The sequence below is a fragment of the Benincasa hispida genome, chromosome 2 (genome assembly GCF_027475165.1).
Source record: "Benincasa hispida cultivar pf3 chromosome 2, pf3_genome.v1.1, whole genome shotgun sequence".
Lineage (NCBI taxonomy): Eukaryota > Viridiplantae > Streptophyta > Magnoliopsida > Cucurbitales > Cucurbitaceae > Benincasa > Benincasa hispida.
Window position 1 is genome coordinate 48,930,931 of NC_143479.1, and position 60,948 is coordinate 48,991,878.

At 33.1% G+C, this 60,948-nt stretch overlaps 3 protein-coding genes across 16 annotated transcripts in view; 2 read left to right on the forward strand and 1 right to left on the reverse strand.

Moving 5' to 3' along the window:
- LOC120070679 (indigoidine synthase A family protein) overlaps nucleotides 1-6,637 on the forward strand; it is an 11,575-nt gene extending 4,938 nt beyond the window's left edge. The window contains exons 10-13 of one of the 4 annotated variants that reach the window (XM_090310709.1): nucleotides 24-144; nucleotides 328-413; nucleotides 609-692; nucleotides 6,385-6,637. In XM_090310709.1, the coding sequence (XP_090166835.1) occupies nucleotides 24-144; nucleotides 328-413; nucleotides 609-685 (284 nt within the window). In that variant the 3' untranslated portion in view covers nucleotides 686-692; nucleotides 6,385-6,637. Of the gene's footprint in view, nucleotides 1-23; nucleotides 145-327; nucleotides 414-608; nucleotides 1,023-6,384 lie in introns of those variants that run through there. The other 3 variants (XM_039022520.2, XM_039022522.2, XM_039022519.2) reach the window with 3 other exon arrangements.
- Nucleotides 6,638-29,427: 22,790 nt separating this feature from the next.
- SCL3 (scarecrow-like 3) lies at nucleotides 29,428-31,779 on the forward strand. The gene has a single exon (XM_039023848.2). It carries the CDS (start codon nucleotides 30,205-30,207, stop codon nucleotides 31,618-31,620), a length of 1,416 nt encoding a protein of 471 aa, XP_038879776.1. The 5' UTR covers nucleotides 29,428-30,204; the 3' UTR covers nucleotides 31,621-31,779.
- Nucleotides 31,780-33,080: 1,301 nt separating this feature from the next.
- LOC120070945 (PHD-finger and DNA binding domain-containing protein) lies at nucleotides 33,081-59,156 on the reverse strand. Of its 11 annotated transcripts, none has more exons than XR_016527680.1 (12): nucleotides 56,884-59,142; nucleotides 56,126-56,740; nucleotides 54,414-55,440; nucleotides 49,124-49,409; nucleotides 48,896-49,020; nucleotides 48,731-48,778; nucleotides 39,336-39,787; nucleotides 37,997-38,025; nucleotides 36,122-36,751; nucleotides 35,834-35,979; nucleotides 34,275-34,492; nucleotides 33,081-33,682 (listed from the first exon to the last, which is right to left on the reverse strand). XR_016527680.1 is itself a non-coding variant. In XM_039022872.2 (11 exons), the coding sequence occupies exons 1-11, from the start codon at nucleotides 58,608-58,610 to the stop codon at nucleotides 33,671-33,673; spliced, it is 5,097 nt and encodes a 1,698-aa protein (XP_038878800.1). In that variant the 5' UTR covers nucleotides 58,611-59,142; the 3' UTR covers nucleotides 33,081-33,670. The 11 variants fall into 11 exon arrangements, 8 of the variants coding, with proteins under 8 accessions (XP_038878800.1, XP_038878799.1, XP_090166837.1 ...); XR_016527679.1 differs by having other exon boundaries at nucleotides 33,791-34,492; XM_039022872.2 differs by lacking the exon at nucleotides 34,275-34,492.
- Between the last annotated feature and the right edge of the window lie 1,792 nt (nucleotides 59,157-60,948).

A 60,948-nucleotide genomic window follows, 5' to 3' on the forward strand; every position in this document is an offset into this window, starting at 1 on the left:
TTTTTTATTGTCTTCCTCTGCAGATGCGAACATGAATCTTGGGCTTGGAAGTGGAATTCTGATTGCTGTTCCAATTCCAAATGAGCATTCAGCTTCTGGAAGCTTAATTGAGAATGCAATACAAAGCGCACTTCAAGAAGCTCGGTAAGAAATCCACAAGTCGAATTTTATTGCGGACACATCTGTATTACTTTCTATAGATATATTTTGAGTATAGCGTTATAAACTAGGGGCGAAGATTTGAACCTTCAATTAGTAGGAAAGGTTATTAATGCATTAATCGTTGAGCTATGCTGAAACTCGTCCATTTGTATATACACATTTTAGGGAGAAAAATATTGTGGGAAATGCCGAAACTCCTTTCTTACTTAAAAGGGTGAATGAACTCACTGGAGGAGCCTCACTCGCTTCAAGTATCCTTTAATTGACCTTTTTTTTTGCAAACATTTTTATCACAATAAATGTCTGCATGCATTTCTGGTTAAGTCAGGTCGATGTCCGACGATGTAGTTTTTCTACTCAGATGTGACGGAGAGAAAGGAAAACAAGTTAATAATTTCAGACATGGTCTGCTGCTTTATTTCTTGGGTTTCTTTAACTTCCTCAAGATATTGCACTTGTTAAGAACAATGCTCTTGTGGGTGCTAGGATTGCTGTAGCCCTTGCTAAGCTCAGAGTGCAATAGCAGAAAGGTACTTTTCAAGTCCTTTTAGTTTTGGACTGATTATGCAAAACCATTCTAAGTTCCCTGCTCATCTGCTTGTACATTGTTCCTTTGCTTCATGTTTTTGGCACATTATTCTGGATGCTTTTGATTGGTCATTAGCGTTGCTCTGACAATATTTTTTATATCTTGGCATCCCTTTTGGTGAGCCATCCGTTTCATGGTGCAACAAAGATTGTTTGGTTGACTATTGTTCTTGCCTTTCTCTAGACTTTATGGAGCGAGTGCAATAAACGTCTCTTTCGACACTCCTTTTCTTGTTTTGATAATTTCATGGATTTGGTTGTCTATTGGACTATATTGGTGCAAAAGAAGGCATCCCTTTAAGCTTTTTACTCTTTCCTATTGAGTTTCCAATTGGAAATCTCTTTTGTAAACACCTATATATATGTTTGGGGGCTCCTTATTTCATTTATTCAATGAAACATTTTTTCACTAAAAAAGAAGTCCTTTTAATTTTGGGCTACAACTGAACATGTAGTTTTATGGTATGGTCATTGGAAATAAAAATCCGATGAGGGACTAATCCTTTGTTTTAATGTTATTTCTTGGTTGGGATAGTTCTGGTTTAGATTTAGTTATATGATAAACATATACATATACATACATATATATATATATATATATAAAATCTATATGATAAACATATACATATACATACATATATATATATATATATATATATGATTGGAATTTCTTAGATCTTGATTGATAACACCGGGTTGTTGGAAATGAAGTTAATAAACACACTACTCTTGAGATTATTTGTTTTGTTATCTACTTTTTAAAAATGTATTAAAATCGAAGTCTAAATCTGATTTTTTTTAAAAGAAGTCTTAAAATACGTATTTTTGTTCTTAAAATTTAACTAATCATTTGAATGTTTCTTTTAAGAAAGTCGAAACTCATTCTAAAAAAAAATTGTGAGAAACAAATTTTTTTAAAAACTAATAATAAATAGCTATTAAATGAGAAAGCATATCTCAACCCACTTTTGTGGTTGGAGATCATTAATTATAGATACATTATTGTCATGTGCTACAATTATGTATATTTTGCAACATTAGGACAAAAAGTACTATGTCATTTAATGTTTGTACAATCACTTACAAATTGGACATTGATCTTTAGGCTTGCTCAAAGATGTTAGGGTGAGAAATAGTGATTGGTTTGGATACCCTTTTTGTTGGATTAAATCTTGAACTACATCAATCTTCCTGAATCATTAATTTTGGGTTACATCTTGAAGAGTTGCAATATAAATTTTCATAAATGTTTCAAAACTACCTTAGGGTAACAATTTTTTTAGAATTTTGAATGAAAATTGAGACATGAAATGATGTGCTGTAACGTGAGATGAAAATTTGAATCACCGCATCATTATTAGGTCATCACTCTACTATTTCAAGTCTCAATTTTTTCTCAAATAAAAATTCTCCCCTAAGGAAAGTTTTGAAATATTTGTGAATGTTTAGGGTAATATTGCAATATTTAAAAGTATATGGACATATTTTAAACTAAAAAGGCAAAGCTCAAGGATATACTTAAAATAAAATTAAAAAAAAAAAAAATAGCGTTAACATTTTCCCTTGTCCTTTACCCCCTCTTCTTTTTGTTCTCTCTTTTATTCATTAATCTTTCACCATGAAACATAATAATAATGAAGGAGGGTTAATTAGGGGTCTAAGCAAGTTCATATGAGTTAATTTTTGTCGAAATTGATATTGAACAACATATTTAATTAAAAGGCGTTAATTACCACTTCAAAGGTAAATAGTTCGAGTTTTACCTTACATTGGTTGGGGAAAAAGTATCAGTTTAAGGGAAAGTTTTAGGACTATTTGGTAAGAAATTTGAAAATAGAAATTTAAAAACAAGAGATTCAATGAAGATATAGTTGCATTTCATGTTTTCAAATATGTATTTGATAGCAGATTTAGAAATTAGATTTTAGTTTATACAATTGTTTAAAATGTGTTTGATGCTATATTTATAAATCATAAAACTAGTTGTAGTTCTCAACTAAATCCTAGTTGATAACAAACTATTGTTAATTTATTTATATACATATTTTATGTTAACAAAATTTGTATAATTAATATTTTTTAAAAATATTATATAATTTATAATACATTATATAATACATATTTAAATTTTAAAAAAATGAATAGAGTTTATAATGTGCCTACTATAATTCTAAATGTTTTTAATCTTTATCTAATGTGATTCTGTATTTTAAAATTTTAAAATTCAAATTTGGATACAATGAAGATATAAAATTGTTGTTTTAGAATTTGCACGGTTTGGGTTACAGATTTAGAAAATAGTTTTCAGAAACAAAATCTGAATTCTCTACCAAATAGATGAATTTAAAAACATAAAACAAAATTCATATTGTCAAGCAAACGTACCCTTATATTCTTAGAAGAAAAAAATTCTATAGAAATTGTTGTTGGAAAGTCGAACCACTTGGGCAACGACAAAGTGGATAAATTTAACCAGCAAACCAATAAAAGAAAAGAACTATTCCAACTGAGATAAGGGTAGGAAATAGCCCTCAAATGTTTTCATCTTTTTGAGCTAGTATCATTTTAGAAAATTCGTTGAAATTGTTTTTTTTCGCCATCTAGGCCGAAATCAACCACTGAAATTTTGATTAAAAAAAATTAATTTTTTCATCTTTGTCAATTGTTTTGGACTTTCTTGGTGAAATCTCATGTATGATTAACATCGAGGTTCTATTAATTTTTTTCAAATATTACATGATCTTTTCAAATATATAGAATCTCGATATTAATCATATCCGATATTTCATCAAGAAAGCACAAAACATTCAACAGGATGAAAAAGTTAAATTTTTATTTAAATCTTGATGGTCGATCTCGATCGAGATAGACCAAGAAAAACTATTTCAATTTTTTTTTCAAAGGTACTAATTCTAAAAGATGGAAATTTTTGGAGGCTAATTCTAACCCATTTCCCCCGGAAATAGACCATCAATATAAAATTACATATGGTTTTGTACTTGGAAGGTGATTTCTTTAAGTGATTTCGCGAGTGATTGTCTAAGATTTTAATTTCACGGTAAATATTATGTCAAAAAAGAAAAAAAAAAGTTAAAAAATCCTTCTATATTCTTTCTAGGGCTTCTATAATCTCAATTTCAAAGTTTATTCTTCCTCTAAAATGTATATCCCCTTTTCCTATCTCCATTATGTTTTCAAAAAATCTCTTCATAGTCGGGGATTTTCAAAAATAAAAAATAAAGAAAATTATTTACACAAAATAAAAAAATTTTAATCTTCTTTCATAGAGATTGATAGAGGTTGATAGAAGTCTATCAATGTTAATCAGTATTTTTTTTTATTATTTTTGCAAATAGTTTGACATTTTTTCTATATGCAAAAACTTTCTTTCTTGGTCTCTATTTCTTTCTCTCTCTACAATTTCTATTTCCCTTTAATGTATTTATTCTTTTTCTTTCTTTTCTCAAAATTGTGTGTTCCTCCTTTGAAGTTTATCTTTCTAAAATTTCTCATATACCTGTTTTGTTTCATTGATTAAAAATCTCTCTCTAGTTTTGAATTTTCTTTTGTCCCATTCTAAAATTTTTGCGTATCTTTGTCTTAAACATTAATTTTTCTATAGCTCTCTATTTTTTCTATCTTAAATTTTATTTCCCCCATAATTCTTTACTTTCTTTCCAACTATGTTTATCACCTATTGATGCAAAATTTTGACTAAGAGAAAATGTACATGACTTTTACGTGATAATAATGGTAAAATTGTAATTTTGGAGAAGAAAGAGCTTGTAAAACAAAGAAGAATGACGCCGATGCCTAAGTCAATAAGAGAATTGTAGAATAGAGAAGAAATCAGAAGTTTAAGTTATCTCATATAGAGTCATGATGTCCATTTGTAAGGGATTTGATCTAAGATTTTATCTTAATCCTACTAAGGTTAGGATATGAGTTTCCTAATCCCTAGTAAGGATCAAATCTCATATAATATTATATTATTTCATATTATATTGATTTTTGGCTTTATTTTACTAGGTCAAAATCCACTTCTCAACTTAGGCCACACTCCTAAGTTTGATTGCAAACCAACTACCACTAGTTGTGTGCATTTATGCAAACTTAGAGTATTGCTCTAGCCTTTATTGCTCCTTTAGTTGTTTTGTTTTCCTTATTATATGGTGTACTTTCCTTATTATACGTGTACTGGCCTAATTTCATGCTAGTATAACCATATTCCTTATTATGAGCGTACTAGTTGTTCCTGTAAGTATAGTTATGTCGCATTTGGCACTTCCGAGATCATTCTCGAATCTCTGGCCATGCTGGGAATATTTAACCAAGCTTTTTTTTAAGTCTTGATTAGGTTTCGCCCCACATTCATCATAACTAAGCAGCGTTAAGTGCAAAATTTATGTCATACTCGTTCTTTTCTCGAGGAGCATGGATACACGAACTTGACTTTTCGTCAATCAAGGATCATTCCTCTCTTCTTATGGATGGCAACGGGGCCGAGGTGGGGCGTGGATGCATTCCCATCCTCGTCCCCGTGGGGATTTTTAATCCCCGTCTTTGTCCCATTTCCCGTTTTGGGGATCGGAGATTCGGGTCCTCGTGAGAAAAAATCCTCACTTTTTATTTTATTATTTTATTATTTAAAGTTAACTAAAATTAGTATTTATATTGAAATTGTGAATTTTATGTAACAAGTTAAAATTATTGTTAGATATGTTTGTTTAAATTAACCAATTAAAAAGTATTTTTAATGTTTTTTATTATATTAAAAAGTTAAAATTAAAAAAAAATAACTGAAACAGTAGCTTCAAGTTGTTGTTTTAGTAGTTTTTATATATATATAAATTAGAAAAAAATTATAATTAAAAGTAGCTTTTATATGGTTTCAGTTTTTTTAATTATTATTATTATTATTATTATTATTGTTATGTATGTTAGTAATTAAAAAAATTGGGATGGAGGTGGGGATCGGGTTTGGGGTCGGGGACGGTACGGGGATCCCCTTCTTGTCCCCGACCGAGGACCCGATTTAAATCCTTAGTTTGACGACCATACCCGGAAAACTGAGGATTCCCCGCCCCAATTGGGTCAGGGGCCCGACCCCGCAAGGAATTTTGTCATCCCTACCTCTTCTTGCGACACGCCCAATCGTGAGTGTTGATTAGATCGTCATTGTATCTAATCAGTTCCTTAATTTTCATCCTCATGCACTTAAGCAAAGTTAATCTACCTATCTTTTACGACGAACTTCAGCATATGTCTTCAGTCTGACCTCAGGTAGACCATAGATTTTGGATTTTGGATTTGGTTAAATGTCTGCACGGTGGCCAGCCCCCAGTTCTTTTTTTTTTTTTTTTTTTTTACTCAGATAATTGTTCAAGTCCCAATTCGATTCCTCGTGACAATTTTCCCTTTAGTTAATAATTAAATTTCTAGCTCCTAGTTGTTGAAAAATACTTTATAATCTCCTGCATCCAAATACTTTATTTATAAGAAGTTGTGTTGATTCACATATTCTTTTGTACCATCTTTATGTATTTTCTATAATTCGTGATATATGCAAATTGACTATTGAATTGAAGTATAGCATCAAAAGTAAAACTTATCTTGTGTTTTGCAATTTTGTAGAGGTATTTAGAGTTGAGGCTTTGAGATTTGCTCCAATGATTATTGTCTCAAACTGGTTGTGATCTTGAATTCTAAATGAATTATCATCATCTCCCGTGCCTAAATCTTGTGTCATATCTATTATGGCTTCAACTTCATTGATGTAGAGAGGTATTGATTTTCCCTTTTGATTTCTTTACCCTCGACGACAATTTTCTGGTAATCTCTACGTTACATTATCTTTGTCAATAAATATAGAACTTCCAAGCCAAAACTTTATAAATTGACCGACTTTTGAAATTATATGGTAGAATATTTGTTAGACATCAACTTGATTTGAATATATTCCTATCATTGGTGCAACAAAGATTTCTTCAAATTTGTCTATAAAAATTGCTAAATGTTGCCGACGTTTTTATATCGTCATAGTAATCTTCAAATTCACATTATGCTCATCTTAAACCATTTGGAGTAGAGATTCATAGGTGTAAAAGCAAGAGAACTTCATCCTTCTGAAACTTTTTGCCTCTCTCAATCTTTTTTTAGAATGTAGTTCAATAGTTACACTAGTGAATCTCTACTACGTTAATACACACTTAACACCCTCATCATATCCCACTCCCACTTACTCATTAGTATTACAATAAGTACAAAGGGGAAGACGAATCTTTCCCTCCTTTTTTATGGTGTGGATCAGTAGGTGCACCAATGTATTTCACTAAATGGACACACACTTAACATCCTCATCATATCCCATTGAGTTCTCAAATCTAACTTCATCAACAAAGATTTACATCTTACCCACATCTTCTTCTAAACTCATGAGTAAAGCTTCAAACTCATAACTTTCAACGACAATGAGAAGTTGATTGTAGTTTGAAATCCTCAGATTGTAACAAACTTCTGCTTCTCTTGTGGCTAATCCAACTTAGGCATTTTGAATTCTATCGTCATCAAGCAACATTCTGAATTTGTCATGTCCTTCGCTCCGTCAGAGTTGAACAGCCATGATCTTTCTTTACTCCTTTGGAAAGTTATCATTGAAAATTCTCCTCAATGATAATTTTCCAGTGATCTCCAAGTTGTTTAAAATTTTGCCCCAAAATTTTCTGACAACGGTATACCAAGTTCATGGCATTACACATTTTACTCTTCATGTTGTAATGTACTCTTATCTCGATAGAATGCTCATGATGATGAGAGTTATGATAATATGATAGTGTAATGTTTCATAATTCATATTGATTCAAGATTTGCTCCAAATTGTGCTTGTCCATTTGAAGTCCCTGCTTGCTGCTTCCTATCGTCGTCGTTCGCAGTTACTGCATAAGATGAATATCGTGGCTGAAGATGAGAAGTTGGGGGACAGTAGTCTGCGTCATGAAAGGGGAAATAGATAACTTCAAGGTCTTGCTTTTTTGTTTTTTTTTTTTTTTTAAAAAATAAACCAACCCCCAATTTCTTGGATTAGAGACACGGGGATCTAATTCGGCCATGGCTTCCTTAGTCATGGAGATTTGATTCTCTCATAACTTCTGCCATCAAAATTTCTTACTTGACAAAATCATGAGAACTAATTCATCCTAGTCTCTATTTCTTCGTTTCGCAAAGATTCTGAAATTTGTATTGGTAGATCACTCTCGTACCCCACATACGATGCCAGTTGTTAATGCCAAATTTTACTAAAGAAAAACGTTTTGCCAAGAAAAAAATACATCTAGCTTTCAGGTAACAATTTTGTAATTTTTGGGATCGGTAAAACAAAGGAAATCACTGTCCCAAACAAAGGAAAAAGGATTTTGATGACTAAGTAAGATAATTGTAAAATAGAGAATAAGTTCGAAGTTTAAGTTACTTTATCGAATTATGATGGTCTATTTATCTTAATCCTACTAGGATTAGGATATGAGTTTTCTAATCCCTATTAAGCTACGATCAAATCTCATATTATTTTATATTATATTCTTTTTTCGCCTACTCAACACCACCTATTTTTTTTTCCTCCCAATGGTAATGCTTCTTTTAATATTTTGATGATTCTAAAGTTACTTGTGAAAACATACAGTAATCATAAATTACCATTTTTAATGAAATTAAGATATCTTTTACAAGTGTGAAATAATCAAATATTAAAAAAATTATAATAAAATGCTATATATATATAAAAGACAACTCCATTATTATGCTTGAGAAATTATTCAATACTTAATTTGTGTATTAATCACCTTAAACTTGTACAAAACTTGATACTATTGATAGTAAATTCACAAATATTTTTACGTTTTTTTTTTTTGTTATAATTAGTAGTTAAATTAGAAAAAAAAAAATAGATAGAGGGTAGAAATATTTCTTCAGAATATTTTACTTTTAAAATTGTAAAGCTATTGATATAGACTTATAGTTTTAGATATTTTAAATCTATATAATCAATAATATATTCTTTTTTGTTTTAAAAAAACTATAAATCTCAGTATGATTGAAGTAAATTTCACAATTTTGAGTCGTGTGTTACTAATTTTTTCGAAAGAGAGAACAGAAAGAGAGTTTGTTTGAAAAAAAATATGGAAAAGCGAGAGAGGGGAAGTGGAAAAGTGAGAGTGTGGGAAGGGAAAGAGTTAAAAAATTGATAAAAATAATAAAAGATGAAAGAGAGAAAAGGTTGATGGTGTAGAGTAAAGAAAAAGTATAGTGTGGGTCTCGTGTAATTTGTAAAATACCACATATCTTAGGATCAATAGATTATATGATTGGGTGTAGAGATGTCCAAGAAAACTCATGAGGTCGGGACCCGCGGGAACCACCCCAAATGGGGTAGGAATCCTCAATATGGGAAATAAGGGAGGGAGTGAGGAATTTTTTTTTTTCATTTCCAATTCGGGGTCAGGAACCCCGTCCCGCCCCAACTTTTGTATATATATATAAATGTGTAAACTTTGTTAGGATAATTAGGGAGGTTTTAATTATTAAGTTTAAGACTTTATTACTTTAATTCCTTAGATATTGTAATATTTAAGATAAGATGTTTTAATTGTTGAATTTTAATTTATAAAAATTATGAGAATTTAACTTTTTAATTATATCTTTTTAAATTAAATGTGTATTATTATTTTTATTACCAAAATTGATAATATTTTATTCAAATGAAAGTCGTAGTGGATATGTTTAAGGAATTGTTAAAAATATATATTTAATTGAGATTAAAAAAATTGTTAGAAAAAAATGACGACGGAAAATTTTTCCCGTGGGGAACCCAATCCTTGTGAAATCCACACCCCGTTCCCTGCGAGGAAATTCACGGGGACAAAGAATGGAATAGGGGGCGGGGACGGGGACGGAGAGGGCTTCTCTGTTCCCGCCCTGCCCCATGGACATTTCTAATTGGATGTAATAAAAAAAGGTCTAAGCATACACAAGTGGTCAAATATTTGAATCCTTTAATTTCAAATTTTATTTACAAAAATAAAAAGTAAAAACTACTACTTTAGTTCTTATCTATGAAGCACAAATACTTCATGTGAGACAAAGAATCTATATTAGACACGTATCGGATACCAATACTTCCAGATACTTTCCAAATACGTATCTGACACACGATTTGACGTATCTATTTTTATGCTTACCTTTTCTAAAAGAAAAAAAAAATAAGCAACCCATCTTATCTTTTTCAATCTAAAACTAGGCAGCTTATTTGAAAAGCTCACTACTCGAGTCCAAAACTAAAAGAGAAAAAAAAAATGAAAAATCAAACCCTAGAATCATCTAATCTTCATCTTCACATTTGAGTCCCCACAAAATCTACCAAAATATAACTCGAATATATTCAATAATTCAATGAAAAAGATCTTCGTTTATCTTCATACTTCTCTCTCTAATCTTCTTCTTCTCTGATATGAATCACTTTTCTATTGCATTTTATTGACTATTTTACTTCAACATCTTAGATGTTATTTTTTGTATTGCATTTCAATGTTTGTGTACTATTGTCATTAACTTGTATGCTAAATTTATCTATATACTATTTTTTTTAAGAAAAAAAAATGTATCTTCAACGTATCAGTATCCTAGTTTTTTAGAAATTGACGTATCGTCGTATTCTATCGTATCTGTATCCGTGTCTATGCTTCATAGGTTTTTATACTTGGTTTTTGTTCATTTTGGTCCCTCTACTTTCAAAATGTTCATTTTTGTCTGTATACTTTCAATTTTAGTTCATTTTGATCATTGTACTTTCAACTTTGGTTCATTTTGGTCATTGAACTTTAAAAAGCTGACCATTTTTTTTTTCAAAAGTGAAAATGAACGGACTAAAATGAGAACTTTTTAAAAGTATAAGGACTCAAGTGAACTAAAATTAAATGTACAAGAATTCAAATGAACATTTTTAAGGAAGAATGACCAAAATGAACCAAAGTTGAAAATATATGGACCAAAATGAACATTTTGGAAGTGTAAGGACTAAAATGAACCAAAATAAAAAAAATATATTGGGACTAAAGTAGTATTTAAAAAAAAAAAAAAAAAAGTTATTCCCTACCCAAACAAGGGCATTATTTCCAAGGTTGAATTATATTTTTGCCCTTAAACTATATATGAACGTTCTATTTTGTCCTTGGAAGGATTTGGAAATTTCAAATATACCCATCAACTCTTGAATTCTTTGGAGGATGTCATTTCAGATGAAAGATGTTGTTAGTTAGAAAGTTCGACATACATAAATGTAAAGTGCCACGTGTATGTCTTATATTTGTGGTTAAATATCATTTTTATTTTTTTACACAATATGTCGCCAGTGGTGACATCGAACTTCTCATCTTAAAATTGATAGTACATAGTTAATATCAGTTAAATTATGTTCTCTTTGATGGAACATTTTGTCTTTTTAAATGCAAGTAAAATTGAAACTTTATGGTTATTTTTTATTTATTTTCATTTTTTTTTTTTTGTACAACTAAAACTTCATGGTAAAACTATATATGAGTTTATTCAACTTGATCATTGGACTACACAAAAGGAAGTTTTTGCATAATTTTGAAAGAATTTAAAAGTTGAAAGGTATATTTAAAAATATAGGTCCCGTCTGATAACCATTTGATTTTTTGTTTTTGTTTTTGAAAATTAAGTTTATGTCTTCCACCTTCAAATTTCTTTTTTTATTATCTACTTTTTATCAGTGATTTAAAAAATCAATTCAAAATTTGAAAACGGAAAAAAGTAGCTTTAGAAATTTTAAGGGAGTTCAATAGTTAAAAGTATAATTTATCCACGTTTTTAAAACATGGAGTATTAAAGCCCCGTTTGGTAACTTTTTTTTTTGGTTTTTGAAAATTATATTTACTTTATCTCTATTTCTTACAATAATTTGCATATTTCTTAAGTATAATAATTGAATTCTTAGTCAAATTCCAAAAACAAAAACAAGATTTTAATTTTTTTTTTTTTTGTTTTCAAATTTTAGTTCGATTTTTTAAATCATTGGTAAAAAATAGATAACAAAAGAAATAATATGGAGATAGATGTAGTGTCTATAGACTTAATTTTTTTAAAAAAATAAAATAAAATAAAATGATTAACCAAACGTGGCTTAATTTTCGTCTATTGATAATTTTATAGTTACAGATTTGACGTTAACACAATATAGGTGGCATCAAAGGTGGATCTACTAAGAGATTGGGGCACGTACCTTCAAGTGATGATGTGTTTTATATATATATATATATATATATGATCTTGTATTAAATATAAAATATATGTGACCTTAATTCGATACAAATTAGACTAGGCAAGGCAAGAAAATCCTCCCCCAGTGTTAGTACAAAGCTCAATCCTTGACTGGTCATCTTTTTTCTTTTTTAACATACATATATTTCTTTCATTATTTTAATTTTTCAATATCTATATTTGAATATTATTTTAATTTTCAATTTTTTTTTGTAAAGCAATCATTTTCATTTTCTTGAGAAATAATTTCCAACTTTTTAATGTGAGTTGAACTTATTAACACAACTAATAAATTCTTAAATTTTTAATTTTTTGACTATATATCTGAATGTTTAATAGCTATACAAACTTTTAATTATATATGTAAAGATGTAAAATAAAATATTTTAAATATTTTAAAATTAACCATTTTAGTAGACAAAAAAATATATTTTTGTGTGAACCTTATATTTTCAATTTTATAGTTAATATTTATATTATAATTTAATATATAATATAATATTTATTTTTTTGACATTGGTAAAAAAACTATTAGATGCAAAATTCATATTTTAATAATCTATTAGGATTCAAAAGTCTAGAATTCATGAACCTATTACATATTTTTTTAGGTTGAAAAAATGACACCAACGACCTATTTTTTGAGGGTCAGAGATCTAATCCATCTTTTAATATATTTTTTTTTCATCAGCATATGATGGAATTACTAAAATGACCCAACTTTTAAAAATCTAGGTTTTTCCCTTTCTTCTCAAGCCGTTGCCGCCTTCCTTTTTGTTTGTTTTTCGTTCTACAAAATGAGCCACAAGAGAGGAAGATGGAGCATGACGGTCAAGAAATTTCTTCGTTCTTAGTTTTGCAAATGAGTCGTGAAAGATGAAGCATGAATTGGAGCAAAAACAAATAGTAAGAGGAAGAAGTGAGCGTGAGACCGAGGAAGAAGCAAGAAGAAGAATCCAAAAAAATGAAAAAAAATAGAAGAAAAAATTGCAGTTGTGTCTGATAAAAAACGGGAGGAAGAAGAGAAAGGAAGAAGTGAGGAGAGAAAGGAATGTATTAGATTTCATGGGAGTGTCAGGCCCTTGTGTACGTTTTGCAATCCAATGGGTATTTTCACATGTGGTTGACTTCAGTAGAAGGTCATTCTTTATTATTTGTTAAATTTGGGTCAAATTTCAGTCAGAGATTATCTAATTTTCCTTTAAAGTTCAAGAACCATATAAAGACACAAATATAGAAGTTTCATAGGTTGAACTTCTATAACTTTGTATAAATTTGTACCCTTATGGTGAAGTTCTAGACACACCATTGGGTGAAGTGGTATTTTCGTTATATTACATAAAATAAATAAAATATAAAGCATATCAACCAAAAATCAATAGTATGAACATGTGAATATTATGTTAATAATAAAAGTTTTAATTTATCTAATGTTAAATTACAAATTAGTCTTTGAACTACATGTCTAATAAATATACGAACTTGTGTTTTAAAAATCTTTCAAACATAAAAAATTGTCTCAAAAGTCTCTAACTAAAATACATTCCAAATTTATGATACATTCCAAATTTCAATTTTGTAACTGAAATACTTATTTGGCAATTTAAAAAATTCCCAAAATTGTTGAACACAATATTAGGAGTTGAACATCATCGTAATAGACAAAAATTTTTCTTTAATAAATTCGTTAATTAAAAAAAGAAATTGAATATGTCAAGAACCAATTAAAAATAAAATCAAAAGCTATTGATGGACCTCATCAAGGTGTCAAATGATCTATCAACGGCCACGATTTATTGATATTTCAAAAAAAAGTTGTCTAAACTAATTTTTTCAAATATGTATATGATGGATTTAGGGGAAAGTAGAAAGGATACAACAAACCAAACTGGAAGAAATCAATTGGTTCAACATGGTTTGTTTTGTTTTGTTTTCTAATCATGTAATTACAGTTCAGTTCTAACATTATTTCGAATTTCTTCATGTAATTATAGTTCAGTTCAATTTCCCTACAAATAAAATCAAATTAAACTAATGTACACTGCTGGCAAGAACATTAGGGAGACAATATCCATTTTGAACTTTAAATTTACTTGTAATCAAGGTTTAAAATGTCGATTTTGTACTAATAAGAGCGTAGCTCAACTGGCAAACTATTCATAGTATTAACTTCGTGGTTTGAGGTTTGATTCCCTCATCCCACACTTTAATTACAATATTTTTCAAAAAAAAATGTCGATTTCGATGAGAATATTGAAGTTTTACTTTTACAATAAAATATTGATTTTAATGAAATTTTTGAAAAAAAATTATAAAGTTCAAAAATTCAAAAAATAAACTTGAATTAATAAATAGACATTTTATGATTTTAAAACTAGTTAACATGTCTATTATTTATATTATATTTACATTAGTAACATTTTGTTGTTTATTTTTTATGTTTTATAGACTTTTCTACAGTACATCGATTTACTCCCATATCGATGTCGAACCTAGGAAAACATGGAAATATCGACATGTTGATGGAAACTTAATACTATGATTGTAACTCTAAATTTCAATTTCATCTTATTACTGCATTTTTTATAGTAAAATAGCAGGAATTCGAGGCATAGACCTCTGGATAGTTGTTATATCTATAAAAGTACTATTTTTCTAGGCTTAATTTAGGCCCGTTAATAAATTTTTACTGTTGATTATTCTATTTTGTAGATATTGAGCATCGAAGAGGTAGAACCAAGCATTTGGAGTCAACTAGGGTTAACTTGAAGCAATTTTGAGGTAATTTGAGCATCTGGATTTCAAAGGAGGTGAAATGACCAAAATGTCTCTGATTGTAGCGTTGCAACCCTCGCTCAATGCTTCGGCACAACGCTGAAAGACAAAACACATGGATGTAGGGCAGCGTTGCAACGTTGCCCAAAAGCGTTGCTATGCTACGAGGATGAACGAAGTACCACCAACGCCTTGTTGCAACGCAGGGTCGCACCAAAGTTTCAACGCTACTCCAACGCTCGAGGACTGGATCGACAAGAGCGTTGCAACACTATGATCATTGTATAAATAGATTCTTTCTGATTTAGGTAAAAGAGGAGAAGAGTTAGGTCATCTTAGAGAGCATGTTGCTCAATTTTGGCCATTCTAGGCTAAAACTTATGAGGTTTCCTTTGATTTTGAGTTGTAATTGTAAATCTTGGCATCATGAGTCGGATTGGATGAACGATTGAAGTGAAAGAACCGGTGAAGGTCCTTGAGCAGATATAGGGATTGGACCCAATTTTTTTTTTTTTTTTTTTTTTTTTTTTTTTTTTTTTTTTTTATACAGAATTACCAATTTTACAAAATCAACAGAATATGAGAAAGAGAGAAATTAGGGGAAGAGATACTAACTGTTGAAGAACTTTTCTTCTTGTAAGAATTCTCCTCTGCAAAATGGTCACAAACTCGAAACCCTAATTTAACCTAAATGGCCACTACCAAAAAGGAGTCCTATGTATTATCTGGGATGAGAATCACACGAGTTTTGTAGGCTCTGTGATATTGGTGAGGGAAAGATTAGATTAGATAGGAGAATTGAGATTGGGAGAGAAAATATTATGAGAATTTTTTTTAGAACGTTTCTATAAAAAATCTCTCTTTCAAAACGAAGAAGAAGAATAATCTCAAAAGCAACCACCCACAGAATACTTGGGTTGAGAGAGAATAGGAGAGGGGAGTTATTTCCCTCCCTTAATTTCAAAATTAAAATTAAATAATTTTAATTTTAATATATATATATATATATATATAATAACCAACTTATTATATGTATATATAACATATGGTTTAATATTTTATCACATACAATATAACCTATAGTTTTAATTCTCTCAACAATGACATTTAATATAAATCTCGTTTACATTAAATTTAACTATATGAATCCAATTCATACAATTAATATTTGAATCATATTCAAATATTTATTTCCTCTCAATAAACTTTATAATGTATCAAATACATTATAATAATCATATTATATATGATTAAATTAGATTAATTATATCACATATAATTAGTTCCATCAATTAATTTGAACAATTCAAATTAATCCAAAATTGATTATTATTTAATCTTCATTGAGTTACAGAGGGGAGCTTATAGACCTATAGATTAAAGCTCTAATGACCTATAGATTAAAGCTTTAATGGTACTTGAATAATTAATTAAACTTCTTTAATTAAATTACTCAATATCCATTAACTACTGGGCACTCCACTAAAGACCAATAGTTGCACTCTTTGCACTGCAGATATATTTCTGTGTCCGTTGGATATATTTCTGTGTCCGTTGGCACTCCACTAGAGACCAATAGTTACCATTTTGAACCTATAATTACATCTAATTCCTTAAGTACCACTGATCCCTCTAATGAATAATAAGTCATAGTCCAACTATGACCAAACCCCTCTCGGGCCAAGAAAGAGTGTGACGCCACATTGTTCAAGTCTCGAAATCAGTCCTTAAGGGAGCAATTTATCTACTTACCCTGACCTCAGGGAAGGAATGAATTCCATCTTGTGTAGCTATGTTCCCAGCTCCAAAATCAGACGAAATCTCAAAATGGTAGGCTTGTTGAGGCGGCGATCTAGCCACTCTCATCCATACAAATTAAATGATTGCCTTCAGAGACAGGAGTTCACAACTCACTCAGGATTCAGATCATGTCACCTATGGTCATCTCGGTGAAATGTAAGTCTCTATTATGAACAGTGTTATATAATGAGACTAGTCATTTCGTGGTCCAGTCTTATACAAACTCCTTTGTATATAATACCCTCACTCACATGTCTCCACGTGAATGATCGGGATTAGATCATTTATAGCGCTATTGTAACATCTACAAAGTAGGTTGTATTCCTAGCATCACCAGGATAAGGTATCCAGCCTTATCCATCTACCACAGATTATTTAGGTTATCACTTAAACATGATCCACTTGTATATCTCTACATACATGTTTAAGCTACAAAAGATTTTGATGTTAGTTTATTGGTTTGTGGGTTTAATGCTACTAAATTTCAAATAAAACGTCTCATACTTTATTAAATAAATAAAATGTTTGTACAATATAATTACAAATTACAAGACCCTATGAGATTTAGGGCACCAACCCCAACATAAAGACCACAACATCGGTTTTGTTTCTAGGAATTTTTTTTAATTTTTTTAGATTTGTTATGGATTTTTTATTGAATGTTTCTATTTCTTTGTGATTTCCATTCTTTGATTCAAATTCTAGCATAAGCATATAGGATTGATGAATTGATGACTCCAATTTCTTGTATGTTTGTCTTTGCTATATGTGTTTTTCATGCTCATGATTGTATTGAAGGCATGCTTAATTCAGTAGCAATAGGTTTAAGTTTGAATTATGGCATGGTTTCTAGGCTAGCTAGGATCACCTAATTAATAACAGAACCTAAGAATTAGAAATGCATTAGGATAGAAATGGTCATTCTCGCTTATTGTCTTAATCAATCAATGAACGTAATAGCTATGTAAATTGTCTTTGTAACGAGCTTAGTTAATTTAGGGATTAATGCATGTTGATTCTCATTAGAGAGTGTGTATGGACTATCCCTATATTTGATTAGGCTTAAGAAATAGTTAATTCATGACTATTTTTCATAATTAATCGATGATTAGATTCATAGAAAACCCTACGATCTCTAAACTGGCGAAAGTAATCTTGTGTTGAATCTCTTTCTTTCTAATCTGTCTTACTTTTTTGCATTTTAATTTCCACATTTAGTTTTCCAATCAATCAAACCCAAACCCCCATTTTTACTCTTTCCACAATCAAATTTAGCTTAGGAGAGATTTTATTCTTGGTCTCTCTATGATTCGACCCCGTGCTTGCCACTTGTATTACCTAGTAGTATAAGTAGTAGTTCGGTGATTGTAAATATTATTTGGTTAGGCTAGGGGTCAGAGAAATGACATTAGATTCTCTATGCCCAATAATAGCTAACACATTCTATATGTTAATTGAGTTATGTTTTTTTAGTACTTACTTGGCTTATTAAATTACACTTTAAATATAGATAAATGTTGTAATCTTAACCCTAAATTAAAAAAGAAATGTTATAATTTTATTAATCATCTAACTAGTTTCCTCTCCAAAATTGTTTAAAACGTTTTCAGTTATGTGTTAAATGAATTATAAAACATATTTACAATATGAAATTGGTACAATTTTGAGGGGAAAACAACGGAAATAGTTTTTTTTTTTTTTTTTTTTTTTTTTTTTTTTTTTTTAAAAAAAAATTAAATTAAGAACTTTGAAAAACGTTCAAAAGTTTGTTTGTACCTTGGGTAAAGTTTTTCCTTAAAGAAATTTATACTTTTTTGGGGGGGTTAAAATTAGAGGGTGAATTAGTGGATTTGAGTGTAGAGAAAAATTTACAACACTTGCTTAACATTAGGTCTAATTTGATTAAATTGAGAGTTTAAAATCTAAATTGTCCATTAATACAACGATAAATTTTGAGTCAAAATCGATTTTCTTTCCTCCAAATATTAATATCCACAATAAAAACAAGTGCTACATTAATTATCTTAATCTCTAAGATCTTGTTGGGTAATCATTTGGTTTTTTTTTTTTTTTTTGAAAATTAAGCCTATAGACACTACTTTCACCTCCAAATTTCTTTATTTATTATCTATTTTTTACCAATGATTAAAAAAAGCGAACCAAATTTTGAATACTAAAAAATGTAGTTTTTAAAAACTTGTTTTGTTTTTAGAATTGGGTTAAAAATTTAACAGTTGTACTTAAAAAAAATACAAACCATTATAAGAAATGGAGAAGAAATGGACTTAATTTTAAAAAAATTAAAAACGAAAAATAAATGGTTATCAAGATCTACATTTTATTATAATATATATATAACAAATAAAAAGATTATATATATTTATAGTCTCTAAATCATCATTATATCAAAAATATCTAAATTAATTTAGAAGAGCGGAACGGTCTTTGTGCTTTTGAAATGTGATTATTTTGGATGTCATTTGGAGAACTTTAACATAAAGTCTGTTCACAACAAAAATTCTTCCACACAAAGCTACTACGTTAATATTTCAATAAATTTATTGAACGTATTATTGTGTTGAAGAAAATAAGATAAAAAGACAAAAGGTGAAAATTATGAACAACGAAGATTTGAACTCTCAATCTATATAAATAATAACCAATATCTTAACCATTTACTAATGGGCTATTCGAGGTGCTGAATTGAGATATGATATATGGATTTCATATGTCTGTGGAGTTTATATACCTAGAGAGTTCATATGTCTGAGATATCTAATGCAATTTTTTTAACTTTAAATAATCTGCTTTTATGATGACGTGACTATTTTTGTTTTGAAACTATTTTATTCAATAATTATACCATCAATTTTTGTTCTTTTAATTTTTAAAGGTTTTCTTTCTTTCTTTCTTTTTTTCTTTTTTTCTTTTTTTGGGGTAATGCACAACAATTAATTCATTACATTTATTGCAGAAATATAGTTAAATAAAATGGAAAACCAAAGATAAACCAAACTTTTGAATCCTAAGTTTTCTCAATGAATTTCATCATGATCTTCTTCTTTTTCTTCTTCTTATTGTTGCTCTGTGTTTTTACTTTGTCATGATTTGTTTTTTTAATTGAATCTCCCCCATCAACTTAGCAACCAATGGAATGCTACCACATTTTTTCAACAATTTCACCTTCAATTCCTCTAAATTTGGAGGATCATCAGAGAACATGTAACACCTCGAATTTTCATGTAAATTTTCTTTAAATTATCTTGAATTGTTGGGTGTTATTTTGTTACATTGAGGCCAAAATTGAATTTAGGAGGTAAGCGATTTAATTTAAATGATATTTGTGAAGATTTGGTATCTTAATTCAATCTAAGGAAAAATTAGATTAATTTATCCAGAGGCCTAATTTTATTTGGAGTCGGAGTTTGAAAAGAAGAGGGGAAAGAAGGGGGCATTTAATTATGTATATCTTATTATTCGGAAATTTTGAAATTTATTCGAGGGAAATTGGATAAATGAATGTGGAAGTTGAAATTTAATTAACTTACTAAATTAATTCCAATTTAATTATTTTTTTATTAATTAGAGTTACATTTATGTTTTTAAGTTGTTTTAAATATTTTGATTTTGAAACTCGAGGTTGGTCGAAAATTTTATCTGTTTAAATGTTGTTTACCTTAATTGTTTTAAGGGTTCCAAACAAAGATTTTGTTTATTTGTTTATTTATTAATTTTATAGTTTATTTTGCAAAGTTGTCTTTATTGTTTAAATAAATTTCATTTTTCCTCAATGGTCAAAATGCTTGTATTTAAAAAGTGCATTTATGAGTAACAACCCTTGTAAAAGCTCTAGAAAGGTCGAATCGTTATAGAACAAATCTCTATTTTTCACAATTTCTTGGCACAAAATGTTCTAAGAAAAAAATCTCAATTTTATGTTTTTTGTTATGTGTTGCATCATATTCAACTACATATATACTTTTTCAAATATTATTAGCATTCATTTGATATGTGAATTCAATTCAATAAAAATATTTTTTTACAAATTTCTACGTATGAATATTGCACTTATTGTAGACAAAATACTATTATTTATATAATCAACAACCCTACAACATACTTTAACAGTCACTGGTCTTATAATAATTGAAAGTGATAGTCGAAGTTGATTATCAAAGATGATTTTCACTAGAGTTTATAATTGGAGGTAATTATCGGAGCCTGAAGTGAAGGAAATCAATCACGAGGATTTCCATGAGTAGTGGAAGAGATCATTGCAAACTTCATTTGAATTGAACACAAACAAATGCAGTCTAAAACGAAAACTAACAGGTCATGCACAAATAGAAATTACAGCATGCTATTAGAGAATCAAGGGATAGAGTATGCATACCTTTGAAGAACCATTCTTCAAGTATCCCTTGAACGAAGTCCTAGGCGTCCACAAACAACACACGAATGCAACGAACAACTGCTACCAACAGCACGAATAACGAACACAGCCTCCACGAACCCAATCGAGTCCAACCTAATTCATGAACAGGGTCAGGACACCACCACAATGGTTACCTTGGTATTCTCAGTGTAAGAATCCAGGAGTTGTGGGCTATGTATGATCTTGGCTTGAGGAAGAGACTGGAGGTCTACGATCGAGTAGACGATCGAGCAAGTGGGAGATAAGAAGTTGGTCTATCGTATAGACGATCTGCTCGATCGTTTAGTAAACGAGAGCCTATCGCATGGACTATGTTACTCAATCATGTAGCTATGATCAGCTGAGTGACCATCGTATAGTCAACTCTACATGATCGTTTAGTCTTTGTCAACGTTATCGCTTAGTGAAACTATTTCACTTGATAGCTTGTCTCCATGAGTATTTTCCGAATGGACCTGTAACTTGAAGTCCAACAGTACGTGAATAACTGACTAAACTCTTTAGTCACAAGATCCACCATCTGTTAACTGTCAGACACTCCACTACAGACTGACAGGAGCACTCTTCTCACTACAGATATATTTTTGTGTCCATATTAACCAATCAATAGGGCGATAACCCTTCACAAATCGCTAGTAAGTACAGCTGGGCAGATTTACCGTTTTGCGCCTGTAGTTACATCTAACTCCTTAAGTACCACTGATTCCTCTAATGAACAATAAGTCATAGTCCTACTACGACTGGGTCTTCTCTTCCAAAGAGAGGATGTAGCCACTATATTCAAAACCCAAAATCAATCCTTAAGGGAGAAATCTATCTACTTACCACTGCTTTGAGGAAGGAGTGAATTTTGTCTTGTTTAACTGAGTTCCCAACTCCCCAATCAGACAAATCCCCAAAAAAGTAAGCTTGTTGAGTTGGCAATCTGGCCACTCTCACCCATACTAATCAAAAGACTGCTCTCATAGGCAGGAGTTCCCAAAACACTCAGGATTAAGTCATGTCACCTATGGTCATTTTAGTGAGATGTAAGTCTCAATTATCAACTGCGTTACATAAAGAGATGAATTATCTCGTGGTCCGGTCTTATACAAACTCTTTGTATAGGACACCCTCGCTTGCATGTCTTCACATGAATGGTTAGGATCAGACCATCTGTAGTAGTTTACAACACTTGTAAACCTCTACAAAGTGTGTTATATCTGTAGTGTCACCAAGATAAGGTATCCCTCCTCTATCCTTATACTACAGACCACTTAGGTTATTACTTAAGACATGATCCATTTGTATGTCTCATATACATGCTTAAGTTTACATACATTAACCACGGATCTTAGTTTATTGGATATGAGTAAATGTAAATAAAATAACTCTTATTTTTATTAATAACAATGTGTACAACTGTTTACAAACTACGAAATTTCGGGAGAATTAGGACACCAATCCCAACACATAGTTGGTGGCATGAAGGTGGTATTGGAGTTGGTAGCCAGAGTTTGTTGTCGAAGGTAGTTTTTAGAGCCCGAAGTTGGTCGTCGGAGTGAAGGAAAATCATTGAAGATTTCGCAAAGAAAGCAGAGATCATTCCCTTTTTGTTTTTCACTGAATTTCAAATTACATAATGAAAACAAAGAAGATTATGCATTAAGAAACAAAAATTGCAGCATGCTTTTTACAAAGAAATAGGGAAGAAGAATTACTTACCCTTGAAGCCAAACTTCACCGTCAATCCTCGGTCCACAATCACCATCACGATCCAATCTCCAAACCAAGACAACACCATTTAAGAACCTTATGTATTCTCTTGGGATGAGAATTAGGTAGAAGTGGTAGGCTTTGCATAATTTTTGGAAGAGGGATGAGAGGATGAGAGGGAGGAGAAGAACTTTTCTTCTCTATGTGATTGGGAGTAAAACCAGAAAGAGATCTTTTTTTTTTTTTTTTAGTTCCACAATTCTTGGAATAAAACAACTTCCTTTTTCTCCAACTCCCCACCCTGCACATATGATATGAGAGAAATTTGGAGGGCTTTAATTAGATTAAAAATAAATAAAAATTAATTTAATTTAAAAAAATTATATATATATATATATATATATATATATATATACTAACTGCCTTATTATATATATACTATATGTTTTATCAAATATAACTCATAACCTATAGTTTTATTTTCTCTCAACTGTGCATGGCATTTAACATAAATCGCATTTATATTAAAATTTAATTATATGAATCTCATCCATATAATTAATATTCGAATCATATTCAAATTCCTCTGAAAAAAAACTTTATATTATAATGTATCTAATACATTATATTAATTATATCACATATAATTATTTTAAATAATTATATCATATATAATCAATTTCCCTCAATTAACTTGAACAATTCAAATTAATCCAAAATTAATTCTCAATTTATTCCTTGTTGAGCTACAGGGGGACCTTATGGACCTGTAGATTGAAGCTTAAATGGTACTTAGATAATTAACTAAATGCTTTAATTAAATTACCCAACATTCATTAACTGCTGGTCACTCCACTAAAGATCGGCAACTGCACTATTCGCACTACAGATATATTTTTGTGTCCATTGGATATAACCAGTCAACAATGCAATGAACCTTTACAAATTGCTCGTAAGTACAGCTGGGCTAAAATTACCATTTTCCCCTGTAGTTACATCTAACTCTTTAGGTACCATTAATTCCTCTAATGAACAATAAGTCATAGTCCAACTATGACCAAGTCCCTCTCAGGCCAAGAGAGGGTGTGGCCACATTGTTCAAGCCCTAGAATCAGCCCTTAGGGGAACAATTTATTTATTTACCCTGACATCAGGGAATGAGTGAATTTCGTCTTGTGTAGCTATGTTCCCAGCTCCCCAATCAGACGAATCCCTAAAATGGTAGGCATATTAAGTCAGCAATCTAGTCACTCTCACCCATGCAAATCAAAGAATCGCCTTCATGAGCAAGAGTTCACAACTCACTCAAGATTTAGGTCATGTCACCTATGGTCATCCTGGTGAAATGCAAATCTTTATTATTAACGGCGTTATATAATGAGACTAATCATTTCGTGGTCCGATCTTATACAAATTCTTTGTATAGGATACCCCCGCTCACATGTCTCCACATGAATGATTACGATCAGATCATTTATAACACTTTACAATACTTGTAACATCTACAAGCAGGTCGTATCCATAGTGTCACCAAGATACACTTGAATGTCTATCTATACCATTTTGGTTATACCCCCACTCACATGTCTCCACATGAATGATCATGATCAGATCATTTATAACACTTTACAACACTTGTAACATCTACAAAGCAGATCGTATCCATAGTATCACCAGGATACACCTTAATGTCTACAAAGCAGGTCGTATCCATAGTCACTCAATCTATCTACTACATACCGTTTTGGTTCTTTTTTAAACAAGATCCACCTGGATGTCTCTACATACTTGTTTAAATTACATAAAAAAAAAAACCTAGGATTTTAGTTTATTGGATTGAGTGTATGCTCATAAAGTAACAACTATTTTATTAATAACAATTTGTTTATATAATATTTACAAACTACGAGCATACAAGAGATTTAGGACACCAATCCAACACGGAGTTGGTCACACAAAGGTGGTTGTCGAAGTTGATTGTCGAAAATGATTTTCATCGGAGTTTGTAGTCAAAGGTGGTTGTCAAAGTTTAAAGTTGCTCGCATGAAGGTGGTGATGGAATTGGTTGTCGGAGTTTTGTCGTCAGAGGTGGATGTCGAAGCCCAGAGTTGGTCATCAGAATTTGTTGTTGGAGGTGGTTCCGAAGCCCAAAATTGGTCATCGGAGTTGGTTGTGCGAAGGTGGTCGTTGGAGTTGGGTCAGCAGAATTTTGCATCAGAGGTGGTTGCCAAAGCCCGAAATTGGTCGTTTGAGTTGGTCGCTGAAGTTGTCATTGGAGGTGGTTGTCGAAGCCTGAGGTGGTTGTCCAAATATTATTAACATTCATTTGATATGTGAATTTAATTCAATAAAAATATTTTTTTACAAATTTTTACGTATAAATATTGCACTTATTGTAGACAAATACTATTTTTTATATAATCAATAACCCTATAACATACTTTAACAATCATTAGTTCTTATAATAATTAGAAAGTGATTGTCGAAGTTGATTATCAAAGATGATTTTTACTGGAGTTTGTAGTTGAAGGTAGTTATCAGAGCCTAAAGTTGGTCACATAAAAGTGGTATTGGAGTTGGTAGGCGGAGTTTGTCGTTAGAGGTAGTTTTTGGAGCCTCAAGTTGGTCGTCGGAGTTGGTCGCACCAAGGTGGTCATCGAAGTTTATCATTGAAGATGATTTTTATCGAAGTTTGTAGTCAAAGGTGGTTGTCAGAGCTCGAAGTTGCTCACATGAAGGTGGTGATAGAATTGGTTGTTGGAGTTTTGTCACCAGAGGTGGTTGTTGAAGTCCAGAGTTGGTCGTCGAAGTTGCTCACTCGAAGGTGGCCATCGAAGGTGATTTTCATCAAAGTTTGTAATGGAGGTGTTTGTCAGAGTAAAGGTAGTTTTCAGAGTTGGTTACGCGAAGGTGGTCGTTGGAGTTGGGTCAATAGAATTTGTCATTGGAGGTGGTTGTCAAGCCCGAAATTGGTCGTGGAGTTAGTCACCTTAGTTGTCGATGATGGCTGATGAGCGGAACCATTGAAAATATTGGAAGAAATGTGTGTTGGGGTGAGTTGGTAAAATATACCAACTCAACTCCACCAACATTTAAAGTTGGTGGGTCAAATATTGAGTTGATATATTATACCAACTCAACTTATGTTGGTGAGCCAAATACCCTCTAATAGATCTTATATCAAGTTAACTATTATAAGTTTTAAATTTAATTGAATAGACACCTCTCTCTCATCTTGATGTCATAAGAAAGAATTCTAGTCTAGAGGTACCCTAAAATGGCCTTCCAAGTATAAGAGGGATTGTGTCCCAACCAAGGGAATGAAGTGGAAGCCTAATGTTGGGTAATATTTTAACTAAAAAATTTATTCCACAAATGAATGTCTCCACTACAAAATGTGAGGCTAATAAATTGGGTTAAGAAGATGAATGTCTTAGAAGCTCATTCTTCCTAAATTCTTAGGTACTATGTCACTTTTTGCTAGCTCATTGAATGAAGGTTGTTATCTTTTTCTTTTTTGTTTTTTTAACTCTCCCATACAAAATTAATCATCAAGGATTCATTTGGAAATTTTTTTATTTTTAGTTTTCGAAAATTAAGTCTATTTTTTCTTAATTTCTTATAATAATTTGTATTTTTTTTAAGTAAAAGAGTTGAATTCTTAGCTAATGTCCAAAAACAAAAACAAGCTTTTAAAAACTACCTTTTTTAGCTTTCAAAACTTGATTTTGTTTTTTAAAACATTGATGAAAAGTATAAAAAATTTAGAGGTGGAAAGGATATTCATAGGCTTAATTTTCAAAAATTAAAAATTAAAAATTAAGGCTCCATTTGGTAGTCAATTGGTTTTTTGTTTATTATTTTTGAAAATTAAGTTTATAAACACTTCTTCCACCTTCTAAATTTCTTGCTTTGTTATCTGTTTCTTACCAATGTTTTAAAAAAAATCAAACCAAATTTTGAAAACTAAAAAAAAAAAGTAATTTTTAAAAAAGGGAAATTTCCAAAAATAGTGATAAAGGAAACTATTTACACAAGCAAATTTAATATTCTTTGATAGAGGCTGATAGAAGTCTATCAATGTCTATCATTAATAGAAATTAATAAAAGTCTATCATTGATACTATATAATAGATGTCAATAGAAGTCTATTAGTGTCTATCATTGTTTTTTTCTTTTTTACTATTTCTGTAAATAGTTTGACATTTTTTTATCCGTGAAAATTTTTCTTTCAAAAATTTGTCTTTGTTTTTTGAATTTAGTTAAGAATTCAACTTTTAAACTTAAGAAAGATGCAAATCATTGAAAGAAATTAATAGGACATAGACTTAATTTTTTTTAAAAAAAAAATAGTTATCAAATAAAGTTTAAATGAGGGCTCATGAACTACTACTAGTGTTCAACTTCACATTTTAGTTCATGCACTTTGCATATAAAAGCTATTTTATTCATTATTATTACTCTAAATATTTGACCTACTACATGTGAACTCAAACATTTCTTTATGAAATATATCATAGTAAATGAACAAAAAAACATGGTTATCTTAAGTTTCAATGATTTTTATGCACAAAGTTTAGAGACAAACACAAAAATACTTGGAAAGTTGAGAGGACAAACACCAAACCTAATCCATCCATTATTTTAGATTTAAAATAGTTTGCAAGTTGCAAGAGCCAAAAACAAAACAAAAGAAAATAATGGAAGTGGGGGCCTTCTTTTTTTTTTTTTTTTTTTCTTTTGAAAAGGGCCTATAAGAGTCAACAAATAGGGATAAATGTAGTATCTGGTTTTGGAAGTTAGCTTAACCACCATGTCCTTTTGTCTTAATAGAAGGGAAGATAATACAAAATGTATGGTCATTGCCAATTCAAAACAAAACAAAACAAATTTTGGGTTTTTGGAAGCATATTGGTTGAACTTTCTTGCATTTTCCCATCACTTACCCCACTAGTAAACAAACCCTAACAATGGGTATCCTTTTATCTTTGTTATGGCCTCTTTGGATTTATCCTTCTTTTTGGAATATTTAAACCCCACCCCTTGATTCCTTTTCCACATAACATCAAGACAAAATACAAGGAAAGTGGTTCCTTTCTAAAAGTAACTTTAACGAGTGAGATATCGGTAAAATTCTTAAGTGAAGTTGCCACAATATAGTTAATCTTTTTTTTCGTTCTTTTATATATTCAATTATATAAAATCATAAAAGGTTACTTTTAAATATAGAAAAATGAGCTAAGTTATTTATAAATATAGTAAAATATTATTGTCCAACATTGATAGATAGTAATAGATAGTAACATTACTATATTTGAAAATATTTTCAACATTTTTGTCATTTAAAACAATTACTCAATTACAAATTTAGAGGAGTGGTCATTTTTTTATTATTAAATAAAAAGTTTGGTTAAGTTTGTGTTTAAAAAGTTTCTAAAACTTTAAAAGTATTTAATGTCTCTGATTTTTCTTTTTTAAATCTAATAAATTTATGTAAGTCAAAAATATCTAACAAGTTTTTGAACTTCTAATTTTGTGTCTAATAATTTATTTTTTTTTACATGTAATAGAATCTTAAACTTTTTATTTTGTATCTTATAATTATGTGAATTTTTAAAAAATATATAGAATCGATAAATGATTTATTAAACAAAAAATTAAAAATCCAAATATTCCGTTTGAAAAAAAATAGAAAGTTTTAAGATTTTATTGAACCTTAAAAAAACTTGTTTATTCATTGAACACAATATCAAAAGTTTGCAAATCTATGAAACACTTTTGAAAGTTTATAAACTAAATTCATACGTTTTTTTTTTTTTTTTTTTGTTAAAATACTATTTTGATCCCTTAAAGTTTGTCTAATTTTAGTTCTAGAATTTCAAGTCCAATTTTAGTCGATATACTTTTAATAAATCTAAAATTAGTTCTTACTATTTGTTTATTATTGATTTTTTCAAATCTTTCTGATATCTATTACCATTTTATTAGACATTTTGAAAACATATTCACATATTTTTGTCGAAGCTAGCAGCTCAATTGTCATCTGCATGTGCTAGTAACCATGAAGTTTGTTGTATTATTTACGATTGTTGTACTAAAAAAGATTATCATTATTATTATTTAGTCAATTTTGTCAAAGAAAAATATTGAAGGGCTAGATTTTACGATTTTTTAGAAGTACAATTTCAAATGTAACAAAATCTACCAATGATAAACTCTTATTACCAATATAATTTATTACTATAGACTCCATTAGCGATATGGTCTAATAGATTAAAATATTATTATTTATTATCAATAGCTCAATTGCATTGTACAACATTTACACTTTGAGTCTAATTGTTATATTGCAACTACGTGTATATGTCAACCTTTAAAGTTATTACACTAAAATGATATGTTAATTTATTTTTATTTACTTATTATTATCATTTTTAGAAAATTTTACAGAAATAACAAAAAAAAATATTGATGATACTACTTCTATCATCTTCTATCACAAATAAATATTGATAGATTTCTATCCATCTCTATAAAAAAAAATTAAAATTGTATAAATATTTTTTCTATTTTTAAAATTTTCTGTTGTTTTTTTTCTTGTCACTCCTTTTAAGCCCGAGCAAAGAAGAAAACAGAGGCTGAAGTTCTCAGAAATTCCATATTCCTCACTTTAGAGTAAAAGACAAGAAATCAATGAGGACAAAACCATCATACCACCACGCTTTGTCGAGAACGTAGTCTTCTCATCACGGAGGACTCTCTCTCACACACACACACACACACACACACAAGAATTCAATTCACACTGATGATGGAAACAGAGGAAACCCATTTTCTCCACTCTCACAGATTCAAGTACCGACACTTTTTGGATTTTGGATTTTTCCCCCAATCTTCTCTTGGGTTTTCGCTTCTTTACAATAGCCACTAACCCTTTTTCCATTTATCAATCTTCGTTTCTTCTTCTTGGCCGTCTCCTGCTCTGCTAATTTCATTCTTGTTGCTTAACTACTTGTTTCTGGTTATGTTTTGATTGAATTTTTGTGTTGCCACTCACCCATTTGAGTATTTTCTGTGTTCCCTTTTTGAGTTTTGTATTTAGTTTTGTCTCTCTCTTGTTTGTGTTTGTGTAATTATTCTCAGCAACAAACCCTTTTTGTCTTTTGCTCTTTAGTCTCCATTCTCACGTTTAATCTGATTTCATTTCTTGGATTGTACCATCTTTTCTATGAGTTCTCTGAGAAATGATGAGGAAAACTGAAGATTTTGCTCTCTTTAGTTCATGCAAATTGGTTCTTGTGTCGATTCTGTTGCTGGTTTATCCAGTGAAGTTGATTGTTGAAAAATCATAGTCTTTTTTTTTTTTTCTGCTTCTCTGTCCAAAACGTTGATTCAGTTGTGTTCGTCTGCTTTGAATAATGTTTCAAGACGAAGGCACATCCTCCATAACTTCCTCCCCTCTCCAGTTCTTCACAATGATGTCTCTTTCCCCTAAATTGGGTTCTCCATATCCATGGCTTAGAGAGCTCAAGTCTGAGGAGAGGGGCTTGTATCTAATCCATTTGTTGCTTACTTGTGCAAATCATGTGGCTGTTGGTAGTCTTGACAATGCTAATCTTGCCCTTGATCAAATATCCCATCTTGCTTCTGCAGATGGTGATACAATGCAGCGAATAGCGGCGTATTTCGCTGAGGCTCTCGCTGATAGAATCCTCAAGACTTTGCCGGGTCTTTACAAGGCTTTTAACTCTACCAAGATACCAATGGTTTCAGAGGAGATTTTTGTTAAGAAACTGTTCTTTGAAATGTTTCCATTCCTCAAGGTGGCTTTTGTGCTTACTAATCAAGCTATTGTTGAAGCCATGGAAGGGGAAAAGATGATTCATATAATTGATCTCAATGCTAATGAAACTGCTCAATGGCTTGCTCTTTTGCAAGTATTGAGTGAGAGGCCTGAAGGACCTCCCCATTTGAGAATCACTGGAATTCATCCACAGAAAGAGGTTCTGGATCAAATGGCTCGTAGGCTGACCGTTGAAGCCGAGAAATTGGATATCCCGTTTCAATTCAATTCCGTTATCAGCCGACTGGAGGATATTGATATGGAAAAGCTTCGTGTGAAAACCGGGGAGGCTTTGGCTATCAATTCAGTTCTTCAGTTGCACACCCTTTTGGGCTGTGATAATGAAGTCTCGCAAAAGACATCTCCATCAGCAGCCAAGAGTGCAAATGGAGTTCAATACTCGAGATATCTGCATGGGAACCAGACCACCTTGAGCGAGTTACTCGACAAGGATTTGGTTAACGGATGCAGTCCAAGTCCCGATTCAGTTTCCTCGTCAGCACTATCTCAGGCAAATGCGACGAAGATCGACAGCTTCTTGAATGGATTGTGGAGTTTGACGCCAAAGGTGATGGTTGTAACGGAACAAGATTCTAATCATAATGGTTCAACACTTATGGAAAGATTACTGGAGGCTCTCCACACATATGCAGCTATCTTTGACTGTTTGGAGTCGAACATGTCAAGAACATCCCTGGAGAGGTTGAAGTTGGAAAAGATGCTGTTTGGGGAAGAGATTAAGAACATCATAGCTTGTGAGGGAGCTGAAAGGAAGGAACGACATGAAAAACGAGAGAAATGGAGTCAACGGTTCGATGTCGTGGGATTCAGGCATGTGCCTTTGAGTTATTATGGCATGCTGCAGGCTCGGAGCTTGCTGCAGGGGTATGGTTGTGGTGGTTATAGGATGAAGGAAGACAATGGCTGTGTGATGATTTGTTGGCAAGATCGTCCATTGTTCTCGGTCTCAGCATGGAGATGTTGTAAGTAGAATGAATATAGAATCTGCTTGCTTCTTATAGGCTAAAGAATTCTTTTCATTTCGATTAGATTAGCGAACGAGAATGATCGCAATGTCGTCTTCTTACTTGAAAAATCCATGAGGCCTTCATGTTTGTTGAAACTATAATATATCATCACATTTGTTTTACTTCTTCTGTGTTGCTGAAGAGTACAGACGTTTTTGTCTCATCATGGTTTATTCTTTGTATTAGAAGGAATCCAGTCCAATATTTTCATGTTGGGTATTTTGTACATCAAAACCATATTCAAACTCGAAAAATATTTTATACATCCTAGACTACATTTATATTTGTACATCTCATCCAATTGTCTAATTATAGTTTTCTACGTGGTAGACTCTTTTTATTTAATTATTTTATTTTATTTCTTTTTTTTTTTTTTGAGTGATTATGGAGGAACATACAAAGACAGGTACATCTAATATGCATTGTATTACTCTTCAAACTCTCTCTAAACCAAAGTTGGATTTGGGTTTGTTAGCTTTGAAAAACCTAATCCACTTTTTTTTTTTTCTTTTAATGAATTATAGTGCTGTGTTGTAACATTAGAACAGATACTACAATGGTGGATATCAATATCAATGTTTGTTGTATGAGAAAAATAATAAAGAAATAAAGAAAACTTATGCTACAATGGATATCATTGGTTGTTCTATAGGGTTATCAATATCCCTCCTATATTTTTTTAAAATAACCATATGTTTCGGTTTTCAAATATAAGTTGAAAAAACATGTTTCTGTTTTTTTTTCCTAGTATCCATATTTACTCTGTTTTTTTTCCCCAATCAAGGAAACATGTATGAAATAAGAATATTATCAAATGACTCTTAAATGGTCAACTCTGATGTGAATGTGAATTTATCTAAACAATAATTAGGTGTAATCTAATTTCATATTTTCCTTTACGGATAAAAAGAATTTTTTTAAAAAAAATTATCACATAACAATTTGTTATTGAACTACCTACCCCATGAGGCATGCAGCACCTAAGACCCATCTCTCAAACAGCACATTGTTTCTTTTTAAAAATGTAAACTAAAATTGACATGTGGCAGAGACGGGAAATTTTGGAAGAAATATACAGCCCAATAAGATAAAAGCTTACAAGTCCATCAGTAACTAACTTGGCATCCTTCCAATTCTAAAAGTTCTCAAATATTATATTGAAAATCTTTAAAGATTAGATTATAAAAAATGACGTTTCTTCTTATGACTTCAAGTTGATAGGTTCAGTTTGCAACCCTCTTTTTACTCTGACAGATTCCAAATGAAGATATTGATCATACAATGGGGAAAAATTGCATCTTCAACTCATTTTATAACCTATTTAGTCCCAAAGAGATTTCTTCTGAAAGGGTATAAAAGAACATTGGCAGTGACACAAATGGAGTTACAGCAAGAACTATACAAAACCATGAATAAGTACCCATGTCGTTTAACGTCGAAATTTTATTGGCTGAAGTTTGCAATTTCAATGGATTCACAATGGAGTCCAATGTTACATACAGCTCCCCAGCCAGTCACTACAATCTTTCTATAAATCTATTCTACCTACAATCTTCAGTATTCGCAATCCCCTGCAAATCCTGAGATAGACTCAATGAAAAGAAGCCATCAGAATTTGTAAATCAGTAGAGTCTGTGTTCAATGAGGAACCAATTTCCAAGTTCCAATACACACGTTAGAGGTCGAGCCGACTACCTAAGAGAGTGTTAATGCTGACCCGGGGGGGAGGGGGTGTGGAATTGCTATTTATATATTGGCCAGCCTAATACAATGCCTATATTCATGTGGTTAGTTTATAACTGCAATAATACTGTCACCGCTACCTAAAAAATGAATAGGTCACTCCAATGCCACCACTTCATGTTCAATTTGGCTAACTTTCTTGTTCTCATGTTCTGAGTTCAAATATGCATCCAAACCATACCAAGCCAAGAATTAAGAACTCGTGGTATCTGGAAGTTGGCCATGAAGGTCTTTGCCTTTAATGAACTATATTGATCCATTTTAATGTCGTTAGTTCCGAACCTGCATTTAAAACAGGACATCAAAAGAATTCAGCACCATTTTCTGTACATCATAAACGACAATTTATGGAAAGAATGCATAAAAAGGTTCATGCTGGTATCTCATTACTGTTTATCTTGAAGTTCGGGAATGAAATATAAGAATAGCGAAGATCTTCTGAAGAAAGGAAAAGAAAAATGTACATTAAGATAATCGCTCTATGGGGAAATGCAATTTAAATTTCTATTCAGAGAGTACACTTAATAAAATAACAGGTCGCACTATAGGGGCTTCCATGTTCAAATAGGTAGTCTGGTATAAAGAACAGGTACTGAAATGGAGGTGAAAGAGCAAGAATTTAAAACCTCAGAAAAAGAATCTTTTCCATGGTTCCATCATTGATTTTTCTCTATAGAAAGGAGAGAGAGAAAGCACACTAAGAAAACTTACTCATACTCTATTTTATCTTTTTCCATTTCTGGCATGTAAATTAGGAACAGAAATAGGGTACAGAAGCAACCATGAAAAGCTATTTGCCCTCGGCATACAGATTGAATTATTCAAACATATATATTTATAACATTAATCTCCTATAGGAGAGATAGAACCTAACCCACAGTCTGATACGCTCCCCTAAGATTTCAAGTATGCAGAACCGGAACGACCATCTGCCTCATCTTTCTGAAAAGCATCTTCCAGCTGGCTACTAACTGCAGCTTTTCACTTTCTCCTCTCATTTCTCTTAGTTATCCAGGAAGATAACTTATCTCGTTGCAAATTTAAATGCACATTCTCTACCACTAATCATGCAGGATTACAAGAAGCGTCTCTCTATATTCAAAAGAAATGAATTACATCTTCACTTAACCAAGTTATCAATACTCAGGTTCCAAGAAGTAGACAAATATATTAGATTTTACGAGAACAAAACTTCATTACAAATCCAGTCAACAGAGAAGTGTAGAAGTCCCAGCTGAATTTTAAGAAAAATAAAATAATACAAAGAGGACACCAAAAGATGCAAGTACAAAAAAGAAGTCTCCGTAATAATCCTACTGAGACGAAAGATACAAGTCTAGCAACGGAAACATCAATCCCGTAAGAGGTAAAAGCAACAATATTTAATTAGATTCTTAGTCATAGAGGCTCGAAGTGATACAATGGAATGGAACACACTCCAATCCTTGTACACCCATCAAAATAATCATTTGCTTCTATTCATCCACATTTTTCAAGAAATACAGATCATACATGTCTTTCGACATTCCTTCCAGTTACGCATGCCCAAAAAGAACAAACCAACCATAAAATAACTGAAGTAAGAATGCCTTCTTGCTTTCAGTGTCAATTTCAATCGGTGGTCAAAATGAAATCACATATTTGAGGCTGTGATTATAATAAGTGGTTATCAAAGTGCACTAAGAAGACGAAATAGAAAAAGGCCGAATACATAATACACCTACAAATAAAGCAATGGCCACGTGGGGGCATAATACTAGAAAAGATAAGTCTAAGAGTCCAAAGAAAAATTTCTGTTCTTGTTTAAATATCTAGGCAGGGAAAATTCCTAAGCAGAAGTAAAAAAATAAAATAATAATAATAGTTTCATTGGAAAAATATGGCCAAAAAAAAACACTTAAACTATTATATAAATCATTTATATTCAGGAAATCCACAAGTAGGGGCATTCATAATGAAGTTTCAGTTAAACCAGGTTGTTCAAAGGGGTAGGACAGTTTCCTCATTTTAATGTTGTAAAATAATCCAAATATGTCAAAGGAAACACGATAAAACAGGCACAGCAAAGTTTTTGCCAAAACTGCGAGAGCAAATGTTTGATAGATTGATTTACGACCTTTTGGGAGGAGGAGGTTATCAGGACAGTTCAAAAACTATCCCGATTTAGAAAGCTTCAGGCCATTGTATTACTAGAATCAACTAAATTAGCAATCTCAAGTTCCTAAGTTGTTTCAGTAAATACACTAGATACTATAGTCATTTCACTGAATACAGTTAACTTTTTTTTTTTTTTTTTTCATTTTTCTCTTTGTATATCTTTTTATTTTTCCCATAAGAAACATAGTAATCTCTCCTACAATATTTGATGTATCACATCTATAAAGGGGAGGGCATAGATTCCTCAGAACAATAAACCACAGTACTATTTAGTACCTCAGAAACCTCCAAAATATCAGCCTTCTGATTCATTTGATGGGGACAGACGGGAGGCATCCTTTTCCGACATATATGACACCTAAATCCAATCAATTTATCTATTTTGGTCTGATCAAGTCCAAAAGCATCTCCATGGAACCACACTGCACATGACACATAAAGGGGAAAAACATATTAGTTAAATGCTTCCACACTATTTCCATAAAATGCAAGAGAAGTCATGTTAAAACATTAGCAAAAAGAAGTTCCAATATGAGAGAGGAACAGAGGGAAGAAAGCAATTACCCCCACAATTTTGACAAGCAATATAATTCAAAACAGATGCATGTTCTGTTTCAGAACAAAGATTGCATTTTGGTTTATCATGGTTCACAAAACTCCTCGGAGTTAAAAGAAGAAGCTTTTTCTCCCTGAAGAGTGTCACTCGCTCATCACCAGGCTTCCTAGAAAGGAAGAGACCATTAAGCCAGAAGCTATGACACGTCAGAGTTCTCTTCTTCTGCAAAGAAGTCTCTCTTTTGCGTTTTTTTGGTGTTCCCTTCCTGGACTTTATCTTTTTCCTTTTGACACTTCCTCCAACCTTTTTATCTTGCTTTTTCTTTTGAAGCGATGAGTATTTAGCTTGTCTTGCTGAACGGCGTAGAGGGACATCTGTCGGAACTTTGGACTTGTTTTGTGTCTGTGCTTGTTTTCCAGCCCTCAACACTTTTTTTCTGTTTTTCAATCGCAATCCGCGTTGATCACTAGAAGGTTTTTTACCTCTTGCCATGTGCAACTTCCCTCCTTTTACACCATTTTTCCCTCTTTTTCCATTAGTCTTCATAGATATACCATCCCAACAGCTGTGGCAGGTATATGTACATTTTGCAGCAACGGATTCCACATACTTCTTGACATGCTTTTTATGAAAAATTCCTGAAAGCATAATAAGAATAATTAGAAACTAAACTGAAATTAGATTAAAAAAGATTAACTTTCCAACAGATTTTATCCATCTTAGGTTTGGCCAATAATTTAGACATTCAACTTGTAGATGAGCATGCATAGCAACAACCAGGCTTACTTCAATGGACTCCCTAGTCATCAAAGAAAAAGTACTTTTTCTTCCAATTATCTGGATTTATTTTCTAGGAGGAGATGAACTAGAACTTGTCGGGCAAAAGGGGGAAAAAAAAAGAACAATAACAATCAACCGACCCACAACAAACAAACAAACATTATTTCCCAGCTATTGGTTTATGAACAACCTTTCTCAATGCAGCATATACAAAAAACTTATACGTGTTTGTATATCATAATTTGCATCCCAAAAGTTCAAACAACAATGTTGTTTGTTCCTTCCCATCAATTATTCAAGTAACAACGTTCTGTCCCTTCCCTGCCCCAAACTGCCTTGCGAAAGGATAGAACTTCTAGGAAGGTAAAGTTTTTTGTGTGACAAGTTTTATATGGGAGGCTCAATGCTATTGATAGTGTTCAGAGACACTTTTCTTTGGCGTTGAACCTGCAATAATGCATTCTTTGTGGGCATAAGGTGGAGGATCTCCATCAGCAGGCGTCAGGGTTTTCACTTTTCAGTTAGCCCAGCCTCTGATTTTGGTAGATGAGCTCGTTTGGTTTACGTTTGTCTTTGAACTTATGCTATGATTGAGGAGATGCTTCTGAGTCTGCCATTTCGAGAGAAGAGCAAAATTTTGAGACATGTGGGTTCCTGTTCCATTTTGTAGGACATTTTGCTTGAGATAAATACTAAAACTTTCAAAGAGGCAGAGAGATCATATGATAAGGTTTGGGAGGCGGCAAGGTTTAATGCTTCTTTGAGAGTGTTGATCGCTAGGTTGTTTTGTAATCACGACATTTAATTTTATCGGATTGGAATGCTTTATCTTAGTAATTGTTAGGATTTCTTCTTGTATGCCCTTGTAAATACTTTCACCTTGAAGGCACTGTCTTCATGGGATGGGAAATGTAGAACAAAGAACCATTCTATCAAATTGGCAGCAGGTAACTTCAGTTCCACAGGATATCTGAGATTCCGAAGTACTAGACATTGATAATATATCACAATCCTTATCTGAAAACTGATATTAACATCTCAATGACTTGTGGTGCCCAATACAGCAAAACAAAAAGGTTAAGAAAAGAAAGCCGTTCGTGTACCTTGACAATATCTGCAACTTACAGCTTCCCTACAATACAGTTTAAAGAAGGAAGAATCAATTAGTGAAATAATATAGATACGCAAAAACCAAGTCAACAAAGTTTCAGACCACGTCTTTGAAGTACTAATGACATTAAAGGCATTTTCCGTATTTACAGCATAAGAGCAATCAATTCATCATCTTTTACATTCATTCAAAAGCCTATTATTTGCATAAACCTTGAAATCAGTCTAGCAGCGAACTACATCACAATGTGATAATGTATGAAGTTCATAATCTTATAAAGAATAGAAGGAAATCGAGCAACATGAGAAGGTTGAAGTATTTAGAAAAATATTAGAAAACCAATAATAATGTATTACTGGAGGCAATCAGCCGTTTTCAAACCGAGGGTAAAGTAAGAGGCAAAGTTCACTCCACTTTGCTCATCAAATAGTGAAAGATACACTCAGTATTGCTTTCTGACAACTAGATCTTTCATCTCTTCTCATTTAGAATACTTTAGAAGTTTCTTAATTAATTGAGGACTCCACGAGACTATATTAAAAAAGCTTCTTTCTTTTCTTTTCCTTTTTCTTTTTTCTTTAAGGAAACAAATATGTATATTCGAAAGTAGACAAAAGGAGAGGACAACAACCTAAGGGCAAGGGTAAAGATTACCCCTCCACGACAAACCTAGTAAAGAAGAGTCTTCCATTGTTAATAATCATTAGAAGGCTATAATTACAAAAAATAATAATAATAATAATAATAATAATAATAAAATAAAAATAGCATGATTTGTACACCACCAAGAAGCATTGTATTGCACTAAAAGCCAAAGAGACTCAAAAGAAGCTGTTTCAGATGTTTATTTTCCATCTGCCTCCCTAAAGATGTTAATTCTGCCTTTAATCCCTATTACTCGGTCCTAATACGAGCTAAAAGTTACTTGGAATGATGCTATCTGGGATCTTCATCAATGGATTGATTGCTTGGGGAGAAGTAAAAGATCATTCAGAATATTAAAAGACGGTGGGAAAACATTTGGAATTGTACTGATTTTGTTGGCTTTTCTCAAGTTCTTTCAAATTATTTTATTTCATTACGGTGGCAATTGGACTGGTTTTTGTAACCCTTAGGCCTGAAGTGTCTGGAGAGCGTTTTCCTCTTGCCGCATCTTTTGTAATGTTATTCATTCAACAAAAAATTATTTAAAAAAAAAAATCTAAAATAACTGTAACAGACTACAGAAAAAGTCCAGTGTTTCCATAATGAGGAAACTAGAGAAGTGATTAAATTGAAATTTGAGCTATAAAGCACATCCTAGTAAACAAGCAATAATGATTACAAAATACCTGACAGGCACAACTTTGTTACAGCGGCCACATTGATATAAATCAAGTTTATCTGCTCTTGAAAACAAATATGCAAACCCCTTCTCCCTGAAGGACTTCACTATACCCAACTCCGCAATTTTGGGTTTGACCTCATTTGCTCTGCGAGCAATCCTTTTCTCCTCAAAATTCTTCACCAGATGCAAAGGAACATAAGTCTCATTTAGCCAATATCTCTTTCTCTCGTTACTGGAATCCTCAAGCATAACCCCATGTTTTTTAACGACGTCAGGAAGAACTCTTCTCTTTCCAAAGTCAAGGAGATATTTTACCAAATCCCCTTCAACAGACTTACGCCGCACAATTACCTTCTTGAAAAGCCTGATGGATTTTCTTAATTCCTTTTCAACCGTAGGAAGAGGATGGGTATTTTCAACATCATACCACCGAACGTTTGAATAAAACTCTCTAACCTGAAAGCAAAGGAAGAACAAACAGATCACCAAACTTGGACAAAAGAAATACATAAACTAATAAAGCCATCTATCACGTACACAGATCAGATTTTCAACAATATATTAGTCATTTGCAAAGGATTGTTTTCTGTTTACTAATATTTACAGGATGATAGTTAAACGATATTTTTTATGGCAGTTAAAATGATTGTTTAGCAGGCTCTAACTTTAGCTATTTTTTGGCTACATTAAAATTTAAACGCAGAAGATGGTCAAAGGTTGTTGAATCTTTTGGGTTCTTCATTCTCCAGCTTTCTACCCACTTCTTTTGGTTGACTACAGTCTTGCAGCATCTCTTTTTTGTGCATGTTCTCAAGCTTAGTTGGCATTTTTAAGTTCTTCTGTTAAAGCTTTGGTTTGAAAGAGTTTCATCAATTTTTACAATATAAGTTTCTTCCTTGGATTGCTCGCTTTATTTCAGCATTCAATCCACTACACATTTGATCTGGATTGATTCTATTTCTCCTGTTTCGTCCTTTTATTTTCTTTGTATTCGTTTTGGTATTTTTGATAATTTAGTTTGGTTTCCTTGTCCTTTGAGCATTGGTCTTTTTTCATTTTATCAATAAAAAGCTGTGTTCCTTTTGAGAGGAAAAAATAATTTTAAAAAATTAAAAAAAACAAAAAAAAAAAAAAAAAAAAAAACAATAACAACAACACACTAAACGTAACAGAACCAATAAATAAGGTTCAAGTTTGCTGTCATCTTTTTCCCGATTATTAACAATACAGAATGTTCTCTCTGTCTCTCAATTTTGCACTACGAAGGATACGTGAAGTCGTAAAAGTCAGTCGCTTTACTTCTTATATAAAACAAAATTTTCCATAAACAATGCTAGAAGTACAAAAATTAACTGGTAATTATACCCATTAAAGATAACAACTCAATTGTTCCCTTTGTTTTTTTAAAAGGAAAGGGAACTTTTCATTGATAAAATGGAAAGAGATAAATACTCAAATTGCAAGGAAACAAAGCAAAGAGCAGAAAATTTAAAAAGAACAAACCGAAGAGAACCATGCATTACAATAAAGAAAAGGTAGGAAAGGAAAAGAAAAGAAAAGAAATCTCTCCAACTGAACAAGAAAATTGGCGATAAAATACACTTAAATCATAGAACAAGAACATCAATAAGAACCGAAGAATCTTGAATCTTCAAAACAATCGAGCCAGAGGAACACTGAAAACCCAATGTAGATGGAAATTTGACTGAAGCTTCAAACAAAATAATAGAATAACGGTCCGATGGAAGGAGTGATAAACTTTTGGGACAAAATAACTTCCAAAGGCCTTCGAAAACTTCTTTTTCCATAAAACCAGCTGCTGCCAAATGAAGAAAGGGAGGGGATAAATAACCCCAGCTTTGAACTTGAATGAACAAGAAGCAGCTGCCGAAAAGCCACAAATCTACAACTTTAATGCCTTCCAAAATAATTAGCCCATGTGGGGATACAAAATAATTAACTCAGTTTGTTCCTGACTTCCCATTTTTAAGAATGTGGAAGTTAAAAAAGAAAAAATGAAAAATGAAAGCATAAGAATGGCATTCCTTTAAAAAAAATGAAAGGAAACCATCACATTTAATTGATAAAATGAAAATAGACTAATGCTGAAAACTACAAGAAACCCAAGTGTACAAAAAACAATAACAGAAAATAAAATAAAACAACAAGACAAATGAATTACAAGAGCAACATAAAAGCATTCCAATTGAGACAAATATCTTGAATAGTATATCTTGCAAAGCTTTTAGAAACAGGACACCGTGAAAAGGCCTTCAAACAAGATGTGTCAAACTGATCATACCAAGGAAGATGATTATCATGATTCATGAATAACCCTCTATCAAACCATAATTCGGATAATAAGGTCTTCACTGAATTAGACCATAAAACTTTTTGACTTTGAAGCTACGATTGGACCGGTCAACAGATGTAAAATGTTTTCATTAAAAGAATTAAAGAAAACCCATGAGATGTTGAAGAGTGAGAAAGGTTTCCACCAACAATGCCTTGGATACAGACAGTCAAAGACTAAATGCTGCAAAGTTTCACGATTCCTCATAGAAAGAGGGCAAATAGAAGGTGATAGGTAGTACCATTTCTCATTATCCAAATAAGGATATTAACTCTTCTGGGAGCTCTGGACTGCCATAAAGCTGAGAAAACCTCTTTACAAATAAGAGAAGATGCTTCCAAATGCTTTCCCAGAGATTTCACAGAGAATTTTTCAAGTGAATCAAGGGACCAACTACAAGAATTCAGATTGTCATTAACTTTTATTCTTGCTAAAACACCGAGCAATTGTTGAAAATCAATAATCCCATCAACTTTAAGTAGTTTTCGAAAGACTTCATCCCAATGGTCAAAGATCAAACCCTTGGGAAAATAAGCAATGTTAAACAGCCGAGGAAAGGATACTTTAAGAGAAGAATCAACAGCCCAAGTATCCAACCAAAACCGAATTCTTCTTCCATAACCAATATTGAAGGTTGCAAAAGATTCATATTGTAGCCAAATTCTAGAAATACTAATACAGGGACTTCTCAAACTTTTCCTAAACTTTCCAGTATGCCAGCTATTTGGACCATTTCCATGAATAGTGCGAACCACCTTGCACCAAAGAGAGTTAGAAGCAAACAATGTCAAGACTGATTTACCCCAAAGAGCCTGATTTTTAATTGCAAGTCTAACAATGTCGAGACTGCCACTAAATGAGAGAGCTTACTGCCACTCTGACCTTCCCAGAAAAGGGATCACATTATTCTCATTATTGGTTCCTAATAATTCTCATTTTTGAGAATTATTTAGCTTCTAAACCTACGGATTTTGATGTAAAATGCATACATTTAGTCTTTTTTATTAGAAAAATCAAACTTAAAATAGCAAATAATTCATAGATGGTATTTTTCTTCCTAGTTGTGAAAAAAAAAAGTCAAATTTGGCCAGAAACTTTATAATTTTGGTGCATTTTTGCAAAAAATGTGTTGAAGCCAAACTGTGCAGCATTCAACCAGATTGCTATAGCAATCTACCACAGCAGAATTAAATTTCCAGATTCAATTTTGGGCTTAATTTTGGGATACTCTCCACCAATCTTGGCAAATTAGGGCAGCCCATGACCCCTCTTCTTCAGCAGCAGCAACCTCCTCTTCAACTCTATAAAAAGGGACCAAAAGCTCTCCAAATGATCCATTCTTCCTCCAAACAACACAAAAATTCTGCACCTTTATCTTTGTTTATTTTACTGTTTTTAGCCGATTCTTGAAGCTCTGAAGCTGCTGCACCTGCATCGATCCAGTTCCATTCGGAAGTTTTGGACTGTAAATTACTCATTTCTCCTTAAAAAAGGTTGAATCAAGTAAGATTGAGTTAGATTCGCAGCTTTATTCTTTGAGTTTCTTTCTTTCTTTCTTGCATTCTTCTTGTTCTTTAGAACTTATATTTATTCAAGCCTTGTTTTAATTTCAATTTTATGTTTTCAGCAGTTTAATCTTTGTAACTCCATTTCATTTTACAGCAGCTATCGTAATAAATTAGTCTTAGTTCATCTTCCTTTGTTTTTTTAAGATTAATGTTGTAAGTTTAAGTTTTCTTTCGTTTTTATTTTTGCATTTGTCTTTCCCTATCTTCTTTTCTCGATCCATTTCATACGAAAGTTGGAACATTAAGACTGGATTTTTACTTGAAAATGTTGAAATCCAAGACCAATTGAGGTGGGTATATGGGAATTCAAGACCAATTGAGGCGGGTATATGGGAATCTCTTCTAGTTTTTGAATTAATTAATTTTCTGCACATTATTGCTTAACTTTTCACTAATTTCCAGTACCTTGATGTATTGTTTTGGTTGAAATTTTGTGCCCTTTCCTTACAAATATTTCCTAATTATACATTTCATTTTCCTTGAAGTTTGACTATCATTAAAAAAATGTCTTTGCCATTTAAGTTTCCATTTAGATTTTATTGTCATTACCTTCCTTACAAATTTTTTTCTTTATTTTTTATTTAACATTATGTCCATCTTCTCTAATTTAATTCTGTGTTTCATCATTTTAATTATGAACTAATTTAATTGTGGGGATTTAAATATGTAATGGCCAACAATATAGGAATATGTAAGGCCTCCAATTATAAAGACTTACAATCGTAGGGGCAAGAAGGAAAATAGTGAAAGAGGAGAGGATTAAAAGGAAAGGAATTTAGTTTTAGTTAGCAGTGGGATCTGTGGGGTCCAGCTGAGAGTGAGGTTAAAAGGGGAGGCTACCCCGTGTAGGGAGGGATCTATCTTTTCAGAGCTATCGTCCCACTACAGGACCTCAAAAAAAATTATCTTTCGTCCTATCTTATGAACAACTTTAAGGTGTATGAAGTTTCATATTTTACTCTTTAAGTAGAAGCAGGACGATAGAGATTTCATTTAACTTAAGTTGATCTAGGTCAGAAGCATACCTACATCAGGATAACCCTTCTTTGAAACACTTTGGTAGTGCTCCGAGATTCGAATCAAAAGAATGAAACAGAGCACATGGAACCATCTCCCTTTCTTTCTGTCAAGAAAAAATATGGTAGACTAACTTACTTATATTTATAGCAGTTAATGAAAAAGCCCAAGGAATTTTTCTGGTAAGGAGCATCTTGCTAGTGGAGAGGATTTTCCAGCCCTCTTGAAAGCATTGATGGTTAGGATATCTTTTTTGTGTTTTTTCTTTATTTCTCATATCAGACTAACGAATGACCTTTTCTCTTGTAATATCCTTTGAAGTTTATAAATAAATTCTATCAGAGGATTACTCTGTTCTTGGAGAGTTGTGGGAGTTCTTTTTTTGGCAGGTGAAGTCTTAACAGAGTAGAAGCCTAATATGTAAAAGACTAATTAGAATTTAATTTTTCAATGCTAGGTTTGCTTTTATTGATTCATAGATTTACTATTAGTTAAGATTGATCACCTAAAATAATATATTCAAAATCTTGTATAATAATGAAAGGGGTAGATGAGGTTTGGAATAAATAAAAGCAATATAAGAGAGGAGCTTAGACATAAGACCTTGCTTCCGACCCTAGACATAGAGCAAGACCTATAAAATCAAAAGGTTATGTTTTAAATCAACTAAGTTACATTAGCCATAGAAATATAGGTTTAATGACTTAGCCTCCTAAAAATTCATAGAATGTCAAATAGGTGTAGAATCCGAATTACCTTAAGCATTGTGTGATTGAGTTCAAATTATATTTGCATATTAGGCTATAACTCCTTAAAATTAGGCATAATCGTATTTAAATCCTCCTTTTCTCATAATTGAATTTTAGTTGTTTCATCTTTTACTCCTTGTCATTACAATTTCAAAACCAATCGAAACAATTTTTTGGTTACTTGGTTACTAAAGTTGCAATTTTGAGGAAAATTTTGTTGTTTATAAGAATTTCTTTTGAAAAACGTTCCCTTCGGAGATGACTTGAAATTCTTCCAATTTCCTTTACTACTTATCGACGGTGGCACTTGCACTAGGTTGAAGCTCTTATTCAAAAAGGTTTTCAAATTAGTAAAAGTGAATTCAGTCGATCAGTTCCCCAGTGTTGCTCCCTTTGTAGAGGTGCGTCGAAAAATCCTAACCATATCCTTTGGATGTCATTTTTTTTAATAGAATCAATCGTTTTCATTGAGAAAGAATGAAAGAATACACGGGCATACAGAAAAAAACCCACAAAAGATCCCTTTAAAGGAGGGGTTTCCAACTATGTAAGATGTTGCCTAGAGTATAATTACAAAAAGCATTCAAAATCAAAGCCCAAAGAGAAACATGAAACGTCGTCAAAGACCAAACCTCGCTAGGGTCCCTCTCCACATCCCTAAACATTCTATTGTTTCTCTCACCCCACAGATCCCACAAAATAGAGCACATCCCCATAAACCAAAGAAAGCGACCTTTCTCTTTGAAAGGCAGATGGACGAGGAACTCCCCGATCATCAAACGAACGTCCCTCTGGCAAGCAAGCAACCAAATTGAACTCCTCCAAGAGATAGATCCAAACGGATCTCGCATACTGACACTCCCAGAGAAGGTGATCCATGTTTTTCTCTACCTTCCGACCATGGATGCAACAAAAAGAACCAATTAATGAAAGCATCTTCCTCAAAACCTTATCCATCATGTTCACACGGCCAAGCAGAACCTGCTTGGCAAAAACCTTACTTTCTTTGGAATCTTAATCAACTAAAATCCAAAAATGACTCACAGGAAAAACCCTCCACCGTATTAGGGCTCCAGACACGAACGTCCCTTCTCCCCAATCTAAAGTCAAAAATCTCAACCAAGAAAAGAAGAGAGGCCACCACCGTCGTTTCCTATTGGACAATGCTCGACGGAAATCAAAGGAGAAAGAAACAGATTCCCTTACCAAACCAAAAAATCCAATACAAAACAATTTTTCAAAGAGGACAAATGGTATAACCTAGGAAATGCCGATGGACCCAATGATCCTCCTAGAGAAGGGTATCCTTTGGATGTTGTTATGTTTAGTTGATATGGTCCAAATTTCTCGAACCTTTTGGAGTCTCATTGACCTAGAGTGAAAAGTGCATGGTTGTGAAGGAGGAGGTTTTACATCTTCTCCCTGTCAAGAGAAAGGGAAGATTTCTATGGCAGGCTTGCTTCTTCGCCTTTACATTGGGGGATTTGGCTTGAGAGGAATCGTAGGCTTTTTGGAGGTGCAGAAAAATCAAAAAGGGAGATGTGGGAGGTTATTAATAAAATAATAAAGATATCTTTTTAGTTTTCATTAACAATTAGATAACATGTTTTTTTTTTCTTGTAATAGAATCAACAATTTTCATTGAGAAAAAATGGGAAAAAAAAGGTCCACAAAACATCCATGCTAGAGAAACTATTAAATAAACAATTAGATAACACGTATAGAAATTACTCAATTCGAGAATGTCAACCTTCTCTCCCAACATTACAAATTGACTTTAAAAAAAAGCACATCCTATCCAAACTACATAAAACAAATACATAGAAAATAGAAAGTGGAAATGCATATCATAACACTCCCCTTCTAACGGCCTATTCAAATTTCAAACATAGACAACTATTTAAAATTGAACATTTTAATCACCATTTGAAATTAAATTCACCCTTTTACCCTTATTGGAATAAACCTTCATAATTGGAGGTGAAACAGTTATCAGGTTCAAAGCCTCGTCTTGGGCTTTAGTAGTTAAGGCTTTTTCGAATTATCAACTAGAATTTATTCTTTTTAATTGGAGCCCTTTGTGGGAGCATAGATTGAGAGAAATAGTAGAATTTTTAGAAGGGTGGAGAGGTCTTTAGATGAGGTTTCAAATGAGGTGATGTTTAATGTCTCTTTATGAGTTTGCCAGAGATTTTTCGGATGATCAATTCAATATAATTCTTTGTGTTGGAGCTCATTTTTGTAGTTGAGAGCTTGTTTTGCTATGCTCTTATATTTTCTTTCATTCTTCTCAATGGAAGCTTGATTTTTTTATCCAAAAGAAGAATCTTTTAGATTGGAGCGCTTTCTTGTAGCACTCCAATCTAATCCTAAAATTAGATAACACGTATAGAAATTAATCAATTCGAGAAGGTCAACCTTCTCTCCCAACATTACAAAGTGACTTCAAGAAAAAGTACACCCTATCCAAACAACATAAAACAAATACATAGAAAGTGGAAACGCATATCATAACACTCCCCTTCTAACGGCCTATTCAAATTTCAAACATATACAACTATTTAAAATTGAACATTTTAATCACCAATGGAAATTTAATTCACCCTTTTACCCTTCTTGGAATAAACCCTCCAGGTCAAACAATTATCAGGTTCAAAGCCTCATCTTGGGCTTCAGTAGTTAAGGCTTTTTGGAATTATCAACTAGAATTTATTCTTTTTAATTGGAGCCCTTTGTGGGAGCTCATTCTTGTAGGTAGTTGAGAGCTTCTTTTGTAGGCTTGTTTTGCTATGTTCTTGTATTTTCTTTCATTCTTTTCAATGGAAGCTTGATTTTTTTATCCAAAAGAAGAATCTTTTAGATTGGAGCGCTTTCTTGTAGTGCTTCAATCTAACCTTAAAATAACACGTATAGAAACTACTCAATTCGAGAAGGTCAACCTTCTCTCCCAACATTACAAAGTGACTTCAAGAAAAAGCACACCCTATCCAAACTACAAAATACATAGAAAGTAGAAATGCATATCATAACACTCCCCTTCTAACGGCCTATTCAAATTTCAAGTATAGACAACTATTTAAAATTGAACATTTTAATCACCATTTGAAATTAAATTCACCCTTTTACCCTTCTTGGAATAAACCTTCGTAATTGGAGGTCAAACAGTTATCAAGTCAATGCCTCGCCTTGGGCTTCAGTTGTTAAGGCTTTTTGGAATTATCAATTAGAATTTATTCTTTTTAATTGGAGCCCTTTGTGGAAGTATAGATTGAGAGAAACGGTAGAACTTTTATAGGGGTGGAAAGGTCTTTAGATGAGGTTTCGGAGGAGGTGACGTTTAGTGTCTCTTTATGGGCATTAGTTTGCCAAAGATTTTTGTAATGATCAATTTAGTATTGTTCTTTTGTGTTGGAGCTCATTCTTGTAGATAGTTGAGAGCTTCTTTTGTAGGCTTGTTTTGCAATACTCTTGTATTTTCTTTCATTCTTCTCAATGAAAGCTTGATTTTTTATCTAAAAGAAGAATCTTTTAGATTGGAGCACTTTCTTGCAGCTCTTTGGACTACCTTTTCTTGGGTTTTTTTTTTAATATGTCCTTGTACAATCTTTCATTTCTTTCAATGAAAGTTCTGGTTTCATATACAAAAAATAAAAAAGAAAAATCATGAAGTCTTCCTCCTCCCAAAGAAGAAAAGAAAAGAAGTATGAAGTACCCAAAATTTGAATTGGTAACTCTTCCTGCTTTTTGGCACTAGAAGTTCCTACATTACAAGGAAGTTGACTTGATGTGGATATAAACAACAGGGAGGCGGAAGAAAACAGAAGTCATAGCAAGACAAAGGAACTACTATCTAAATGCATAGATGCAAACTTAAAACCTGGAATGCAAGCTGCTCCACACTTGTTGATGCTTCTACAGCAGCTCGCCAGGCAATAGATCTGCTCCTTCTCGCCCATTCTGAACCCTCAGGATATGCAATTCCTGGTATCTTTGTACAGCCAGCTGCAGAATTTTAAACTTCAAAAGAATTCAGAATTACTATTCAGTTGACTTCATTGCAAATGATGTCAACTCAGCTTTAAGAAAAGATTAAAATGTTACAAACCTTGTCGTGCAGCCTTTGAAACCAAAGAGCGAGGTAAAACCTTCCAGTTAAAAATGCGACGAGAAAGCTGGCCACCCCTCCACCAGAACATACTTAATCCACTAGAACCATTTGAAGAGGCATTTGACTCACTATCTGAAAACCTAGCCCTTTTTCTACTAATTCCATGTTTAGTACCACGTAATGAACTGGTAATGTAAAGGGAAGCTGAACCCAAGGTGTTAACAGAGTCGACATACTTAAACCACTCAGCTGATATAGCAGGATGCCGTAAATTTGATTCTATCTGTAAAATTTTTTATAACAAAAAAAAATAGCATTCATAAGAACTCAAGAATGGAGGCAATACAGACAACAATCGATGCAAACTGTGAGGAAGGGTGAGGAGTTCAGAAATTTGCAGTATTGTTATAAATCACACTTGAAGGGCATTTATGTTCAAAGCTAACCGTTACATAAAACAGTAAACAGTGTTACGCAATTGTTCCTTTTTTATTGGCAGGAAAAATAAGGATGATGCTTTCCACTACTACTGTCAAGGAGTCTTTATCACCACGAGACAGATCCTGAGGTCCACATTGGTTATGAGGCCATGGAAGATTAAGACTTAAGAGACCCAAAAGTTACAAGGAATTATCTTCAAAATAAACTTCAAGAAAGCTTAGCTACAAGATAAAATAAGCTGTGATCTTGAAGGGGATGTCATGTTTACACCAAAATAGAGCAATAAATATAGAAGAATCTAGGATGTCTTTGGAGGGCTTTGAACTATTTTTGAAGATCCAATCATTTCTTTTCTCCCAAATCTTGGACAAAACCGTGCAAATGATGTTGTTCCCTTAGACTGCCTTGAAATCTTGGATGATCCAGCAACAGCATTCTGATTCACGCCACAGTGTCATGAGGGTGGCCATGCTCCAACTAAAAGCCTTGAAAATTTCTGTCCAGATAGCATATGCAAATAATGGAAGAAAAGATGATCCAATGATTCACTGCTATTTTGGCAGAGGCAACATCAATAAGGAGAGAGGTTTATCCAGGGGTATATAGCTTGCAGCCTATCCAAAGTATTTAGGCAAAAGTGACTGGTTTCCCACATTAGCACTTCTATCCTTTTTGGGCAGTGAGACTTCCAAATCTGTTTCTAAATAGCACCATCAGTGGACAGGATGGTAGTAGCTAAATGAGACAACAAGAAACTTGTGGTAAAAAGACCATTTGATTCTAACTTCCATGACCAGCCTAGTTAAGATGTCCAGGTGCGTCCCCTGATCCATAGACCCTTTTGCTCATTGTATAATCCTCTTGTACATTGAGCATTAGTCTCAAATCAATAAAGAGACTCGTTTCCTTTTCAAAAAAAAAACTTCCATGACCAAAGATCTGGCTGGTTAGTGAGCTGTATACCCGGCATGAGATGTAAAAAGTTGGCACATTCTTCAATCTCATCATCTTCAAGGAGCCTTCTAAAATTCAAGGACCATGAATCATGAAGAGAGTTCCAAACATCACCAATGGAGGCATATTTGCTGTTGGCAATGGCAAACAAGTGGGGGGAAATAAGATTGAGAGGAGAGGAGCCAAACCACACATCAGACAGAAAGCAGTGGTGGTACCATTCCCAACTTCACACTGTATATTGCTATAAATGATATCCTTATGCTTCATAATATGAGCCCATGAACTTCTATTTGTGGATTTCCGATGGACGGAAGGCTTACAGCCAAAATAGTGGGAATGATATTTTGCCTTGATGAGATTTCTCCATAAGACTACCTTTTCTAGTTGAAAGCGCCAAAACCATTTAGCAAGGAGGGACTTGATACAATGCTTTATGTCAAATAAGTTGAGACCGCTGAGACCAACTTCTTCCGATGGTTGAGAATGTGCCATCTAAGAACTCTTTTGGGTCCCACACCACAAAAAATTCCTGAATCTCTTATCAATGAAGTCATCAACTTTGGTTGGAATTTGGAAGAGAGGCAAGTAATAGATGGGCAAGTTCATTAAAGTGGCCTTCAATAGTGTTAATCTTCCTCCTTAGAGAGAAGTTGTGTTGCCAAAAATGAAGCCTCTCGTCAATCTTATCCAAGATGGGTTGCCAAAATGAGGTTGAGGATGGCTTACCAAAGAGAGGGAGCCCCATGTATTCGGCTGGCTAAGAACCCATCTTGCAGTCATATCTCTTTGATATGCTTTCAACCCATAAACTATCACAATTAATGCCCAAAAGTTCTGATTTGTGACAGTTGATGTTTAGACCGGATGCTCCCTCAAAGAAACTTACCAAACAAATGAGATTGTCATGTAAGGTAAACATCCAAAATTTTCCTTCCTTCCAAAAAAGCGGATTGGCATTCCGAAATGGTGGTTGGTAGAACTTTCTTGAGTGGTTTGAGAGAACGCATGCAATGATCTTGTACAACCAAGTGCTTAGACTAATCGGTCAAAAATCACCAACTTTTCAAGCATCAATCTTTTTTGGGAGGAGGCAAATGTACATTTCATCATTGTCAAAAAATTCTTGGGACACTCTAACTAGGTCATCCTTTAGGATGTTCTATGACTTTTTAAAAAATTCCGCAATGTAACTATCTCACCTCGGGGTTTTGTCGGTGCCCAAAGCCTTAACCGCTAACCAAATCTCATTTGTTGTGAAAGATTCGTCAAGGAACCTACTTTGTTTAATATTGATAGGGGCCCAAAAGATAGAGTGTGGAAGAAATATACTTCCTTTTTTTTTTTTTTTTGGAGAAAATAGTGCTTTGTAGAAGGTGATAATTCGGCCGCAATCTCTGAATCACTACTCAGGCTTGTGTTTTGGGCATTGAGCATCCCTATGATGCTTTTTCTTCTCTTTTCATCAGCATATTTACGAAAGAAGGTAGTGTTCTCATCCCCTTCTAACTACCAATTTGCCTTGCATTTCTGTCCCCATTTAATTTCTTCAGCGGCCAATAGGAAGAGCAAATGTTCTTTAATGGAATTGTGCATGTTGTGCATTGCCTTGCTGAAGGTGTTTTCTTCTGCCCTGATTTCTGTGATTCAATGATTCCAAAAGTTTGGCGGTTCCATTCTTTTAGATCCAATTTCAGGACTTTGAGTTTTTGTATATGAAGCCATATCCTGGCCAGCCTATGAGAGGATGTTTTTTTCCACCAATCTTCAGGCATAAACCTTTTGTGACTTAGCCACATATTCTGAAACTTGAAAGGTGTTGGACCCCATCTTTGATTGCCTAGAGCCAGAAGCAAGGGGAAAAGCTCTGATGTTGGCCTATCCAATCTTCTCAAGGATGCATCCATAAATTTTCCAAGGACATGATTGACAAAGGAAGTGGTCAATCCTTGTATGCGTAGCAGGAAACCTATTACCCGACCAAGTGAACTTGCCATTGGAGAGAGGAATGTCTATGAGTTCACAATGCTCAATGGACTTCAAGAAAGCTTTAATCAGGGCCTTTGAATAAGTCTAGAGAAAAAAGAGATTTTGGGTCTAACTGGAGGCCCTTGATTTGAGATGGTCTTTGTTCAATCAATTGTTCCATCATGTTTAATAGTAAGCGTATAGAATATCTTTTCTGCCTCATGCCTTGTGAAGTATTCAACAAGATGGGATGCTATCCCTATGGTTGTCAATGTTCATATTAGGTTCTTGTCTCATTGGAGATTAAACCACTATATATTAGCCTAATGGTCAACAACGGTGATAAATAGTAGTGTTTAGAGCAAAAATGAGTTCAAGTCATAGTGGCCATCTACTTAAGGTTTAATATCCTACAAGTTTTCTTGACAATCAAATATAGTAGGATCAAGCAGTTCAATGAGAATAGTTGAGGTGCATGCAAGCTCACTCAAACATTTATGGATATAAAAGAAAATAGAAAGTAAATAGAAGATTATTAGAAGGTTCTCATATGGGAAGGGGTAAGGTTACCTTGCTCACCTCTAATTTGGAGAAAATGTTATCCTTTCTTTTGTTCTTTTGCCTTACGAGAATGTTTTTTGACAGATTGTTCTAGAAAAAGGCTTTCTCAATCACAGTCAAGTTTTATATTTTGTTGCAATTTTTCAGGGTTTGGGCAAAAGTGAAGACATTGCATCTTCAATAAAAATCTTCAAATACTATATGATACTCTGATCTTACTTGGAGTTTATGGAAGGATATCTCGAAAGAGCTCCCTCCTTTTGCGGAGTTAATCTAGTGTGTGGTGCAAGAAGGGAGGGAGACTTATTTCTGGGAGGATCACTGGGTGGGCGAGAGACCTCTTTGTGTCTTATATCCTCGACTCTATCATTTTTCGTATCTTAGAAACAATTTTGTTGCTAAGTTTCTTGTGTGGTCAAGGAATTCATGTTCCTTCTCTTTTAGGTTTCGTCGGAACCTTTCCAATAAAGAAACTTTGAATGTTGTTTCTCTTCTTTTTTTGCTTGAGAATCACTCTTTTAGGCATGGGAGAAAGGATGTGAGGGTTTGGAGACCCAATCCTTTGGAAGGATTCTCTTGAAGGTCCTTTTTTCAGAGTCTTGTGGGCCCATTCTCCCTAAGATATCTCGGTCTCTTTGGTCCTTTGGAGGATTAAGGTCCCTAGGAAGGAGAGGTTTTTCACCTGACAAGTTACATGGTCGTGCGAATACGATTGATCATCTTTCCAGGAAGCTCTCCTCTGGATCATTTTGTTGCATCCTTTGTCAAAAGGTGGAGGAAGATCTGGATCATATTCTTCGGTGTTACGAGTTTGCTAGCTCTGTTTGGGAGCGTTTTGTCCACGAGTTTGCTAGATCATATTCTTCATGTAAGGGGTTGGTTTTGTGGACGGGGTGTTTTGTTTGCCCTTGTATTCTTTCATTTTTTTTCTCAATGAAAGTCGTTATTCTTATATATATAACAGATAGTTGCACTTGAGAAAGAGTAAGGAAAATTTAAAAATAGAAGGCAATTTTGTGTGTTTCTCTCAGTTGCTTCACATGTAGTTCCTTTGTCCTTTCTTCAAAGACGGTCCTCTTTTCTTTAAAGAAAATTATAAGAATTTTTGCAGCTCTAGTACTAACACTATAACTTGTAATTTTTAGTTTCTGATCTTCTAGGAGGATGCAACATCCTCTTCTTGTCACCTACGGTCGTATATAGAAATACAATTTCCTAAGAAAATATAGTCTAAGAAGCCTTTTAATATTAATAAGCCAAATATAAGAAGTAAAAGATAACTAAGAAAAAGCTTGTTTCTTGTTAAAAATTAAAAAATAAAAATAAAGAAAGGAGGACGTGATAGATAAACAAGCAAACTTACCATCAATAATAGATGTTTGACAGAATTAAAATCAAATGCCAAAAGGCCTTCACGCCAAAGCTTAGAATGATGAGAATTCAGCCATGGACCCAAGAGTAGCCCTTGTAAACGATTCTCAATCGACAGAATTTGACATATAACATCTTTGAGGTGGCCTTTTCCTTTACTTTTGAGTTGAAGACCAAGAACATCAACTGCCAAACCCTCCTCAATCCGACCATTGTTTGTCTTAAACAAGCAGTCCCACTCGTCACTGGAAACTCTGCAAGGAAAGCACCATCCACATTTTTCTTTCTGCGTAGCTGCATTAATATTTTGAATTAACGGCCAACAAAAATTGCTTGTTTTCCTCAAAATTATCTTCATCTGCGCTGCAATTATTTCTTCCTCTGACATAGTAGATTTTTCTTTAATTTTATCTTTCTCAGATGATTTACGCATGAACTCATCAGCCACTAAAGATGCTGTTTGAGCAAAACTATAGAAATTAGAGTAACCATCATCATTTTCAACTTCAAGGACATCCCCTTTTCCGATGCTCGTGGATAAGGGATGTTCAAGACCTGCACATCTTGTATTGCCCTCTTGCATCCCATCTAGGCAAGGATGTAATAAAGAAGAATCTTCCCCAGAAGAGAACTTGCCTGATACTTTAGCCTGATTTCTAAATTCATAACCGTTCGAAACAGTAGCCTGATGCTTTTGAATATCCTGAACGCTAGAGTTTAGCTTACTATCTAGAGCTGATTTATTCACAGTAGGACCTTCCACTGTAGCCTCCGCTTCAAACAAGTTTGTTGATTTTGCACCTTCGTGGCAAAAATTACCATAATATCCATTTGTACAATGCAGAGAAACAGATTTATTAATTTTTCCGTTTAAGGTGAAAGTAATGTCCCAGTGCTTGTAAATAGCCACTAGTATGTCAGTGTACGATGAATACGATGACCTAAGAGCTTCAATAACAACATCCAGATCATTCTTGTGGTAGTAACTGACAGAGGACTCAGTGTCACGTGAATCAGACCTGCAAACATTTTCAATACAACAATAATCTTAAATGGCAAAAATGAATGAGAAACGATCTAGTCTAGATAGAAGAACTAATGAACTCTTGGCCAAGTTTTCTTTTGTCAGAGACCTAGCAGTCTACTTGGATCCTTAAGATGCAAACACCCACGTATTATTATAATTCAATTAGAATTAAACTGCCAGAATTTTATCCTTGATTCACCCCCCAAAAAAGGTTGGAAAAAGATAATAAAAAATTCAACAAGAAATTTCAAAAGTTCCAAAGACGCAAGTAAGAAGTAAATGTGCCAGTTTATTAACTTAAAATATTAGCAGACAAATTAAAGGGTCTTTATCCCCTTCCCTCTTCCCTATGGAGTTTCATGATTAACATGCATAGAAGAATTGATGCAGGGGAGGACAATCTATGCAGAAAAGGAGGATGGGAATTCAATGTGGCGACAGGCTACCTAATTGATAGAGGCAATATTTATATTTCTAAACTCTAAATCACTGAAGGTACAATGAGTAAAAGCAAAAAATGAAGTAACAAAAGTATGTCGAAAAACTAGGAATTAACAAGTTTTATAGGAACATGCAGCTCTGCAATAATGGTCAAATAATATCATCATATCTGAAAATTGCAAAAGTAACAAGGAAAAAAATAACATCATTTCGGAGGAATAAATTATCAAACTTACACCAATAGGTAGCCATAGCTACTAAAGTATGTACGACCATGAGGATCCACTCCTAAAAATTCAGCTCCCCGAAGTGATTTTTGTGTTTTCATCCAGGACTTGTGCCTGTCAATGGCACACTCAGGACAAAACCAGTCACCCTCTGGCAAGAGATCATTGGCTATTCCTACACACTTCAAGTGATATGCAGCAGGACAGCCATCACAGCATATTAAGCTACCATCCATTTTGCACAGACAGCATTCATCACTATTCCAGTCTGCGGTGTCACCCATAGTGTCTTCTGACTGACAAGAATTAATGGAAGCATTTGCTGAAATCTTCTTCTTTTTGTAGACTTCCGACTTCAGGCTTCTATCACGAAGAATCTCTGGCTCAGCTGCCAAAGACCTTCTGTTAATCTCTGACCTAATGGCTTCCACTTCAATCATATCATCACATAGACAGCGAAGAATTTCAATCTTAATGCCTGTAGGTAGTTTGTAGTAATCATTTTTTAACAATTTCAAGTGACATAGGTCAACGCCAGGTTTCAAACCTGAACCATGAATCAATAGATACTCAACCATAAAAATAGGCCACGTAATCAAGTCTAGCATATCCCAGTTAAGACTCCTGATCACAAATTTCAAAACAGAAAATATAACAAATAATTAAATATGCATATAAGTAGATATATAATTTAAGAAAAACAAATGCATTGATATAAATTATAATCATATTAACAAATAAAAAGTGATGGGGGGAACAATTTCGACCTTAGACAACTGGAAGCAGATTCAGAACCCTCATTAGAAAGATCCTCCAAATGCTTTCTTAGAGTTTGCAGAACAGACAGATGTATGTTATCAAATAATATAGTAGGAGATTTGCACTTAAGGGCTGCCACAAACTCATCCAACTCAAACGGGCTAAGAAACAATAGCGTACTAAATGATCTCAAACAGGAATAAATAGAGAACAAGTCAAGGATGGGAATATCGTCAAGATTCAAGTTTTTGGAAGAAGGTGGTAACTGCAACTTATAAGGAAGGCCAACAGGCATGTCAGATCCATCATAAGCTACCTGTTTTTCATCAGTTACCACACTAGCTACAGGAGAAGATATATCAGATGATGCAATTGGGGTAGTTTTCTGAACGATCCCTCTACGTGTACTTCTCCTCAAAACTGTATCAGGTGTATTTACACCATCCAGAACCTTTCTTTTCTTTCTTCGGCCACCACGCTGTTTGCATTGACCTTCAGAATTGCCTTGGCAACCATCAATTGTTTGAGGACCAGCCTCAGAACTCACATCCTTCACATCAATATTGACCAAATTACCATCATTAACACAGTTAAGATCCGAAACCCTAAGAGAAGCTTCAACAGTCACATCTCCACCGGAACTATAGCTGTCTTTTGGCAATTCTTCCTTGATATCTATGCGAACTTCTTGTAAATTTCCATCTTCAAGCTCAGATTCCATAGTTTTGTCTCTAAGGCCTTCAACGTTATCATCAACTTGGTCCATTGCTGCTTCCTCACAAACTTGGTCTATTACTGCTTCATCACAAATTTGGTCCATTACTGCTTCATCACAAACTTTGTCTATTATTGCTTCACCCATCCCAGAAGAAGCAATTTCTTCTCCACCATTATTGTTAGTATCCCCATGTACATCATTAACCTCTAAGTTCAAGTCAAAATCCCATTCCCTTTTCTTTATTTCGACCTGCGAACAACTTACATCACCCCCAGCAAGATTCTCGTCAAAGTCAGCATTGACATATAGATTCAAATCAATGGAGCCCCTTCTCTCTAAGTTAGCATGTTTACTAGGACTGGCATGAAGATCACTGCCGTCATTTAAATTCAACCACTCACTTGAACTAGACCTCGCATTCAAATCAAAGTCGTCTCTGGAATCTTCATTTCTACAAAGATTCCCATTGTCCGACCCATTTCCTTCAAAATCCTTCTCAGACTTGCCTCTCCTTTCTAAAATATCTTCAACCCCATCGCTAAGAGTAACATTCATATCCAAACTCTTGTTTCCCTCGAGAATCCCATTCAAATTCCCACTAACCCCATCTACTATTTGTTGGCTTTTCTTCACTTCATCATTCAAGTTAAAATTCTCATTTAAATCCTTAACACAAAGAACACTAACCTCAAAGCCCATTTCTAGGGTTTCATCTGGATTCCCTTTATCTAGCACCAAACTCCTCCCAGCATTAGCCGACGCACCGCCAATTTCACATTTGCTCTCAATTCTTCGACGCTTCTTGGGCTTGCGGCCTCGACAAGGCCTCTTCTCCACTGGTTGAGATTGACCATCCAAAAGCAAAGACACCTCAGACAAATCCAATTCTTCAGAATCACCACCTTCGAACTCCACCTCGAAGAACCCAGAAGAGCTATCGAACGATTTCACAACACCCGAATGAATTCCACGGCCTTTGAACTCTTTCTTCACAGCTCTGCCCACAAACTCCATCATGGGTGTAACAGAACACCCAATGAAGAGCAGGACCTGTGATCTACTGGGAACACTCACTTCAACAACCAAGAATTACAGAAAATTGGCTTTTGGGTCTGAGAGAAAAGAGGAAAGAAGATAATTTTCCTCGCTGAAAATGCTCAAAACATGCATACAGAAATGGGTTTTGTGTCAGTTGAACCAATAAAGTCTTTTGAAGGAAAAGTGGGTCGTGCCCTCAACAAGTGCTCTCAAAGAAAGAAAGAAAGAATGAATGAAAGCAAGAAAGAAAGAAAGAACCAAAGAGCAACGTGAACTGACACAAAATCAAAATAAAAATTATATTCCCCCGATTCCAAAGAACTTTGCAATTTTGTAATTGGACCCAAGAAGGGAATAAAGCAACCAACCACTCTAAACCAAAACGGATGCGTGAAGAGAGAAGGTGGGTCAGATCAAATGACCAGTCGGCAGTCAAGATTTGTTAATGCAAACAACTTCAATGTTATTTACAAGATCATGGAAATCATTTTGCTGTGATCTTACAAAGCATATTTTGAAATGTGTATGATATGTTTGAACCTCTAAATGAAGATCTAAGGAAGAAAAACTGTTTCTATCTCAATGAAAGATTGAATATTTGTCAATGAGATGTATTTTCATGGCAACTTTCTTACTTACTTTGAGTTCATGTGATTTGTTTTAATCGAATACCACTTGGGACATTGAGGTAATAGTTGATATCACATAAAAAGGTATCAGGTAAGAGTTTAAAGTTACAATCTTTCCAACTTTTTTTTTTCTGTTGAGATTAAAGACATGTCTTAGATAATGTATAGATGTTTTAACTTTTTTAACTATTATGTTTTTTCATGCTAGCTAATAATTGAGATATATAGACATGTCTCGTATAATATATAATTCATTAGATAACATTTACTAGAAAATCTATCATTTTCTTGTTATAATTGGTTGAATTGAACTTAAGTAGATAAAGTGGTATTGTTTAAGGATTCTTTGCGATTGACAAACTAACTAACATTCTTAAGTTGAATTGTTTAAGTATTCATTTTCTTTTTTTTTCTTTTCTTTGTTTTAAATGTTGATTTAGTAAACACTTTTGTGATTGAACCACGACTATTTTGATGAGCGTTAATCTTTTCAATTTTTTTGCAAATATTCTTTTAGCTTGGTATTTTGGTACTTCAATAATGGTTTGGGGACTCCTTAATTTTTTGTTTTGTGATTAAATCTAAATGTCATTTTTTAATAACAATGTTCGTATAATTATTGGGTTTTATGTCCTAAAACTCATATTTTGTAAATAATAAATGGATTCTATTTTGCAATAAAGTTATTACTAAGATTTATTTAGTAAAGATGTTATTGAATATGTGAATTGTGTTTAAGAACCCTAAATCCAATAAACTAAAAACTTTTGGTTATAGCATGAATTACTTGAACTATATTAGGAGACATAAAAGTGGATCAAGTTTGAGTAAATAGCCAAGACGGTCTATAGTATAGAAATAAGGATGGGTACCTTATCTTGGGGACACTATGAATGTGGCTCACTTTGTATCTGAAACAAGTGATATAATCATGAATCGTTCATGTAAAGACATGTAAATGAGACATCCTATGCAATGAGTTTGCATAAGATCCTACCGCGAAATAGTCATTTTTACTTTATAACGTCATTTACTATTAAGACTGATTATTTCAATACGATGACCTAGATAATTTGATCTTAATCTTGAGCTAATTATGAACTCCGGTTTATTTGGGATTATCCCTTAATCTACATGGGTGAGAGTGACCCGAGTTTACAGATTCAATAAGCCTATCATTTTAGGGGGTAAGACCATATAGATAACTAGGGACATAGTCCTGCAATATGGAATTCGCTTCTACCCGATTTTAGGGATAAGTAGATGGTTATTCTCTTAAGTGTTGACTCTAGGTCTTGAACAAGGGGCTTCACCCTCTCATTGGCCCAAGAGGGACTCAATTTGGTGGTTGGACCACAAACCAATTGTTCATTAGATTTGGGACTTAAGGAACAAGATGAAATTATAAGGGTAAAAGGTAATTTTGACCTAATTATAATTACGAACAACCTGTGCAGGATCGACTTACTAATCATGTTTATATCAAATGGACGGAAATATATCTACAATGAGGGGAGTGCAACTACTGGGCTATAGTACAGTGTCCTGATAATTAACGAATATTGGTTAACTAGGTTAAAGAGTTTAGCCGGTTAATCTTGATCATTGGAGCTCATGATCTGTAGGTCCATTAGGTTTCCTTGCTAGCTCATATCAGACTAAACCTTAGAATAGTATGATGAGAAAAT

What these genes read in the sequence shown, in the direction of transcription:
- SCL3 (XM_039023848.2), top strand. Translation starts at nt 30,205, where the DNA reads ATGTTTCAAGACGAAGGCACATCCTCCATAACTTCCTCCCCTCTCCAG.
- LOC120070945 (XM_039022869.2), bottom strand. Translation starts at nt 58,610, where the DNA reads ATGATGGAGTTTGTGGGCAGAGCTGTGAAGAAAGAGTTCAAAGGCCGT. An exon ending in GTTACCAATTCAAATTTTGG is followed by an intron (nt 39,788 to 48,730) that starts GTACTTCATACT and finishes CTTTGCTTTCAG; the next exon opens with GTTAGAGAGTTTTATTCAAA. An exon ending in AAGTTGCAGATATTGTCAAG is followed by an intron (nt 36,752 to 37,996) that starts GTACACGAACGG and finishes TTATGCTTTCAG; the next exon opens with GAATTTTTCATAAAAAGCAT.